At 42.2% G+C, this 72089-nt stretch overlaps 1 protein-coding gene and 1 non-coding gene across 2 annotated transcripts in view; one reads left to right on the plus strand and one right to left on the minus strand.

Moving 5' to 3' along the window:
• Cdkl5 (cyclin dependent kinase like 5) overlaps positions 1-4486 on the plus strand; it is a 217009-nt gene extending 212523 nt beyond the window's left edge. Inside the window, exon 21 of the mRNA XM_050164371.1 lies at positions 4125-4486. Coding sequence (XP_050020328.1) covers positions 4125-4275 — 151 coding nt within the window. The 3' untranslated portion in view covers positions 4276-4486. The remainder of the gene's footprint in view (positions 1-4124) is intronic.
• Positions 4487-22737: 18251 nt separating this feature from the next.
• Positions 22738-22810, minus strand: Trnav-uac (transfer RNA valine (anticodon UAC)). The gene has a single exon. It is a non-coding gene; the product is annotated as a tRNA-Val (tRNA).
• Positions 22811-72089: the final 49279 nt, after the last annotated feature.

Genomic DNA, 72089 nt, shown 5'->3' on the forward strand with positions numbered 1-72089 from the left:
GAAGGCACTTTACCAAATTAACTACATTTCTAGCCTCACTCTGTCCGATTCTAACTGAATATCTCTAAGTCAATTCTGCTTCCAACATCTAATGACCAAATTCCTTTGCTTTCTGACCCTTTCTCTTCAGGGTCATGGGCCAGAAGGGAAGGAAACTTGGTCCCACTTTCCAGTCCCTGTTCGTGGCCGTTTGCTCTTTCCATTCCCTTTCATGGACTCTGATGCTTTGTTTTCTGCATCACCCACGTGACAGGAGTAAGCTAAAGACCCGCAGTAGCAGCGGCTGTCTTAACTCCCTCTGAGCCTATTTCCTCACCTTGTGAATGGGCGCCATAGGAATAGTGCCTCGAGCCACGTGGAACAAGATAAAGTGAAATCATGTTTGGCACCTGTAGACTCTGAGTACAGCGCCTAGCTGAAAAGGAGCAGGCTGTAACACTGGTTGGTGGTGTTGGGTAAACTCATGAAGCTCAATGGATTCTTTCTCGGTTTTGCATGTTTTTCTTTGGACTTACCATGGCAGAAATCCAGCCCCCCTGTGCTTGTCTGTCGTCCCCTCCACCTACCCAACTGTCAGCATCTTTCAGCATGAGGGACTTGAATGATGAGGCGACAGCCACAGCTTAAGGCAAAAGGAACCTTGTGGAGGCCTGAGTTCACTGGAGACACGATTCCACCGAGGAAGGGGACCAAGAATGAGTTAGCCCTCTGGACACCCTCAGGAAACCATCTGGGGACTCTAAGGAAGTGTGGCCTAGAGAGAGGTTCCACCATAAGCAGCCATATACTTCCTGGAGAGCCCAGACCTCACCCCCAGGCAATTCTTGCAAGCTTCAAAGGGCTGATCCCTGTCTAACCCACAAAGAACATTTACCTTCCCAAGTTTCTGCCAGTGATTTTCTTGTAAGCAGCTACTGCACTATCGAGTGTGTGTGTGTGTGTGTATGCACATGCGCATGTGTTGTATGCATGTGTGCCACAAGTGCACATGCTCATGTGGAGAGCAGAAGAGGATGTTGGGTGAATTCCTTTATCACCCTCTGCCTTAAGACAGGGTCTCTCCCAGCAATACCACTCTTGGGAATATACCCAAGAGATGCCCTATCATACAACAAAAGTATATGCTCAACTATGTTCATAGCAGCATTGTTTGTAATAGCCAGAACCTGGAAACAACCGAGATGCCCTTCAATGGAAGAATGGATGAAGAAAGTATGGAATATATACATATTAGAGTACTACTCAGCAGTAAAAAACAATGACTTCTTGAATTTTGCATACAAATGGACAGAAATAGAAAACACTATCCTGAGTGAGGTAAGCCAGACCCAAAAAGAGGAACATGGGATGTACTCACTCATATTTGGTTTCTAGCCATAAATAAAGGACATTGAGCCTATAATTCGTGATCCTAGAGAAGCTAAATAAGAAAGTGAACCCAAAGAAAAACCTATAGGTATCCTCCTGAATATTAACCTTCATCAGGCGATGAAAGGAGACAGAGACAGAGACCCACATTGGAGCACCCGACTGAAATCTCAAGGTCCAAATCAGGAGCAGAAGGAGAGAGAGCACAAGCAAGGAACTCAGGACCGCGAGGGGGGCACCCACACACTGAGACAATGGCGATGTTCTATCGGGAACTCACCAAGGCCAGACGGACTGGGTCTGAAAAAACATGGGATAAAACCGGACTCGCTGAACATAGCAGACAATGAGGACTACTGAGAACTCAAGCACAATGGCAATGGGTGTTTGATCCTACTGCACGTACTGGCTTTGGGGGAGCCTAGGCAGTTTGAATGCTCACCTTACTAGACCTGGATGGAGGAGGGTGGTCCTTGGACTTCCCACAGGGCAGGGAACCCTGATTGCTCTTTGGGCTGACAAGGGAGGGGGACTTGATTGGGGGAGAGGGAGGGAAATGGGAGGCAGTGGCAGAGAGGAGGCAGAAATCTTTTAAATAAATAAAGTAAAAAAAAATAAAAAAATAAAAACCATCTTTAAATCAGAAAAAAAAAAAAAAGACAGACAGGGTCTCTTCCCACATTGGAGCACTGGACTGATCTCCCAAAGTCCAGTTGAATAGTGGGGAAATGAGAATATGAACAAAGAAGTCAAGACCATGATGGGGACACCCACTGAAACAGCTTACATGAGCTAATGGAAGCTCTCCAACACTCACCAGACTGGGAAGGAACCAGCATAGGACCAAACTAGTCCCTCTGAATGTGGGTGACAGTTGTATGGCTGGGGCAGACTGCGGGGGTCACTGGCAGTGGCATCAGGTTTTATCCCTACAGCTTGTACTGGCTTTTTTGGAATCCATTCTCTTTGGATGGATACCTTGCCCATACCTTGCCTAGTAGGGAGGGCCCTGGACCTTCCCCAAAGAAATGTACCTACCCTCTCTGAGGAGTGGATGGAGGGTTGGAGTGGAGGAGAAAGTGCAGGGAATGGGAGGAGAGGAGGGAGTGGGAACAGGGATTGGTATGTATAATGAAAAAAAAAGATTGTTTTTTTTTTTTAAAAAAAAAAAAAAGACAAGAGTCTCTTACTGAACTGAAGCTCAGTGTTTGTTCTTGACTGGCTAGCTACCAAGCTCCCATAATCCACCTGTCTCCATTCACCAATGCTGAGGTCACATACCCTGAAATGCCTAGTTTTTGTGTTCTTGGTTTTGGTTGTTTGGTTGTGTTTGGTTTTGATCAGGTTTCACCTAGTAGTGCTGGCTAGCCTGGAACTCACTATGTATACAATGCTGGCCTCAAGTTCATAAACCTGCCTGCTTCTACCTCCTAGGTGCTGGAATTAAAAGTGTGTGCCTCCACATCTTGTGATGCCTAGTTTTTGTTGTCGGTGGTGGTGGGGTTTTATGTTTGTTTTGTTTTGTTTTGTTTTCAAGACAGGGTTTCTCTGCCTAGCTTTGGCATCTGTTCTGGAACTCACTCTGTAGACCAGGCTGGCCTCGAACTCACAGAGATCCACCTGCTTCTGCCTCCCGAGTGCTGAGATTAAAGGCGTGCAACACAGTTTTTAATGAGGGTGTTGGGAATTGAACCTCGGGTCCTCAAGCTTGCACAGAAAGAATTCTTCCTACTGGTCCATCTCAAGTCACCTGGCAGCCCTTATGACATGTTTCCCGTAGTCATTTTACTCTTAAAGGAAAACCTTGCACCTTTTATGGCGCAAGTGACCCTTGATGTGTAAGGATACATGTGGAATGGGTTGCTAAGGTACCTAACAGGGTAGCTTGCTTTATTCCGTCTGTATTTTGTGGCTCTGTATGAGGCCCAGTCTTGTTTATAAAGAATATTCAGGGCTAAAGTCAGAGTATGGATGTTGCTCAGTGGTAGTTCTTTTCAACACGTACAAAGTCTTGGTGTATAGTTCACCAAGTACTTTGTGGCGTGAGGCTCTAGGATTAATCCCAAACACCACAACAAAGAACAAAGTTAACCTAAAGAAACCCAAAGAAAACTAATCCAGGTGGAACCTGCTTACAACTGTAGTTCTCAGGACAATCAAAGAGTTGAAGGTCCTCCTTGACGACAGCAGATCCTGTCTTTTAAAAGGGAGGACAGGGAAGCTCAGGAACATTTCTGATAAGAAATTCCTGAGACGATGAATGTTACTCCGTGTTTGTGTGTGTTAGAATTGAAAATACAAAATGATAATACAACATAGAATAATAAAACAGAAAAATATTTATAAAAGATTATATGCATTTGCATAGCATATAAATCTGGAGCAAAAGTAAATTACTGAGGAACCACTGGGTTATCTTTGTTTTTATTTTTGTTTTCTGTAGTGCTGAGGATTGAACCTAAGATTTCACGCATGTTAAGCAAGTGCTCTACCACTCAACTATATCCCCAGCCTGAACCCCTGGATTGTTTAGGCTTTCTCATGCCACGCCCTGTTATACCCCATCCTTGAGAGGCCAGGCCGATCTTAGCTCAGCTGGGGAAAAGGCAGAATTGGTACTTGCAACAGTTTTAGCTGCAGCTAAAGGTCCCTGGTCTTCTAGTCTGTGGGTGGAGCCTCTAGGCTTTAACCTAAGTAGCCCTGTGCACTCTCTGGGCAGCTCTGAGTGACAGCACCCATACTTCTGTGCTTTCTAGGATCTTCCCTCCTGAGGTAGGCCCTGATGGAAGCACTCAGCATCAAGATCCAGACAGACGAAGTGGTATTCTTGGCATTCCACGAGAGACTGAAAGAAACCGTGACCAACGAGTGACTCCTGGAAGCTTGAGGCTAGTCCTGCTGCCTTGAATCTTTTCCTTCACAGAACAGCCAGTTAACACACTGACGTGGCTTTTGTTCTTTCTTCCTGAAGGTATCCATGGTGTTAGAAAAAAAATGCTACAAAGAGAACACTTATGCCAAGATAGAGTATCAGGTTAGAACCTCAAGTTCATGGCAACTCCATAAGGGACCAAATAGCCAAAGCAGGACCTTCTCAGCTCCTCAGGTGGTTGACTTAATAAAGGCAATCCCCATAAACAATCCCTATTCAATTTCTTTTCTGTTTTTCTTCTGTATTTTCAATATATTTACTTATTTGGGGAGGGGTTGAAGGGAGTGTACCAGCACACACACATGGAAATCTGGGTATATCTGGAGGTCAGAGGACAACTTGAAGCAGTCTCCCTCTCCCGCCATTGTGTGAGTCCGGTCAGCAGGCACCCATGCCACGGGCCCTCTTCATTTATTTTCGACATAGTTTCTTATGTAATCCAGGCTGGCTTCAAACTCCCTCTGTAGCACTGAGTACGGTCTTGAAATAATGGTCCTGCTGCTTCTACCTCGAGGGTGCTGGGATTTGTGAGCCCCAAAGGTCAAAGCCAGGGTTCTGTATGTGCTAGACAGGCCTCCTGCCAATAGAGCTGCATCCCCAGCCCCCTGTCTACTTCCTAAGAAGCTTCTTTGGAATGAAATCCCAGTAGATCTCATGTTCCTACAGGAAACGTTTTGGCTAACAAAGGTTGGGCTCACAATGGCGAGGCCAGACACAATAAGAAAGGACGAGTGCCTACGGCAGCATGGATGGTGATCGAGCCGACCAGATAGGAGAAGGAAGGGACAAGGCTCCGAGGAAAACAACAGACCTAATCTTGGCAGGCTCCACCTGGCTTCCAACAACGCCCCTTCCTCCTCAACAAGCAACAAGGCAGCTACTCCCTTTATCCGTGGTTCCACCTTCATACATATTCCTGCCTCTAAGTGTAGCAGGTTGAATTGTGGAGAAAGACTGCTTCTAATAAAGCTTCCATCTTTGGCAACTTAGAAGTCTAGGCACTAGAGACAGCCCTTTGTCACCTCAGGAGACTGTGGAGGGTGGACTCACTTCCTGCTTTGCTTCCTCCCCCTCTAAAACCCTTGTGCTTGCTAGAAGAAACAGTGACCACCTGCATCCTTTACCTGTGCACCGGTATGGTTCTTCCCCTTCAGGCATCAGAATGGAGAGTGCCCTGCAGGATTAGTCCAGGGGTCTCAAACTGTGCCTCTCAAACCCTTTGGGGGATCAGACAATCCTTTCACATATCAGATATTTACATTATGATTCATAGCAGTAACTAAATCATAGTTATGAAGTAGCAACAAAATTGTCTTATGGTTCGGGGACACCACAACTTGAGGAGCTGTATTAAAGGGTCACAGCATTATTAGGAAGGTTAAGAAGCACTGGATTAGAGGGTCTTCCATTGAGAGGAGGCATATCTCCCCATCCACAGCAGAAAAAAAAAATCATTTCCACTAAATGGTAACTCTCACCATGGCGGAGCCAAAGCCTTTGTTCCTGACTTCCTATCAGTGCCCAGCACACAGTAGGTGTGCAGCTAAAGTCATTGAACAGATTTATACATCCATTACTAGAGAAGATCCTTTAAGATTGGGCAGATCACACCAGCATTTAACAGCTTCATGAGTCCCCACCAAACATAGTGAGACAACATTCCTAAGGAAAAACCCCACTTCACTGAACAGCCTTCCTGTCCCCCAGCTCCCCATCCTGACCTCACAGTTCTCTGAAGAGACTAAGTTTCTGATGAGGAAAGGAGACTGAAGGGCACTGTCATAACCGGGAGAGGGATGGCCAGACCAGTTTCATGCACAATTGGCCCTGGGCCATGGAAAAAATTAAGCTTTACAAATATTTGCAGAGACAGTGCAAGCCTCTGCAAGTCTGCTCTGATTTCTCAGTGCGAACTCCAAGGACGTAACAAAACAAAAGAACCAATGTCTAATAAAGGCTGCTGTTGGCCAAGTTCAATACAATGACGCCTTGTCCTATCCGTTCCTCCTAACAGCCCCACAGAGCAGAGTCACCAAACTGTAACCTCTAAACCAAGTTCGACTCATCACCCATTTGTTCTGTTAGTGACAGTGTCTCACTGTATAGCCCAGGCTGGTCTCAAACTCATGATCCTCCTGCCTCTGCCTCCCAAGTGTTGGGAATCACAGGCTTGTATCACCATACCTGGGCTCACCAGTGCCTGCTTTATTATAAAATGTTACTGAGACACAGCCATGCTTATGCGTTCATACAATGTCTGTGGCTACTTCCAAACCCACAATGGCAGTAGTTAGTGTTGGCCAGGACCATACCATTTTGTAGAACTCCTCCATTTTGGCTGAACTCTGACAATCCAAGAAACAATAATGATTTGGTTTCTAGAACTGAAGCAACTTGTTTTTCCAGATTCTTGCCCTCCCTACCCTCAAAGTTGATTTGGAGACAGCCTGACTCCAAGTATATACTATGGACTACTCATCAATCACAGGACATAGAACCCACTCCTTCCTCTGATATCCATAAGAAGGGGACTCTCCTCCCCCCCTCAGTTATTTTCAGATTGCGTTGACAGTTGGGTCTCATCTGACCATCTCAGTCAAGCAGAGAGGGAAGGAGCAGTGGCCAGTGTGAGATGTGATTCCCACAAGTAGGCATGGGAGAAAACACAAGCAGAGGAACTGGGCGTTGGAAGGAGGAATGGTAGGGTGTTGAGCCACTCACCTGGAATACAGTCTAAAGAGGCAGCTCCAGCCGACCACAGAGCATTGGCTCCTCCCTGGCAATCACATTTGCATGCTTTGTGGTACCAGGGGTCCTCGCCCTCATCCTGCAAGCAGCCAGAGTGATACAAGTCATAGAAGTCACAGTCAAAGACAACTGGCCAGTGTACCACAAGAAGCTTGCTTGCAAAGGTCAAACTCACTCCTTACAGCGTGTGCCTCTGAACGCACACGGTGGCCACTTTTCTTTGATTTCATGTTACTTTTTTCGCTTGGGTTGTTCTCGCTGCTGCTGCTGTTTTTTAGACAAGGTCTCTCTCACGTATCCCAGGCTGACTTTAAACTCACTACATAGCAGAGGATGACCTTTAACACCCCCCCCCCATCCTCCTGTAAGTGCTGGGTTTATAGATGGATGCTACCTTGCCCAGTTTATATGGTGCTTAGGATCAAATCAAGAGCTTCTTCATGCAGGCTAAGCAAACATTCTTCCAATGAAGGTACCCCAGCTCTATATTCCATTTTTACACAATGTGCATGTGCACATGTTCGGGTGCATGTGTGCTTGGATACTCGTGTGGTGGCTAGAGAACAGCTGGGTGCCTTTCTCGGGAATTCCAGCTGCTTCCTTTGAGGCAGGGTCTCTTATCTGCCTGGGGCTCACCAATTAGGCTAGACTGGTTGGCCAGCATGCCCAGGGATTCTCCTATCTCCACTTCCCCAGCACTGGGATTACAAGCTCCTGCCAACATGCCCAGAATGTTTTCTAAAGTTCTATTGAATGGAGACAAGTCCTTGTGCATGAGAGGCAAATGATTTACCAAATGAGCCATCTTCCTATTCCCTTTTTTGTTTTATTTCAAGCTAGGGCCGAATTCAGCACAGGTTGACTGACCTCCAACATTCCGTGTAGCCAAGGATGGCCTTGAACCTCCTGCCCCTCCTGCTTCTACATCTCAAATGCTGAATTTAAAGACGTATTTCACCATGGCCTTCTCATCTTTGATTCTAAATAAGTAAATGTCTGTCACTGTAGGCTAATAATGTTCACCTTCTTGGGGATGGAGTTCCAGTACCAGGTTGGACTCATCATACTCCCTGGAGGGTCCTATCTAGGCATCCCATTTTAAAACTACCTGTGGTATAGTACGTGACTGTAATCCCAGTACTTGGGAGATAGAGATAGGAGGATCAAGAGTTCAAGCTGATGGGCTAGAGAGTTGGCTCAGTGGTTAAGAGCACTGATAGTTTTTCCCCAAGGTCCTGAGTTCAATTCCCAGCAACTACATGGTGGCTCACAACCATCTGTAATGAAATCTGGTGCCTTCTTTTGGCCTGCAGGCATACATACAGATAGAACACTGTATACAAAATAAATAAATCTTTTTAAAAAAAGTTCAAGGTGGGCTGGAGAGATGGCTCAGTGGTTAAGAGCATTGCCTGCTCTTCCAAAGGTCCTGAGTTCAATTCCCAGCAACCACATGGTGGCTCACAACCATCTGTAATGAGGTCTGGCGCCCTCTTCTGGCCTGCATACATATACACAGACAGAATATTGTATACATAATAAATAAATAAAAAAAACTTGAGAAAAAAAAAGTTCAAGGTGATCATCAGCTATATATCAAGTTCCAGGCCAGCCTGAGCTACATGAGAATCTGAGTCAAAAAAAAAAAAAAAAAGCAACAATAACAACAGGAAAACAGATGCCAGTCTAACTGGGTATGGTATCTGTGCTACGTAGAAAAATTCTAAGAACAAAGAAGCCCCACCAGTCTTACTAGGGGTGTGAGTAAGTGTTAAATCACTTGCCTAGCGTGAGCAAAGGTTCCTAAAATAGGTCTGGGTGGGTATTTTTTTGATTTTTGGTTTTGTTTTTGTTATTCTTATTTTCTTGAGACAGGTTCTCACATATTCCAGGCTGGCCTTGAACTCTATGCAGTCGAAGGAGCCCTTGACACCTGGCTTCTACCCTAGAGTTCTGGCATTATAGACCTGCACCACCGCATCCAGTTTAATGGACCACGGATGCAAATGGATGCTAGATAAACACTCTGACAACTGAGCTATGTTCCTAGCTGCTCCCCACCCTCACCCTTCCCTTTCTTTCTTGTTTCTTTTATCTCTCCTTTCCTTTCCTTTCCTTTCCTTTCCTTTCCTTTCCTTTCCTTTCCTTTCCTTTCCTTTCCTTTCCTTTCCTTTCCTTTCCTTTCCTTTCCTTTCCTTTCCTTTCCTTTCCTTTCCTTTCCTTTCCTTTCCTTTCCTTTCCTTTCCTTTCCTTTCCTTTCCTTTCCTTTCCTTTCCTTTCCTTTCCTTTGTTGTTTGTTTGAGTCAAGGTCTCACTTTGTAGCCCAGGCTGGCCTGAAAGTCACTGTGCAGCCAGGCTAACCTTTAGTGTCTCCGATTACTGAGTGCTGGAATGACAGGCCTAATTTTAGTCTAAAACGTTTTTAGAAATGCATTTGAAAAGGCCCTGGGATGATGCCTCAGTGGGTAAGAGGATTCTTTGTGCAAATATGAGGACCTGAGTTGAAATCTGCAGCACCTAGGTAGGACGCTGCGTGTGGCTGCATGTGCCCGCACTTCCAGTTTAGGGAAATAGAGACCGGTGATTCAGGGAGCTCTTGGCCAGCCCACCTAGCCTAAAAAAGAAAGCTTCCAGTTTAGCGAGAGCACTTGTCTCAAAGCAATAGAGGATGACATCCAAAGTCTTCCCCTCACCTTCAAATGCATGTGCTCAGGTTTGCGCACCCTTACACTCATGTGCACACGCCCCCCACACCCCACACACAAATAAAATAATATACATTTGAAAAAACGCTCTCAGGCTTCAGGTGTGTGTAGCTCAAAGCAAATCACTTACTTAGCTTGCACGAGGTCCTAGGTTTCATGTCTACGCGCTCCCCCAGTGCTAGACTCATACAATTAGTTTAACTTCAAAAGCAATACTGATGGAAAAAAAAGAAATTCCAGTATTCTTACTGTAACATACCTCTGTCGATGATAGTCCCAATGTGGCTGAGCAAAAGAACAGGAGAGGAAAAATGAAATTAAGAAAAGAGAGAAATTCCACAGAATCATCAATCGCATGGAAAAGCAAGCTGAAAATAATGCCCTGAAAGGTCAGAAGCTCATTCTGGAAGAAGTCCCGGTGAGGGTGCATCCACCAGGAGAAGCTCCCACCGATGCTGGGAAATGAGGTGAGAAGAGGATGACAGTTAGTATTTTTGTTCCTTGTAGAATTATGGAAAATACGTCAATATGCCAAAGCAGGGCACAAAACACCTTTCTTTTTAAAACTACACTTATTTGTTTGTTTGTTTACTTGTTTATGCGTGGGGGTGGGTGAAGTGGGGGGAGTAAGGCGACCATTGCACCAGTGTGAAGATCAGACAACTTGCGGATTCCCAGGATTGAGTTGAGCTCATCAGCCTTGGCTTTACCTGCAGTCAGCTAACAGCCCCAACGTGCTTTATTTCCCACTGTCATTGTCAACACCATTAGCATTCTAACTTAAATCTTCTCAGTCTCTCCTTTTTTTTCCAGAAAAGCCTTTTTAAAAATTATCTATTTATCTATCTATTTATTTATTTATTTTTTTTTTTTTCGAAACAGAGTTTCTCTGTGTAACAGCCCTGGCTGACCTAGAACTCACTTTGTAGACCAGGCTGGCCTCGAACTCACAGAGATCTGCCTGCCTCTGCCTCCTGGGTGCTGGGATTAAAGGAGTGTACCCCACTACCTGGTTTATTTTTTTAAGATGATAATATAATTACATTTCCTCCTTCCCTTTTCTCTCTTCAAACCCTTCCATATACCCCTCTGCACTCTCCTTCAAATTCATGGCCTTTTTTTCACTAATGGTTTTTGCATGCATAGATGTGTATATGTGTGTGTGTGTGTGTATACTCATTCACAAATATAAACTGTTTGGCCCATATAATGCTATTTGCATGTATGTTTTCAGGGCCAACTGTTTGACACTGGACTGTTCTTCCCTGGAGAAGATGTCCCACTCATTCCCAGCTTTCCTCGGCTGCCTCCAGTCAGTTTTGTGTGCTTGGTTTGTTTTGTGGGACCCAGAGCCTGGAACATGCTAAGCCTCCAATCTACCACTGAATTACATTCTCAGCCCCTTCAGTCTCCCTCTGCCTCTTTCTCCCTCTCTTCCTTCATTCTGTTTTTTTTTTGAAAGACAGTCTTATGTATCACGTGTCATGGCTTGCCTCCAATTTGCACTTTTGCCAAGAATAATATTGAAATCTTGATCTTGCCTCCACCTTCCCTTTGCTAGGATTAAAGGCATGCACTTCTGTAGCACTATAAATAAAACCCCAGAGACAGAAATTGGGGTTCAACCTGAAGGTCAGAAAAGCAAAACAAGGGGCTGGAGAGATGGCTCAGTGGTTAAGAGCATTGCCTGCTCTTCCAAAGGTCCTGAGTTCAATTCCCAGCAACCACATGGTGACTCACAACCATCTGTAATGAGGTCTGGTGCCCTCTTCTGGCCTGCAGATATACACACAGACAGAACATTGTATACATAATAAATACATACATACATACATAAATAAACACATAAATATTTTTAAAAATAGAAAAGCAAAACAACCAGCCACTGGCTCTTACCTCTACCTCAGTCCGAAATGGCGATCCTGCCTTCTAGGAACCTCAGAATGAGACTGTGTGTGAGAGCTGTCTCCTCCCATCTTATATTCCTCTCTAGTGCTGAGATTAAAGGCATGCACCACTATCGCCTGGATTCTATGGCAAACCGGTGTGGCTACTTGGATGAAAGGTGTGTGCCACCACTGTCTGGTCTGTAAGGCTGACCAGTATGGCTATTTTACTCTCTGACCTTCAGGCAAGCTTTATTTATTAAAATACAGATGAAATATCACTACACACTACCAAACCTGGTTTATATGGTACTAGGAATTTAATTCATTCAAACTAGGCAAGCATTCTCCCAACTGAACTACACCCCCAGCCCTTCAGTCACTTTCCCGTGCGCATTTTAAAAAAAACATTTGGTGCCAGTAATCAACATGATCTCGGGAGCCATATGGGAACGGAAGAAATTTTGGTTCTTCTTCAGTGGTATAGACCTATCATTTAACAAACTGGTCTGCATTTGTTCCTTTCTCGCTGGTGACAAGGCACCTGCGGGAAGCACCCTAGGCAAAGCTCTCTCTGGGCTGGGAGTTCGAGGGTGCCATCTGGCACGGCAAGCAAGGCACAGTGGTAGTAAGAGCAGCATAGCTGTGGTAGCAGGATCCCGAGGCAACTGGTGACACCACACACCACCAACCCTTCCACAGCCACATTTCTTGAGCACTAGTTACAGTAGCCACGTTATGGAACCAGCCGAAATGGCCTTCAACAGAGAAGTGGATAAAGAAAAGGTGGCCTGTGTGCACAATAAATAATGAAGTTATATCATTAAAAAGTACATTTGGGAGTTTACTCTCTAAACCAGTGGTTCTCAACCTCTCTAAGGTCAACAACCCTTTAATACAGTTCCTCAGGTTGTGGTGACCACAACCCCAGACATACAATTATTTTGATTGCTACTTCATAACTGTAATTTAGCTACTGTTAGGAATCAGAAGATAAACATCTGTGTTTTCTGATGGTCTTATGCAACCGCTATGAAAGAGTCATTCAACTCCCAAAGGGGTGGGGGTGACCTCCTGGTTGAGAACCTCTTCTCCAAACCAGGTTACACCCCTATTTCCCTTTTCTTTTACTGATTAAGTCTCCTCCTCTTCTCCCGCTGCCTTGCTTCCCTTTCCACCCCTTCCTTTCCTCCTCCGCCCAGTGTCTGCCTGAACATGCTACTCAGGAATTGATTCCCAGTTCCCTCCCCACGCCCCCCTCATGTTAAACCTGGCACGGCGCCACAGGATTGTAATCTCAGCACTCCAAGAGGAAGAGGCAGGAGGATTGGGAGTCTAAAGCCATCTTCAGCTGCACTGGAAGTCTGAGGCAAGCCTGGGGTGCATGAGACCATGTCTAGTTAAAAAAGAAAGTTTAAGACCAGCCTGGACTACCTAGCAAATCCCTGTCTCATAAACAAACAACTGGGGCTGGAATTAAGAACACTGGACACTTTTCCGGAGGACCCAGGTTCAATTCCTAACACATGGGGGTTCATAGCCATCTGGCTTCTGAGGGTACCAGGCATACAAGTGGCACCCAGACATACATACAGACAAAACACCCATACACATTAAAAAAAATAATTAAAACAACAACTGAAAGGTTATTTTGGGTTGACTATTGGTTGAAAGTTCTTCTTGAGGTTTGTCTATAGTACACATAGTCTATAGTCTATTGTCTATTGAACCACAGTAAAATATAAATTTGGGAATCTGGGAATGTTGAAAGTGCAAAATTTAGCAGGAGCAGGTTTAAGTCCTCCAGCTCAGCTGTGGTAGCATTAGCCCTGGCCACCTTCTCTGAGACAGGGGCTCACTGTGTAGCCTTGACTGTCCTGGAACTCACGAGGTAGACCAAGCTGCCCTTGAACTCGGAGATCTGCCTGTCTCTGTGTCTAAAGTGCTGGGATTAAAAGCATGCACCACTATACCTAGCTAGCCCCCAAACGTTTTCTTTTTACCCTCTTCCTTTACTCCCTTCCCCTATTTTCTGCCTGTTCCCCTCATCCTCCTGATCCATTTTCTACCCTCAAATAACTAACTCCCCTTCTGCTTTCATGTCACACGTATGCTGTTATCCCCGCCCCAAGATCTCTCCTTTTTTCTTCTTCTCATCCTTTTATCATGAAAGACGACATGCAGTATTTGTCTTTCTGAATCTGACATACTTTGCTTAACATGATTTCCAGTTCCATCCATTTTCTTGTAAATGTCGTGGTTTCACTTTGAGACAAAGTCTCACTATATCCATGGCTGTCCCGGAACTAGCTCTGTGACCCGGCTGGCCTCGAACTCACCGAGATCCACTTGCCTCTGCCTCCCGAGTGCTGGGATTAAAGGTGAGCACCACCACGCCCTGCTTGTATATGGTGTCTCTATTAGAGGTTGACTTAGAGTCCTTTGGTAAGAGTGGTAGGCTAGGATCACATTGTAGTTCTAGTTTAAGATTTTTTGGGGGAAACTTCTACACTAATTTCCATAATGGCTACACCAGTTTACACACCCACTAACAGTGAATAAGTATTCTTCTCCCTACCGCAACTTAATAAGTGAATTTGCATGCTTGCGTGTGTTCCTGTTGTACTATGTATGTGACCGTGGAGAGCCTCTGATGTTTCCTTTTTTTTTTTTTTTTTTAGATACGTTCCCTCAGTGGCCTGGAAATGAACAAATAGGCTAGGTTAGCTGTTCAGTAAGCCTTAGGGAGCCTCCTGCCTCCCCTTCCACACTGTGCCCAGATTTCTTATTTGATTTCTAGGGATTGAACGGAGGTCTTCATACTTGCATATCAGGAACTTTGCCAGCTGAGCTCTGTCATCAGCTCAAATTTGCATGCTTTTATTAATCTGTCATTTGTCATAAGCAGTCTCAGCCTTGAACCTTAGAATGAATAAGTAAAACATATTCCTTTTCTCCTCGTTAGTGCCAAAGCCCCACTTCTTTTCAACAACACAGATCCCTTTATTTCTGTTCTGACTAGAAAACAATACATACCTACTGTAAAATTTTCAAAAGAAACCTGAGTGTAGACAATGGGGCCTAGAAGCCCCTCCTTTAACCTCTTTGCTTTTTAACAATAGACTCTGATGCCCATGAGAAGCTTACAACTTGAGAGAAGACACTTTTCATTTCTTTTTCATCATGATCGTAAAGGCCACCGGCTCATGAATACACATTTCCTTGTTCTGTGGCCACATTGGTGCGCTCACTGTGAGCCTGGCACTGGAGTGTAGGAAGCTTGATACAGCGGATCAAGGTCCTAGAAGAGCCAGCAGTGTGCTGTCTGCCAGTGAAATTGCTGACCCTGACTCTTACAAAAGACATAGGCTTCCTTTACTTCCGTTACCTCCTCAGCATCAAAGTACACACCATGGGTACTGCCCAGTGGTATGTCTTCTTCCAGGTCTTCAAGTCCTTTAGTCACCTGATACAGGCAGAACTGACCCTCAGTGGTAGCAGTGTAGGTGTAGGAATGCCATTGTTTGTTTCTCTATGATGCTCTTTTTTGATGCAGGATCTCAGTAGCCCAGGCTAGTATCATCACACTTATTTTGTAACCAAGGCTGGCCTTGCCGTCTTAATTATTCAACATCGACCTGCTGAGAGAGCTGAGATTAAAGACAATGAGGCTCCATGCTGGGTTTGGGAAGGCCATTTTTGTAGACAGTCACCTGGTACTTACTGGCTGTATTCTAATTGTTTAGATTCCCCCTTCCTCTCCCCTCCCTGCTCAATTCCTATGTTGAAATCGGTTCACCAATGCAATAGCATCAGGAGATGGAGGCTTTTGGGGGGAGGTGATTAAATCACTCTGGGGCTGTGGTTAAACTGTCTGACCTCATCAACGGGATGGGTGTGTTAATATGAGGTCCCAGAAAGCTAGCTACCCCTAGGCTTTGACTTCCAGCGCCACACAAACAAGTCATGGTGGCATTCACTCCTGTAATCCTGGCGCTTGAGAGATGGAAGCAGGATGAAGAAGCTCAGGGCCATTCCCGCTTCACAGTGAGTTCAAAACCAGCCTGCAATCAGACCTCTGAGCTATATATATATATATCCTTAGACCTGGAGAATGAGCAATTAGTGTCTGTCTGACTTTGGGATTGTTAATCACAAGGCATTTGTTCTTTACCTCCCACCCTCAAATGAAGCTGGGATAGCTAAGAGACAGCTTACAGAAACATCAGTTTGCCGAGACTTTTGTGGTGAGATACAAGAGGAGGGATAGAAGCCCAAATCTGTCACTGAAAAACAGGTACTAAACTTCAAGTGAGCCAGCCAACAGTTCACAAGAGGTTCTGCAAATCACCTCCAGGGACTTCCACATCCTTCCCTGTTCCTGAAGGGTTCGGGATGGGACCTGACTACTAGGCAGCCGTGGTGTCAGAGCATATTCCTATGCTTCATTAAATTTGGAGCTGATTTCTTGCAGGTTCCCCCACCCACTGGCTCCCCTCCCTAGCAAGCATTTGTCTGCAGGCAGCCTGGGATTTTAAGGTGCCAGATTCCTATGAAAATGAGCAGAGAAAGAAGGAACAGCAGGCATTTTGCAGAAAACGCTGTCACCAAGGGAGCAAGGAACGAAAGTAGCTGTTGCAGTTCCCCCCCCCCCCATGATTTGATCACCCAAACAACTGGGGAATACAAGCATAAGCCTTTCTCTTTTTGTCTACAACGTACACCAGAATCTGACATTGTTTGGGAAGAGAGAAAGGGGGCGGGGAGGCAACCTTTACAAGAAACCTCATCAATGATTTCGATCATGTAGCTGCATCTTTTTCTGCCTACTCAGGTTGTTCTCGTGCCCCCAGCACACATTTAAAGGTGATGCCTGCCACTTGTTCATCCGAGATTTGTGCAATATGAGCTTGTGTGCCCTTTTTATCCAAAGGAGAAACCCTTGTTACCACAGGGCGAACAAAAAGGATAATAAGAACTAAATCAAGGCATGCTTATTTCTCTGCACACCTCTGGACCTTGCAAGCCCACGAGGAAAGGTGTACATTAGAGACATCGAGGTCATTTTGGTCTTTTTGATTATCATCAAATACAGTATTCACTCCTATAGAAACACACAAAGCAGCCGAGAAAGGCGTAAAACTATGAATGATTAAAAAAAAGCAACCAGTCCCTTAATCTACTTTAGAAACACGAATCAAGACACCAGAGAAAACCAGCAGGCTGCAATAATGTCCCTCTCGGGAAGAAGAAAGAAGGAAATTGCTTCTGGTGTGAAAGTGTTGCTATTTTAGGCGACAGGCATATTCATGGGTAAATCTGTTATCCTTTCATGCTTCAACACAGATGAACCCCACAGACACACGGCAAGCAAAAGACAAAAGACCACATGTCGTGTAACACCATTTCAGTGGAAAGTCTAGAAGAAGCAAATCTACAGACACAAAGGGAATTTGTGGATGCCAGGGCCTGGGGTTGGGGGGATGGGGAGAATGGGGAGTGAGTATTTAATATCTGTAGTGATGAAAAGGTTCTAATATTAGATCTTACGTGCCACAAACCTGTAAGTTATGTTAAAACCATTGAATTGTAAACCCTTTAAGTCGATGGATTAAACGGCACATAAACCACGTCTCAAAAAAAAAGTTGCTTCTGGCTGGAGAGATGACTCAGAGGTTCAGAGGCTGCTTTTGCAGGAACTAAAGCTCTCTTCTCAGCACCTGGGTCTGGTGGCTCATAACTGCCTGTAACTCCAGCTCTGGGTGAGCCGATGCCTCCGGCCTCTACAGGCATCTGTGCGCATATGCACATACTGCTCCCCATACACACAGCCAAAATAATTCTGTAAAAAGGTTGCTCTTTACAAAAACCTGCAAATGCCTGATGGCTGTTACACCTGTAAGATGGGGGCAAAACAGCTCCCTCTGCCTTTATACGATAAATACAACCGAAGAATGGACTCACACACTTTATTCAGATGGATGTTTTAATTATCAGGAATAGCGTAGGATCCACGATGCACAGTGGAAGATAAATGGGAGCCCAACGTAGTTCTATGACGTCGGTGGTTGTCTAAGTGTGATCACATGTGTGTTTCCAGTGCAGAAACAAAGCCCATCCCCTGCTCTGTTGCTGCTGTCACCAAAGAATGGAAATGACAAAGAATAAATGAGCCAAATAACCCCTGTGCTTGGGTTCCCACTGCCCAACAAAATGTGTCTTCCCCATGTGCGTGGGCTTATGTCTCCATCTGGACTATAAACTGATTAAATGCAGCCGTGGTGTCCTGTATTTGCCCTGTTTCCCACAATAACCACATTGACTCTGGGCAGCATACACAAAAGATCACCAGGTCACACTGTCCATTTTCGACTGACTTGTGTCCTTCTAAAGAAGGGTGATGGGTGGAGGGCCTGGGTTAGGTGGGTAAGAAAATGTATACTTCTTCTTGATCCTTCGACTTGGACAGATGGTTTCTATGGTCTTTGTAGATATATCTGGAGCTCCTCAGCCACGCACAAGGATTAGTGATCGTAGGACAGGAAAAAGTCCTATCCTCTTCTGCTGTCAACGGTTTGTCTTTTGTTGCTGATCATGGGAGGGTGGGTCTAATCTAAAGATGCATTGAGGAGCTAAAGAAATGGCTTAGGTGGTTAAGAGCATTTGCTGTGCAGCCATGAAGCCTGCAGTTTGGATTCTTATACCTAAGTAAAAAAGCTGGGCTTGCAACACCAGTGCTGTTGGGATAGTTGGAGCTAGGACGATCAGATCACTGGAACACACACACACACACACACACACACACACGTAAACATTTAAAGGACTTCTACCCATGGGGCAGTGTTTTACTTGCATGCATATGCACCGTGCCTGGTGCCCAAGGAGGTTAGAAAAAACTGTCTGAGCCCCCGAAACTGGAGGTAGAGCACACTGAGAACCAAACCTAGGTACTCTTTCAACAAGTGTTCTCAACTGCTAAGCCACCTCTCCAGCTCCCATGCCTGTTTTTTTTTTTTTTTTCAACAAGGGTTCAGGGGATCAAACCCTTGGTGTGTGAGCTGTAAACACTTTACAGACTAAGCTCTCTCTCCAAGCCCAGACAAAGGGCTCTCGAAAGAACAGAGCAGTGACCAAATGAATCTCAACGGCGACCATATGAAAGCGAAACGAAGTGTGATCTCCGTGAATTTTCTGTCTGAGAGCCAGGGGTGTCTGCATCAAAGACTTCGCTTACAGCTTCTTGTGTGTGACGAAAGGACGAGGAACAAAAGAGAAGCAACAAAAGCTATCAGAAAGCCGGGGAAAATCTGTGGGAGGAGTGGGTCCTATATCTCAAGGATAGAGCCATTGTTCAGCATGCACCGGGCCTTGGGTTCCATCTCCAGGCCTGAGCAAAGAAATGAGTGAATAACCAAATAAATAACTAAACAAATAAAAGGCAGAAATTTCTGACTCTTAATTGCAAAGGGCAAGGATGGAATTCTGGCAACCGGTTGCATGAACTCTCCTTAAAAACCTATCTTAGAAATTGGGTGTGGTGGCTCATGCCTGTAATTCTAGCACTCAGGAGGTGGAGGCAGGCTGATTACTATGAAGTCACACTCAGCCTGGACTACATAGTGAGCTGAAGACTAGCCTGGGCTTCAGTATGGTATCTTGCCTCAAAATAATGACAACACAAAGAATTTCAAAAGAAAACTAAGAGAAAAAAACCCATATCTTAGGATTTGCAGTATGACCTTGAGATTTTATTTTTATGAGTCTTTCTAAACACTAGAAATACAACTATATAATGAAAGTCACAAGACAGATAGATCATGAAAATGGGTATTATATATTATATATAATGGTTATATAATTATAGCCAAACCCGTATAATTATACATGTTGTGTTATATTGTGTATTATAGTTATAATTATATCTTATAGTTATAATATATTTACATATATTATATATATTTATATTTGGAGAAAACAGAAGAGAATAAGTCAGGAATTCTGACCCTTATGTGTATTCATGTTGTCTGATTGACAGATCATTCCCTCTAACACTCATAAACACACAATGCTCACAAGAGTAATTCAACCTCCTTTCTCCCTCCCTCCCTCCTTTCTTCCTTCCTTGCTTACTTTTTTTTTTCCTCTCTCCCTGACAAGACCTTCCTATATAGCCTAGACTTCCTTCCTGTTTTGAGACAGCGTCTTAGGTTACCCAGGTTGACCTCAAAGTTAAATAGCTGAGGTCGGCATTGAACTCATGACCTTCCTGCTTTAGTTTGCCCAGTATTAGGATTGCAGGTATGTGTAGCTACCCCAGATAAAGAATAAAATGGGGCTTTTATTTGTTTGCTTTATAGTACTTCTGGGGATTGAACCCAGGGCCTCAGGAAGACTGGGCAGGGCTGTACCGCTGAACTACATATATCTCCAGCCCTTCAGCCAAATTTTAGTGTTTGAAATTGTGAACTTTAGAAGGAATTCTGACTTGATGAGAGTCGAGAGCATCATTAACGAGTATGATTTCTAAGACTGAGAGAGAACTTAAAATTTATTTGATGGGCATTTTAGAGATTTGGCTTTAATCTATCCTTATTTAAGTATATTATGCCCGTTAGGGCCACATTTAGAAATTGAAAAGTGCCAGAGTATATGAGTGTTTAGGCTTTCTTGGCTCTCTTTGGATTATTTTATTAGACTCCAGTGGTACTTTGCCTTATGCTAATCCATATTTAAACTAGGGTGACCCTTTGTCCTGATTTGCCTAGGACAGTCCTCGTTTACACTTGTGTCCCAGCTATTAATAGCTTCATCCTTAGCCCTCAGTAATAGTCGGGTTTAGAATATGAAATTCAACAATCGCTCGAACTTCGCCTCTTAAACTTTCCAAGAACACATGATCTCGCATTAATTGCTGCAATTTACACTAGTTTTATAGAAATGTGGAGGCCTTTCTTTCCGTTGGATTATAAACACCACTTGAACTTTAGAAAGCTCCTCACGGAACCAGCATGTTAGTAGTAAGATAGCGACAAAATTGCCACACAAAAATGACTTTTAAAATTAATAAGCTGTTAACTAATTCACACAGTGCTATCCAATAATTTCTATTATGCAGGTTGTATTTAGATTTTTCATCTATTTTCTTAATTAAATAACATTATTAAATATTAAATAAATGTCAATAGCAGAGTGACACATACCTTCATAGCCAAAGAGAAGTAATAAGAAGAAGCCTTTGATCTTGTGTGGCATTTTCCCCTTGTCCTTGGCCACAGCTCTGCCTACCTGAAGTGGGGAGCTGGCCTAGGAGCAGGCGATTAACTTGAGCCACTGGCCTCGCTAAGCATCTTATTCCAGTTCGGTTTTAGGTCTTCCACTCAGCCCACCTCTAGTTAACCCACACAGTTCCCTGCCTTCGCAGGAAGCCTCAGAAGATATTGTTGAACCATAGGTTGGTTTAGCAAAGAAGGGACCGGGGTTTGTCCCTTTTAAAGTAAAGCGAGCAAGGGAAGGAAATGGAAACAAGAATCGGACCTCGGTCCCTAATTCTTTCCCCAGTATCGTTTTCTAGGGAGTGACCTGGCCTCTGTTTGTGTCCTAGTGTTCTCTCCCAGAAGAAACTGGCACTAGGCTGCCATCTGCTCACTCAGGAAAACACTATCTTTGGTGGTGGCAGCTCAGGTATACATAAGGATGTGCGGTGTTGAGTTACTTATGATAATGATAGCATGGGGACAATGTCCAAGGTTCGGAAGCTGGCTAAGTGCAAAGATTCCCAAGTTGAGCTGGGAGGAAACTCCATAGCATCCAATTGTAACTGAGTGACTTGAAGGCAAATTCGCTGCCTGTAAAATGATGGCAATAATAGCTACTTCCCAGAATTCTGCTGAGGTTGAGATGGGATGAGGTCACAAAGCACATAGTAAGGGAAGATGGAGCTTGGCTTAGGATGGCAAGCCTCGCTTTGACTATGGGGGCAGGAGGCTCACAGTTGATTCTGAGCATAACTAAACAAAATGAAGTACTTAGGTCAATGTCTGGTGTACTTAGCCACCATTGTTACATGGCCATTAAAAATCGAGTTGATGGGAGGAACAAGGTGAATGGATGTAGTACAGTTTCAGTTTTGCAAGAGAAAATTCTGGAAATGTGTGCACAGCAATCAGTTCCTCACTGCATTTTACTGGATGAGGTTTAAAAAGAGTAAATTTACTGTTAACCAGAAAATCATTTCATATTTTTGAGTTAGAAAAAGATGTAAATTCATATACTGCATAATGGAAACTGGGGGTGGGAGAAGGCAAGAAAAAAAAAAAACCCAACCCTAAAGTGTCTCTTCTTCATTTAGTTCTCGCCTACCATCATCTGACCCTTGACCCCCAGGACCCCAGAAACCTTTCTCTCATACTTTTGCCAAAGATAAAAACATCCCTTCACCCCTAGAAAGTTCTTCTTTCGGCAACAGAACCCTAATAATAGGAGCAAAAGCGAATTGAAGAAACATTTAGGCACCCATCAACACATGGGTGGGGAGCGAGACTGGTCAGGATGCATTATATATACATGTATGAAACTGGCAAAGACCACACTTAATTAATAAATTTGAAAGCAGGACACTTACTCTAAACTGGATGTGAATTCTTATTTAAAGAGAGGAAAATTCGTTCCACTAACCCTCCAGCTACATGGGAAGGGAGCATGCTTTTCTTCTTGCTCCGTATTTTAGAGTTGAACAAGCTATCAAAAAGTTGAGTCCTAAATCTTTAATCATCATCAACTTTTAAAAACTTAGTTGCAGTCCAAGCGTTCTACGCTGATGTATTTCCGTGGGAAGTTTTGGAGGTCAACTTGTTCTGGCTCGGGAGGAAGGGTTACTGCACCCCAGAGCCCCTCGGAGGTGGAGTAAACAACAGCTAAGGCTCCAACCCGCCCTGCTTCTACTTTGGGTTATTTCTGCGACCTTGGTTGAGAGGAAGGAGGTGTCTGTCGTTTCGCTTCGAAAAGTGTCAGGAGAAATACAGGTAGAAGAAAGAAAAAATATTGTTTCAGGCTTTTGGTGTTATGCTGACAATAGCGTTGAGAGAAAAAGGCAGAGCTGTGGTTCCACTGGGGCTCGAACCCAGGACCTTCTGCGTGTAAAGCAGACGTGATAACCGCTACACTATGGAACCCTCATACCCCTGCTGCCGATTAGAAGCCTTTTCAGAGGGTGCAGCCAGCCACAGAGGCACCACAGGAAACCCTTCCCTCCGCCGTGGCTCCGCCCCTTCTCGGAGGCGCGGAGTTCAAAGCCGGATTTTGACCCTTTGGCTCAGGAGGAGAAGCTAGCAGATAGCCCACCTCGTGGCCCCAGAGTTGCAGCCACCTGAAACCCGGCTCCCCCTAACTTCCTGACCCCAAACATTTCCTCAGCAGTGGTGAGGCTGTCTGAAGGATGGGGTTACCGCTGCCTCTGGTACCTCCCCTCAGCTGTCTTCCTTTCCCACTTAAAGCGGCCGGATTGACTAGCGCTGCCCGAAGGAAGTCTTGGGAAACGGCGCCGCTCGCGGCAGCATCTAGATCCTTTAGCAAGGAGGATTAGAACGGGACTGCCCGAGATGAAGAATCAGGCGCTGCAGAGTGTGCTTGGGGTCATGTTTATGAGGGCATCTGACTTGCCAGGATTGAAAAGGAACCAAAGCTGCAGCCCTCTTACCTCTCCCCGCATGTTCCCCTTTCTGAAGTCACCAAGGGGATAAGATTCTCAGGGCTTTTCCTTCAGTCCCATTTGTCTAGGGCTAGAAGTAGTGGTTGTGGTATGCAGGCCAACTCTTCGTGGTTGTCACAGAACAGCACCAGCCACATAACTTGAGAGGTTTGGTGCAAAATGAAAAGGATCGTCTAGTGTTTGTGGGGTTAGGAATGAGTTAAATGGTGGCCACAGTGCCTTATATCCAGCGCGCCGACCCTGCTTCAAGGAATGTAAGATTTTGGGACTCTCCATCACCAAGGCTCTCAGGTTGCTTGCTTGCTTTGCATTGTGTCCTTTTGCCTTCTCTAGGGCTTCTGAATAGGGCTTTTGTCATCATTCTAGAATTGCTGAGCACCCTCAAGCTTTAAAACCTACTAAAAACCATTTGGGAGTGTCTTTAGCCATCATGGTGGACACGACCTGGGCATGGCAGTTGTTGTTTCTCCTGGCATGTTCCTCTGCTGCTGGCAGGATAATGGAAATATCATACTGATTATAAATAAGACCCTCCCACCAACCCCTATTTTGCTACTAACACTGAGGGAAGCAACGGGGTAAGGTGGGGATGAGGGTGGGATGAACACAAACGTGGAGGTAGGTGGAATCTTAGTGCCGTTGTTGCTCATCACCAGCTGTGCACCCAAGCTGGTCATTTCAGCGTGTTAATCCTCTTCTCCTTTAGGAAGTACAAGGGCTGGACTAGACACCTCTATTCTCACGCTGTATCTAAATATTAGCTTCCTTTTCCAGACAGAAAAAAAAATGAAGACAGTTGTGATCTTTTTTTTCTCCACGGACCCAGTTAAAGGCAAGCTTACATTTGGTGAAATGATCTGAGTTGGTTGTGTTTTAAAGGCCGGAGGTCATGTAGTCCAGATTGTCCTCAAACTGGCTCCGTAGCTAAGGATTGACTTCAGATCTGCCTGCCTCTACCGCCTGCGGTCCATGATTACAGGCCCACGCCACCATGGCCAGTTTTAAGAGGTGGAGAGTGAGCCCAGGGCTTTATGGATACTAGGCAAGCACACTACCAACTGAGCTATGCCCTCTGCTCCAGCCTGCCTTTTCTTTGATACATTTTTGTGAGGCCTTCTGAGTATTCGATGCCTAGTTGTGTGCTATGAAAGAGTCCTGAGTGGCCAACCACCAGGTATAGGATGAAGTCACAAAAACTGTGCTTCCTGCTCGCCAGTGGCTAGAACCCACTTATTTCCAAACTCGCTATGAATCCAAAACAACTGCTCAAGAATTGGCCCTAAAATTATACCTACCAGTTGTGTTTCAGGCTGTGTCTCTAGGGAACGATTTGCTGTGCCCCAGATTTCCGACTCTGCCCTTGGCTACAAGGGTCATTTGCCAGGTACAAGTTTCAGCCACATCCCCGCACTTGCTCTTGGCAGACAAATGAGCCTGGAGCTCCACTAATGCCCGTAACAGATTCCTGCTGCTTGGAAGAAAATGTTTTCTCTTCCTTTTCTCCATTCTAGCCAGAAGGGGATACTCCCTGTCCCTCTCAAAGCACACTCATCGCGACTATTATTAGTCAAGTACAGGGCGGCTTACAAAGGATTCTTGGGTAATAGCCCTGCGAGACAGCCATTGCTAGCTCCGTTTTTTTACGTTGAAGGAACTGAAGCTGAGGAGTTGAAGTGCCTTGTCCATGACCTTGCAGCTGATGAGGGGTAGGGCTTGGTTGGTACTCACACTGCTGATGCTAAAGTCCATAAAGGCTACATGTTCTCCTAAGGGTGCTTTGACCTCTTGTATATTTTCTCCGTGTGAAAGTAGGGAAGTGGATATATGTATCTTAATCTTTTGCAATTTTCAAACAAGATTCTCAAAAATAGGAACCATGAACACGCTAGAAACAATTGCTGATGACTTTGGTGAGGTCTCCAGGGGTGATTGTTTTGCCTGGAGTTTCTGTTTTCTGGGTTAAATATATGAGGCCTGACACCTTCCCCACCCCACCATGTGTACTTACAAGTATCTGAACAGCTATAGGAACACTACGTAAATAAATTAATAATGAAGGCAAGAAGTCACCTCAGAGGTTTGGAGTCCCCTGATTTCTCAGACGGTTTGTGTTGCTTCCCTAGTGTTTGGCTTTATTGATGGAAAACAATTTCATTTAAGAAACTCTAGCCCCAGTTAGGATGCCTAGTTTATCAGATTGCCTTTGCAGACTGTCCCACTCCGTCCTTAGTGAAAACTGGGAATTTTGTTGGGAAAGCAAATCACTGCTAGAGCATGGCAGAGCTTACCTTGCCTCTTCTAGTTCACCATGTTCAAAACACTTTGAAACTACCTGCTGTTATATAGTCTTGTTGCTTTTGAGTCTTATTTTTCCACAGTCCCTTATATCCGTCTTCTCATTCAACTCAGATTCTCTAACCATTTTTATCACTTCTTGCCTGCTTCATTACTTCCAGATATACATGAATGTACATGTATGAGTGTCTATATATATATATATATATATATATATATATATACACATATGTGTGTGTGTGTGTTCACTTTATTAGTGTTTTGAGACTGGGTCTCTCTATGTAGACTTGGCTGGCCTGAAATTTGCTGTGTAGACCAGGCTGGCCTTGAACTCAGAGACCACCTGACTCTGCCTCCTGAGTGCTGGGATTAAAGTCCTGCACCACCAGACCTGACTGTTTTTAGTTTCTGAGACAGGGCCTCACTGTGAAGCTATGGCTGGGCTGGAACTTGGCACGAAGACCAGCTGGCCTTGAACTTATATTGATACACCTGCCTCTGCCTCCCAGATGTTGAGATTCCAGGTGCATACCACCCCACTGGGCTGCTTCCTTAAACTTTTGACAAAAGTAGAATCTCTTCAGTTCAACTTGATCCACTGCCTCTGGCCCAAGGAAAACAGAAACCCAGGCCCAGTGGTTTTCTACTGACCTCGTTCCTACATAGCTCAAGTAAGCCCTGTAGCACAGCATGGCGGCTACTCCTGGTATTCATTCTCTATCGCCCTATGGTGGCATGAATGAGGAAGGCCCCCATAGGCTCGTCTGTGTGAATGCTTGGGCTCCAGTTAGTGGAGCTGTTTGAGAAGGATTAGGAGGTGTGGCCTTGATGGAGGAGGTGTGTGGGCTTTGAGGTTTCAAAAGTCCACACCAGGCCTAGTGTCTCTTTCTACTTGCTACCTGTGGATCAGGATGCAAAGCTCTCAGCTACGGCTCTAGTGCCATGCCTGTCTGGTCCCCACCATGATGATCATGGACTAACCCCCTGCCCCACCTCCTTCCCAAATCTGAAGAGAAAAAAAAAAAACTGAAAGCAATCTAAAGAGAATTCCAAGGAACCCCTGCCCCTGCCTTTGGTCTCATCCACTTCTTTCTTTAGTGCTGGGCACTGGACTATGTAATAAGCATTAATGTGCTTTATGTCCTCCCCAGGCTCTATTCACTAAATGCCTACAGCACCCATCCTCAGCTGTTGATTGTGACGATTCAAAGCACCCTGGGGGAGGGAATGTCTTATAAGGCCTCTGACAATGCTCGGGATCCTCCTGTTTGTCATGGGAGAAGAATGCTGTTGACACCCAGTGGATAAAGGGCAAGGGTGCTGTTTAATATCCTCCAAAACACAGAAGATCTCCTCACTGGAGACAGTTACCTGGCCTTGATGACATCACTGGCACGCTTGAAAAACCCCACTGGAGATCAACATTATGGAGAGAGAGAGAAAGAAGGGGAGGGACAGAGGTCAGAGAATGAATTAACTCCTTTAATCCTCGCAACAGCCCTAGAAAAAAAACAACCATTTAAGTCTGGTTTACAGGGGGCAACTCAACTCAGCCACACAGCGAGTAAATAAATGAGCAGGGTTTAAAAACCAGGCCATGTTTAAACTCCCTAAGATGTGTTTAACTTCCACATTACACAGCTTAATTTTGATCTTGCAATGTTTCACTAAAACAGTTTGATTTCCCATGTCCCTCACAGCTGGGAGAGATGAGGTGACATAATTCTGGCCAATGGCAGGTCTGTGGGCGTCCAAAACCTTTTCTTTAGAAGGAAGTAGACTGTTGGCATGTGCCTCTTTTGCATTAGCTCTGCACACTGAGCTTGCTGCATTTGAGAACTGCTGTGAGCTAAAACATTATCCTCCTAAAAGTGGCCATTCTCATTCTGTCCTGAATGCGCATGTCATGCTGCCAGTGGATGGGCCGTTGTGATCATGTGTGGACAAGTATTAAGAAGCAAACTATGTGGTTTGGTTCAAAGAAGGAAAGTAGCTGCATCTCCTACTATCAGATTCCTTGTTATACGATGAAAAATAAAAGCCCCTCATTTGCAATTTCGCGGTTAAATGGGAGTTTCAGTTATACGAGGGAAAATCCAAGCCCTACTGATTGACGATCCCCATGTTTCCCACTGGCAGCTCTTTCCTACATCACGTTGACAATGTCTTTAATCTGCTCTCCAGCTGCTGATGGACTGTTTTGCGTCCCTGCTTATGTGGGGAAGATGTCTTGCATCAGTGTTGGATGGTGCGGGAGGTCTTTTTTTAAGCCTAAGACATGGCCCATTTCAAGAAGTTTAAAGAACATTTTTTAATTCAAAGGACTAATTTGTTCTAAGATGTTAATGGAAGATAATGATTTGTATGGGTTTCCTAATTTAGGATGATAAATTGATTTTGTTAATGAATGATTAGGGTCATGTGTCCTTTCTCTTAAAGAAAAAAATGCCAAGAGAAAAAGGCAGATGGGATAGGAGACAGCGGGATTGATAGGCAAGAGCCTGTCTTAATAGTCAAGTACTCTGCATCATATTCCTCTCGAGACTAGCTATCTATAATCTTCAAAATTATCTACAGTCACATTCAGTGTGATGAGATTATATATAAACAGCCATTCTAGAAAAAGATCAGGCCCAAATACTTTACCGCCCCCACTTCTCACTTGTCTTGATCTACCTCTAATGCCTAGGGTCGCTCCCTGGGGCCATGTAAGTAGACACAAGAAAAACTGGCTACTCCCCACTTCCATAGTGTATAATTTAAAGGGAAACATCTGGAAATGTGCCAGTCCCTCTACTTCCTCAGCATTCACTGCCTCGTTCAAGTGGCCACATGAGTTCAACTGTGCACACACTTGAAACTGTGGCTAAGCTCTTCTCCACAGCCTGATGGAAAGATTTCAAGAGTGGTGCAGGTGTTTCCCAACCCAAATCATATGTGTATTTCTATTAGCGACTTAAAATATTTGGAATTTTAAAAATACAATTAGAGCATAGTCTGAAGGCTATGTACAATAATAATAAAACCAAGATCAATGGATAGATTTCAAAAAAAAAAAAAAACCTGTTAAAGGCTGTCTTCAGGCTAGCAGTTTTTTCTGTTAAAGTCTGCTAAAATGCAATGGGTTCTATTTTGTGCAAAATGAGCCAGCTGCCATGACAACTGTCTGTGAATATTATTTTACTCTTCATCATTAGTTTCCAGTAGCTGCCTCTGGGTCCAATGTTCATTCTAAAACCCAGATGCACATCCATTCTTAATAGAGTTCTCCTGAACATGTTTACAAAAAAACAAAACCACACTTGCAATTGACTGGCTCTGTCTTTTCAAAGAGAAATTTGAATGAATATATACAATTGCAAGTTGATTATGGATTTGTATTGCTGATTTTTACCTTTCTCCTGGAAAAGGCGATTTGGACATAAATTTATATTGAGCTCAACTGTAGATTTCATTAAATAGATGCACTCAATCAGAGTTAAGGAAGAAGTTTCCCTTTAGAGAAGCAGTTCATGTGTTTAAAAACTGTATTTTGGGGATGAGGAGATGGTTCAGCTGGTAAAGTATTTGCTGCCGTACAAGCATAAGGAGCTGAGTTCGAATCCCTAGCACCCATGTAAACAGCCTGGTGAAGTGGTAGCTCCCGGACTCTCAGTGCTGGGAGACAGAGAAACTCTCAAAAGATAAGGTAGAGGGGCTGGCGAGAGCTTAACAGCTACAGACAGTTGCTTATAGGCCTGACAACTTGAGTTTGACCCCTGGAGCCCATATAAAGGTAGAAGGAGAAGAATTCCACACAGCTGTCCTCTGCTCCACACATGCGCCATGGCACACGGAAGTCTACACACTCACCACACACACTCACACTCACTACACTCACACCACACTCACCACATACACACCACACACACCATACACACTCACTACACACACACACCACACTCACCTCACACACACCACACACACCATACACACTCACCACACACACCACACACTCCACACACACTCACCACACACACCACACACAGACCACACACATCATACACATTCACTACACACACCACACTCACCACACACTCACCACACACATACCACACATACCACATACACTCAACACACACACACCACACATGCACACACACTCACCACACTCATCACACACATACCACACACACTCACCACACATATACCACACACACTCACCACACACACATGCACACACACTCATAACACACACCACACACTCACCACACACACCACACTCACCACACACACACACACACACACTAAAGATGTTTTAGAAAATAAGATGGAAAAATGTTTAAGACACCTGATGTTTGACTTTGACCCTCATTTACACATGTGCACATGCATGATCTTATACATATAAGTACAGCAATTTCTGTAGTTCCAAAAGACTGGATATCCCATACCCAACTGACTTTGCAAAACAAACTTCAAACAAATCTGTTTTGAAATTCCCAAAGTAAGATCTGATACAGAGATTGAGGATCTGACTCCATTTCTTTGACCTTCTTTTGGTCTTCCCCATGTACCAAGTTCACCCTCTCAGTAGACTGTGCTTATAGTGACAGCATTGCTCAGAGCACCATACTAGCCTGAGTACACTGAGTCTTGGTCCCAACTCTCTTTCCAGGAGCCCTGAGATTCATTCATGTTCCCTTTCCAGTTACGTGTTTTGCCCCAATCCTCTAGCAGGAGAAGAGCATGTACTAACTGCTTTAGGTCTGAGATATATGCCCAGCCCTGAACAATCTCCATTGCTTGGGAAGTGGACATTATTAATTGGCATAAGTCATCAGAACCCACAGTTAGTGTGGAGTGGTATTAATCTCATGCAAAAACACACATCTGAGAAACTGGAGAAGGTTGGCTTCAAAAAGGAAAGAGGTTCTATTGCAAGGTGGTCAAGGGAATATTTGCTGATCTTATAACAATAATTGTAGTTATGGACTAATATAAACTAGATGCTACTTATACCATTTTGCAAATATATTGGTTAGAAAAAGTATATGGCTTCAAATAGTGAAATGGCAGAAGATGAACACTGAAGGGTTGTATTTTTAATCTTATGTTATATGAAGCCAAGAAATAGGCAGTTTCACTTTGTCCTCCATATCTCAGGCGTATGTAGCACTTTATAATGTATAATAGATTTCTACTGAAAATTTTTCTTTACGCATAAAATAAAAATGTTTTTAAATAAAAATAATATTTAAAGGTATTAAAATAAATAATATTTATTATAAGACCTGAGTTTGATCCAAGGGAACCACACTGAAGGACAAAACAGACACTGGCAAGTTGTCTTCTGACCTCCACACTCATGCTGTGGCACATGACCCCCTCCCTCCACTCCTCCACCCGCTAAGTAAGTGTAACAATGTTTAGAGGGAGCCAGGCATTGTGGCTCCCTCAAGGTTTTCAGGCTTGTAGGGAGGTACCTTAAATCACTGAGCTATCTCTTGGGGTTTTCACCTCCCTTTTAAATCTCTGTTGTTTACAACTGAACACAATTCCTGCTGATATGCCATATTCCTGCTACTGTGGTGACATGAAAAGGACACTATGCAATCAAGCTGGTAAAAGATTCAAGATTTTTTCTTAATTGCTTTTTTTGCTAGGAAGATGGTGAAGTTAATATAAGGCCTAGAACAAAATGCTCTTATTTTTTTAATTAAAATGAAGTACTCAGTACATGAACAAGTGGGAAGATTAAGAAAGAGAATTAGGATGAAGTTTTTGCAATTTCAAAACAGGATTGGTTCTGTCACTTATAACCTTTAACAATTTACATAATCTCCTTTGGGGCTCTGCTTCTTCATTTGAAAAATGAGCACTGGCTGTCCATGCAGAAGGCCTGGGTTCTATTTCCAGCATCCACATGGCAGTTCACAACTATCTGTCACTCCAGCTCTAGGGGATGTTATGCTATCATCTGGCCTCTGCAGGCACTGCATGCACAAGGAAAACTATAACTATCTATATATTCTTCAACTGCATCAAAGACTCCAGAAGGATGCTATATTACCTAAGTTAACAATAAGTTCATTGTAAGCAACTTCCAAAACTCTAGAATTGGCAGAGACATCTTACTGCCTGGACAGTCACCCAAAGTTCTTCTGTACCATTGGGGTATCCATCTTCAGCCTACAGGCCCGTAGTACCCTGGTGTGGGAGGTTCTTCTGTCTATGTGTTGCTTTTATTGGTTGAATAAAGAAACTGCCTTCACCTTTTGATAGGGCAGTACTTAAGTAGGTGGGAGAAGGGCAGAGAGAGATAGCCTCCATGGAGCTGCCAGGTCAGACATGCTGAATTTTTCCAGGTAATCCACGACCTCATGGTGACATACAGATTATTAGAAATGGGTTGAATCAAGATGTGAGAGTTAGCCAATAAGAGGCTAGAACTAATGGTCCAGGCAGCGTTTAAATGAATACAGTTTCCATGTGATTATTTCAGGTGTTAGCTAGCCAGACAGTCAGGATGAAAAGCAGGCCCTCTCCCCTTGTAACAGATGGTGGTCCAATGTGGCCAACTAACTCCATGTAAAACCTAAGAGGACTTGAAAAGGCTTTCTAGACACAAATACAGAGTTTAACACAGCTTTTTACTGTTTGCTGGTGGTGTGCCACAGAGAGATTTTCCTGACTCAGCAATAGCACCAAACCAAAAAAAAAAAGCCACGCCATTTTAAAACAAAGCTTCCTGGGCCCTGCCTCCAGTGCAAACTCCGGCTATGGAGCATTGGTGGGCCTGGGTGTTTGTGTACCCACTCGGGATCAGGAGGAAAGTATCTGAGATCATGCCTGTGGCTCAGCTCTTCCTGCCTGGGCAGATGGCAGGATCAGGCTTGGGTAGGCAGGAGAGCATGGCAGATTCCTGCCACCATACAGAGAGATGTTTCCAGGCTGCACAGTGCTCTGTGTGACAGATTTGGCTGTAACTCAGATATAAAGAGCTTATGTGCCACACGTTCAGTCTCAGAGTTAAAGTACTGAGTGCAGCTCCTGCCTGGTGGCCCCAGGGCTAACAGAAACGGTACGTCTACCATTTTGAAATTGGAGCCAACATCCAGAGCAGCTGCAACCAAGCTGCTTAATATTTTAAAAGCTCTTCAAGACAGTAGAAAATTAAAGACAATACAATAGGACAGGTTCAGACATAAAAGACCTCTAAATGGGTCATAGCATTAGATAAACATACGTAGGCTTGGGAGAGAGAAGAAAAAGAGTATAGAAAGTCATAAAATAAAATTAATGTTTTAAAAAAGGGTAAAGTCTTTAAAGAGACAGAGTACAGATAATCATAGATTAAAAAAATAAGCCACATAAAAATGGAAAATTCACAGAGAGTCTTGATTTTGTGTATTATTGTATTTTCTTTGAATTTTTTGTCTGTGAATGAGCTAAGTACAGAGACTTTTCATTATATGGGCTGCTAAGTTAATCCAGCACATGTATTATAAAGGTATCTTGACTTCAGAATTTGGGTCTAAGGATATGATGCTTTGGAAAAGAGGGTCTTCTTCTGTTTTCACAGAGGATGAGACCCTGTGGATTGCTTCTAGACCAATATGGTATGATAGACCATGCCCTCTTGAAAGGTTTCTGTAAACACCCTGAAAAACTTTCTTTGCTCAACTGCCAACTGAGATGAACCTAGCATACAGGATACACCATGAAAGACCTGATTAACAGCACCCCCATAGCATAAAGCAGTATAGAGAGAAAAAACTATACCCATATTCCCAAATATTGTTTATAAATGTTCTTTTACATTTAAAGGGGTATATGATATAGATATGAATAATTTGCATTAGCATGGATTTTGCTTTATTGATATAAATTTAAGGTCAATCTTGTTATATGTATATTTCTGCTCTTGATTAAGGTATTGTGACTGTGCAGTTCATTTAAAAATGTAATGTTTAATTAGGAAATAAGTTGTTAATGGAAATTATCGATAACAGTTAAGCTTGTAGTCATGTTAGTTAGATTTTCTAGATATACAGAGATATATTACAGTTAGATAGGCATCCTTCATATCTTTCAGAGACTACAGAATATGGCATTTAAAATGTTTTAATAACTTAGGGCTTTTCATGACAATGAGACACATCTGCTCTAGGCAGCACTAGCTACTTCAAGAGGAAGATGGGCATCGAAGAGGATCCTTATGAAGTTTGATAGCCATTTGGGCAAGAAACTGCTCTTGCCTGGACTGTTGCATAAACTGGACACAGAGAACCCGCAGAGAGAGGACTGCTGAACTTGCCTAAAGGTGAGATGGTCCTTCGGGGTTCCTGATTCATGAAAAAGTCTGCGAGACATTCTGCAGGACACAAAAGAAAGTGACTGAACTGTCTTTGGAATTTGCTGCTTCATGGAAAAAATCTGCTGGATACTATGGGCCTGTGGGATGAGGATGGTTGCCCCAATGGTACAGAGGAACTTTGGGTGACTGTATAGGCAGCGAGATGTCTCTGTTATTTCTAGAGTTTTGGAAGTTGCTTACTTCTTGTTTACTTAAGTAATATTATCTCCTTCTGAAGTCTTTGATGGAGTTGTAGAAGTTATAGATATAATTTTCCTTAGTTATGATAAGAGAGAAAATAGATATAAATATTGTAATTGTAATTCTTGCTTGATAACTGTTTTGTTATATGTAATTTTACTATGTTAAAGTTAAAGCCTTCCTTTTTGTTTAAACAGAAAAGGGGGAAATGGTGTAGGAGGTTCTTCTGTTTATGTGTTGCTTTCATTAGTTGAATAAAGAAATTGCCTTGGCCTTTTGCTAGGACAGTACTTAGGTAGGCGGAGTAGACAGAACTGAATGCTGGGAAGAAGGGCAGAGAGAGAGAGCCGCCATGGAGCTGCCAGGTCAGACATGCTGAATTTTTCCCGGTAAGCCACGAGCTCATGGTGACATACAGATTATTAGAAATGGGTTGAATCAAGATGTGAGAGTTAGCCAATAAGAGGCTAGAACTAATGGGCCATGCAGTGTTTAAATAAATACAGTTTCTGTGTGATTATTTCGGGTGTAAGCTAGCCAGCTGGGATGAAAAGCAGGCCTCTCTCCTTGTAACAGTATCCAGAAGGCTTTTCATGAAGCAGGAAATTTCAAAGCCTATATTAACAGTTTGTCAGTAACTTTCTTCTGTGTCCTACAGAATGCCTAGCAGACTCTTTCATGAAGCAGGAACCCGAAGGATCATCTCACCTTTAAGCAAGTTCAGCAGTCATTTCTCTGTGGGTCCTGCATATCCAATTCATCAAGCAGTCCAAACAAGAACAGTTTCTTGCCCAAATGGCTAGCAAACTACATAAGAAGCCTCTTTAATGCCCATCTTCCTCTTGAAGATATTGGTGCTGCCAGGAGCAGATGTGTCTCATTGTCATTAAAAGTCCTAACTTCTTAAAACACTTTAAATGCCACATTTTGTAGTCTTTGAAAGATTTGAAGACTCCCTATCCATCTGAAATACATCTATTAATCCATATTTCTTAATTATGCATTACATTTTTAAATGAGCTGCACAAACACAATACCTTAACCAAGAGCAGAAGTACATGTACACAGTATAACAAAATTGACTTTAAATTTGTATCAATAAACCAAAATCCATACCCATGTAAATCTCTAGAGTATATCCCCCTTTAAATGTAAAAAAAGATTTATAGACAATATTTGGGAATATGGGTATAGTTCTGTCCAAACTTCTTTCTGCTGTTTATTGGGCGAAATAATTTTTTGAGGGTGTTCACAGCAATCTTTCAGGGGCTCTTGGTCCATAAAACCATATTAGTCTGGAAGCAATCTACAGGATCTTATCCTCTGTGGAAACAAAAGAAGAATCTCTTTTCCAAAGCAACATATCCATAGACTCAAACTTTGAAGTCAAGAATCCTTTATAATATCTATTCTGGTTTAGCTTAGCAGCCCATACATTGAAATGTATCTCTATACTTAGCTCTTTCACAGTCAAAAAATTCAAAGAAAACACAATAATATAGATAATCAACACTCTGTATATATTCCATTTTTACATGACTTATTTTTTTTACTCCTTTAATCTATGACTGTTGTACTGTCTCTTTAAAGACTTTACCTTTTGTAATACCATTTACTTCTTTTAATAACTGTCTATATTCTTTTTCCTCTCTCCCAAGCCCACATACATTTATCCAGGACTGTAACCCATTTAGAGGTCTTTTATGTCTGAATTTGTCCTATTATGTATCTGTAATAATTTACTGTCCAGGTGCCCTTCTTAAAATGCTAAGTGCTTCTTAAAATCTTAAGCTGTGACATTTACAATACTGTCTGCTTGCCCAGTCCAGCCCAGCATAGTGGAGCCTCCAAGAGCCATGCACACTGCCCCATCTCTAGGCACACAGCCGGTCAATGTTGCCACCAAGCAAGCCATGGCATGTTGTTCACAAACTCAATGTTTGGTCTTCTGACACAACCAGAGGTTACGCTGGCAGCAGGGCCCAGAAAGCTGGCATTTTAAAACCGCTGCTTTTTTTTTTCTGTTACAGCTGAGTCAGGAAAACCTCTCTTAAAGGAGCTGCAGCACGCCACCAGCAAACAGCAAGAAGCTGTGTTAAACTCTGTGTTTTTGTGTCTAGAATTCCTTTTCCAGCTATCTCAAGTTATAAGTGGATTTTAGTTGGCCACGTGGGTGCCAGTTTGTAGTAAGGAGGCCGCTTGTTCATTCTGGCTGCCCAGAACCAAAATAACCACACAGAAACTATATTATTTAAATCACTGCTTGGCCCATTAGTTCTAGCTTCTTATTGGCTAACTCCTACACATTAATTGAACCAATTTCTAGTGTATCTCTGCATGGCTGTGGCTTACCAGCTACAGTTCTGGCATCTATCTCGGGTAGGGCAACATAGCATCTCTCTGACTCTGCCCTTCTTTCTCCCAGCATTTAGTCCAGTCCTCTTTGCCTAGCTCTGCTCCAACCCACCCTACTCTGCTATAGGCTCAAAGCAGTTCTTTATTCATTAATGGTAACCACAACATACAGAGGGAAATCCTACATCATGAAAAGAGCCTGAGTGAACTCAGAGAATATTCAGTGTTCAACACTTTGAAAACAACAGAGACCCTGTCTCAAAGATCTATCAGGGAGGGGAGAGTACAAGCAAGCACTGGTAGTGGAAGAGGTGGTGGAGGTTGTGGTGGTGGTGGTGGTAGAGTGCTAACCTAACACATATGAGGCCCTGGGTTCAATCCTCCATACTGAAAAACAACCAGTCAACCAACCAACTAACCAACTCAGCTTTAGAAAACATCCTATGTTGAAAGACCTTAAATGAGAGACTTCATTTACCTACTCCAGGTAAGAGGCCTTGACTTGTGTCTTGTGGGATATTTGTACACTTTGTGAATACATACTGCTGTGATTGGTTTACTAAAGAGCTAAACAGCCAATAGCTAGGCAGGACTTCTTCTGGGCAGAGAGAGAGTAAGTAAGAGATTAATCTAAGCATGCAGGAGATGCCAGGAGACAGAGAGAAAACAGGAGGTGTAAGATGGAAGAGAGGTAATGCCATGTAATAGAACACAGATTAATATAAATGGACTAATCTAAGGTATAAGAGCTAGTTAGGGACAAGCCCAAGCTATAGGCCAAGCTTTCATAATTGATAAGAAGTCTCTGTGTCATTATTTGGGAACTAGCAGGTAGGAAAAAAAAAGTCTTTTTATACTTATGTACATCCCTTTCATAATACCTTCATCCTTCAGAGGAACCTTCCCTTACCTCTTTTTGTTTTCCTTCTTTTTTAAAAAAAAATTTGAGACAGGGTTTCATTATGTAACCTTGGTTATCCTGGAACTCATTCTGTAGACCAGGCTGGCCTCAAACTCACAGAGATCCTGCTGCTTCTGCATCCCAAGTGTTGGGATTAAAGGTGTGTGCCATCATGCACAGCTTTTCCTTACCTCTTAATTTACTCTCACAATATGCATCCCTGATTTGTTGGTTAGGTTTTTTTTTGCAACTTCAAATTTTAGTTATTTAATATGTATTTCCCCCACAAGACTTTAAACTTCAAGATGAAAGAGACCTTGTTAATTTTATCAACTGTTCTACCCTAGGGGTTGCAACAGTAACAATAGATGCTCAACAAATACTCGTTGACGAATATATGAATGACACCAAGACAAGAATATTTGCTCTAAAATAAAATGCTTTAAAAGCTTTCTCAAAGGCCTTTTCATAAACTCTTAGTCATTGAAGAAGTAGAAAGAATTTTCAAAACAAAGCTATGGCTTTTCCATAGGGCATGTTTTTGCTAATAGTTTTGACATTTTCCTTAGAAACAAACTGTTCTTTATGTTCATATAAACATGTGTGCATGCACACACACATACACACAACTGGTTGTTAGGGAGGTAATGATGACCACAGAAAGCTTACGGAGCCTTATCATAAGCCACAAATAGTTCTCTCATCTGGGTTACATTGCCCACATGTCATTGGCAGATATTGTCATATCTCTATCCTTCATTGTGGAGTTGCCAAGGCAACCTATTGAAGAGTCATTCTAGAATTTCTCTCTGAAAGATTCCAGACAAGGCCAGGGAAACCTAAGTAAGGCCTGTAAACGTGAAGATGGATTGTGTCCTGGGCCTGCAGGTCAGGCTGAAAGTTTCAGCCACCAGGAAAATGAAGATCTAGGAGTCTCGCTTCCTTGAGCCTGTGTGGAACATAAAACCTAGAGGGAACGGTAAGAGACCTTCGTGGACAGATGCAGTGAGTGAGCACTGGCTAGGCAAGGGACTATTTGAGCTTCGAATCTGCTTCCTCTCTGGTTAATTCGGCCCAACTCTTGTGAACTTCATGTTTTAGGTATATGCTTTAATATNATACAAGGTAGAAATTGTGTCATCTTGATGGGATGGAAAAAGTACCAACTAGCTACTAAGTTAGAAGACTTTGATTTCAGGGAGGCTGTGTAACTTCTCTAGGCCTGTTTCTTTTTATAATGTTTTAAATTACATTTCTGTATGTGTGCATGTGTACACATGCATGGGCAAGTGTGTGTGGACACTTGTGCACAAGTCTGAGTGCATGTGGTATAACACAAAAGGTCAGAGGACAACTTGTGGGAGTTGGTTGTCTCCTATCACTGTGTCGAGCTTGGGAATCAAACTCAAGCCAGCAGGCGTGGTAGTATATGCCTTTCCTTATGGAGCCGTCTCATCAGCTCTAGGCCTGCTTCTTCATGCTTCTAAATTGGAGATGTCTGAACAAGTCTAAAAGACCAGAGGTACCCTCACATATCACAGGTTCAAGAATGTTGCCAAGATGGTCTCTCAATGCTACCTTGATGTCTACGCCTAAGTCACTTAACAGGTATTGTGTTCCCATGAAAGGGACATGCATTCACACATAAGCTCCGCTTTCCTTTTGTCTTGGAATAGGCAGATTTGAGCTCCCACAGAAGGAAAATGAGAAGAAATAGGGAATTGCTACCATTCTGCCATTGACTCATATTCTAGATGTCAAACTGAGATACATGCAAAATGTAAGCACTTACGGGATAAAGGAACAGATTGTAGCGATACTTAAAATATCATAGCTCTTTAAATAAGAAGCAGTTCTGATAAACCTACTTGGAGTTCAGGCAAAACACCCATGGACTCTGAAAATCGAAATTGTACATTGCCAAGTAATGACGTCTGTGCTGAATTGTAGATAAAGGTAGGTGTCACTCACACGGTACTGAGAGTCTCCCTTAGCTGACAGATACCACTTGCATCAATCTTTAACTTTGCAGATTTTTTTTGTTAGCATCCCTGTCTGCTCCTTTCTTCTCCTCCTCCTTCTCCCTCCCTCCCTCCCTCCCTTTCTCCCTCCCTCCCTCCCTCCCCTCCTCTCATCTTGGTTCCCTCGTGTTCTGTTTTTACACTATTATAGCCTTCTTATCTATTCATGCTCTTCACAGCCATATTTATTTTTCCCTATGTATTTCAGCTGTTATACATAACCCATGAGCTCCTTAATTAGACCTTGGTAATTCCCTGGCCTTGAAATCTAGGCTTCTGCTGCCTATGGGACATTGGAACAGTGAAGTCTCACCAGCACCCAAATCAAGTTATTGTGTCTTAGAACTGTAATTTATAGGAAGGCAGGGACCATGTTTGTCCACCCACCATTATACCGCCATTACCCGACACATGGTAGACACCTAGGGAGTACTGTGGGACAAATAATGAACCTTGGCATCTCCATGCTGTTTCTGTATTTCTCACTTCTCATCCTCATGTGTGGACTTGTGGGAGTTGTGACATGAAACTCTTACATTTGACCCTATCCTCCTCTTCATGCCCACAGCTTCAGCCTTTATCACTTATCTCCTGGATTATGGCAGGAGCCTCCTCAATGGTCTTCCCGCTGCCAGCTTTCTCCTGGTTCATCACCAGCTGACCCCCAGAGTGACTGTCCTGAAGCTCGAATTTAATCAGATTACCCTCAGGATCCCTTGGATTTAAGCAGAATGCAATCTGGCAGCTTCGAAATGAATCCAAACAGTCTATTCATGGCTTTGAGAAAATGAAAATTACTGTATTTTGTTGATTCTAAGATGCATTTTTTTTCACATTTTAGCATCTCTGATTTGGGAATGCCTTTAAATTGACAGTGTCATGGTTTTGATTGCTGATGGGTTTCTTTCTTACCAGTACATAAAATAGTGATTGTATCCTGTAATCTATGGCATCCTGATTGTGCTGAGATGTATTCGTGTGGACATTTAAAAATAGAAGATTGTGCATATAGAAGTATGCTTAGCTCTTCTTGAAAAAAAAAAATGCATTAGGCAACACTGGCCCAGAATCTCTGGTAGCCTGAGATGGAGTTCCTGGCAAGTAGTGGCTGCCTTATTTAGATAAAGATTCTCGGCAGCATCTGTAGTTTCTACCCAGCTTGTTGTCTACTCCAGCCCCATTAAGAATCTTGAAATTACCTTTCCTGACCAGTAACCTAATTACATTTTTCTTTTGGCTGTGATTTATAAGAATGCTCACAGTTATCCCTAACGTTAATGCTTCCGTCTCTGTTCTACACACTTTTTATTCCTTCATCTCAGGAAGCATTACTTACATATTAAGATGCTTTCATGACCCTTGGGATGCCTTTCCTACCTTTTATTTTTCATGGAATATTTCCCAGCTCTCCTAGGCATAGCTATTTTATTTCTGGATTCCAATAGTATGTGGGCATATTGCTATGCTTACACCTCATTTTAAAAAATTGTGTGCCTGCCCCATGCCCTTCATCCTACTGTGAATATGTAGGAGAAGGCACCATAAATTGATTCACCACTGTCTCACTCTTTCATAGCTGGAAGAGATCCGGTAGTTATCTGTTAGATGAGAAAAAGATGGGCTGCACCTTTCGTGTTTTGTCTCTTGTTCTTGTTTTGCTTTGGATGTTTTTTAAAGATTTTATTTATTTTTTTGTGTGTATAGGAGGATTTTGCCTGCATGTACGTATGTGCAGCACATACATATTCCTGGCATCCTTAGAGGTCAGAAGAAGACATAGGTTTTCCTAGAACTGGAGTTACAGACCGTTGTGGGGCATTATGTAGGTGTTGGGAATTGAACTGAGGTCCTCTGTTAGAACAGCCAGGGCTCTAAATCACTGAGCTATCTCTCCAACCTGTTTTTTTTTTTTTAAATTCATTATATAGTTGAGGTTAGCCTTAAACTCCTGATCTTCTTGTCCACACTTTTTAATTGCTTGAATTACAGTTGTACGTTACTCTGCCTGGGTACTTTGGTTGTTTTCAGTATTTGCTACCTGAACCTGTATATAGGTTTTTGTGTGAGCCATTTGATTTCTTTAGAGGAACTGGTCTGTAGTCCAACTGTTGTCATATGGTAGGTAAATGTTCAACTTTATAAGTAACCATCTGTGCTAATTGGTTTATTGTCAAATTAACATAAGCTTGTGTCATCAGGGAAGAGGGAACTCAACTGATAAAACCCCTGTCAGTTTAGCTTGCAGATTGCAAATCTGTGGGGCATTGTCTTGATTAATGACTGATGTAGGAGGGCCAAGCCCACTGAGACCAGTACCTATCCTGGGAAGGTGGTCCTGGGTTACGTAAGAAAGCAAGCTGAGCAAGCCATGGGAAGCTGCGTTCCTTTATTGTCTATGTTTCAGTTCCTACCTCCAAGTTTCCATCCTGCTTTAGTTTCTACCTTGGCTTCCTACTGTGCTCCAGAAGTGTATGCCATATAAAGCCTTTTCTCTTCAAGCTGCTTTTGGTTACAGTGTTCAGCACAGCAATAGAAACACTAGCCAGGATACTACCCAACTCTTTTTCAGGGTGATCATACCACATTGTGCTCCTACCAGCAAGGTACTAACGTTTCCATTATTCACCATTCTAGCTAGTTCTGGACATTGTTAATATATTTTAAACAATTAACTATACTAGTAGGTAAACAGTGTATCTTCTTTAGGGTCCAAGTTTGAAGTTCTGATACCTTGAATCCAGTATGAAAGAATTGAAAGAGAAAACAAAGCAAACTCAGAGGCACTTCAAACTGATTTGTTGACTTAATCTACCTTTCGCTGCTTAATTTCCAGAGGAAGCCTTTATAGTTTTCTATGTAACAGACTAACATTTCAATGACTGGCAGTTGGCTTTTAATTAATTTAACACAAAACTAGACACAGCTGGGGAGAGGGAGACTTAACTGAGAAAATGCCTCCATTAGATTGTCCTGTAGGCATGTCAGTGAGAACATTGTCTTGATTGGTTGGTGGTTGATGTGGGAGGGCCCAGCACACCGTTATGCGTGGTGTCATCCCTGGACTGGCCTTGGGTAGTTTGAAAAAGCAGGCTGAGCAAGCCATGGGGAGCAAGACAGTGAGAGCCGTACTCCTCCATGGCCTCTGCTTTAGTTCTTGCCTCCAGGTTCTTGCTTGAGTTTCTGCCTTACCTTCCCCTGATGGTGGACTGTGTAACCTGTAAGAGGAAATAAACATTTTCCTCCACAGTTTGCTTTTGGTCATGGTATCACAGCAGTAGACACTTAACTAAGACAGCCACTGAAAAACGACACACATTGGGGATTGCACTGTTTCTGTGGGTTTGGACTCAGGCACAGCTTATCCGGCCCTCTACTTCAGGATCAGAGTGAGCTATTGCAATCAAGGAGTTGGCTGAGCAGCAGCCATAGGAAGGCTTGATTGAGGAAGGACCCACTTTCAAGATTAAGTTTCTCAGGACCTGTTTGATTTTACATCCTCTTCCCACCCTAAGGTGGTATCTGTCATTGACTGTAAAGTGTGCTTCTTAGAGGTAATACAAAGCTAGATCTTGTTTTTAATTAGGCCTTCAAGACAAGGCCCCCCAAATGACAAAGCTAAGAAACAGAAACTTGAAGCACTTCTTGCAAAGTCCTTAATGGCTGGGTAAGCACTCCTGACTGGAACAGGCACACTTGAATGCTTCTGACCGCAGCTGACCCATCTTCTTTGCCTAACAAGAGTCTCCATACTAACCCACCTTGATAGTGTAGCATCTGAGATGCCCCCCCCCCACTGTTTGTTCCATTATAACCAAACAAGCTTTCCTAGCCAGACACCATACTGTACTATCTGAGGAGGCCCAGAAGTTTTGTCTATTAAAGCTGCTATTTCTTTGCCAAGGAGTTTGGTTATGCTTGGTGGTTTCTTGCTGTGCCTACTGATGGTTTTCTGATCCAATCTGTTAGTCTATGTCCTTTTATTGGGTCATTGAGATAGTTAATATTCAGAGTTATTATTATGAATGATGAATGTTAATTCTTATCCTTTTGTTGATTTTGTGGTGTTTCCTTTGACTTTTTTTAAAAATTAACTTTCCTGGTACTGTTTATTTCTTGCCTGTGACACCATTGAGCGTGTTTCTCCTCCTGTACACACTAAAGTATTCATTCAAATATCCTCTCTAGTGCTGAATTAGTGGTCATAATTTCCCATAATCTGTTTTTATTTTGATTTTTATTTCTCCTTCAATTTTAATAGACAATTTTGTTGGTTATAATATTCTGGGTTGACAGTTGTGATCTTTCAGAACTTGAAATACATCTTTCTAGGCCTTTTTGTCTTTGATGGCTCTGCTTTTATACAAATGACTTGATCATTCTTGCAACTTTCAATACCCATTCTTTACCCTGTATTTCTAACAATTTACCTATGTCATGATGTGGTGGTTTGAATGGGAATGACACCCTTAAGCCCATAGGTTTGCAAACTTTGTCAGTTGGTAGAACTGTTTGGGAAGGGCTAAGAGGTGTGGCCTTGATGGAGGGAGTGTGTCACTGGGAGTGGGATTTAAGGTTTCAAAAGCCTAGGGCATTCCTTAGTAGCCTCTACCTCTCGTCCTTTTCCCTGTCTCTCTGCTTTGAACTTGCTGACAAGGATGTAAGCTCTGAGCTATTGCTCCAGCACCATGCCTGTCTGCTTCCTACCATGCTCCCCACCATGATGGTCATGGACTCATCCTCTGAAACTATAAGCCTCAGTGAATTCTTCTGTAAGTCTTTTCACAGCACTAGAAATGGAACAAAGACACAAGAGGAATTTCTTTTCTGATCCTGTCCCTTTAGAGTTCTCTAGGCCTCTCATCCCTAGCTTTACATTTCTTATTCTAGGTGGAAGTTTTTCTTCTATGATTTTACTGAAAATATATTCAGTGTCTTTTTGCGTGGTGTTATTCTTCTCCTTTTATTTCCATGATCTGATGGCAATAGATTTTCATGGTGTCCCAAAGCTCTCCCATGTTCCGCTCACAGATTTTTATAAATGTGTCATTGACTTTTACTGGCTGATACAATTCCTTTACCTTGTCTTCCAACCTTGATACTCTTTTCCTCAAGGTCCATTCTATTGATAAAATTTTCTACTAAGGTTTTATTTGAATTATCGATTTTTTTTTCATTTTTAGTATCATTCTGGTTTGCCTTTTCTTCAGTAATTCTCTTTACTGAATTCTATTTTAATATCTTATCTTGACTTCTTTATTTCATTTATCTCTTTGCCTTTGTCTTCTTTGAATTGTTTTAAAAAAGTTACAATCATCTTTTGAATTCTTTCTCTGGGAGGTTTTTGAAGTCATTCTCATTTTGGCCCATATTATGGGAAATTCTTAGAAGTCATTCTCATTTGGGTCCATATTATGGCATTAGTAATTTTTGGAGGAGACATGTTTTCTTCGATTTTCGTGTTTCTGGTTTGGGACTGAGATTGTGCATTTGGAGTTGGTTGAATGAGTGCTGGGCTAGGACTGATGGTCTTGGGACCATTGTCTTTCAGTGTTAGGAACTAGGGAATCTTCAGAGGTGTGTATAATTGGTTTGGGGTTGAGAACTTCTTTTAAGTCAGCACCATGAACTGGGCAGATAGGGAAAGTTTGGGTCCAGTGATTTGGGTCTGGGGGGTCACTTACCTGTTGGCATTGAACTCTTGGTTGCCTAAGTAGTGTGGGCTGAGTTGTTGGTACCAGGGCCCTTACCTACTTGGGGTTGTAGCTCAGTGGACCAGGAATGCAAAGTGAATAGTTGGGTCTCAGGAGGGCCCTTACCTGTCACTGGCAAGAGCTCTTTTAATTACTTTCTGTGACTAGTCAAATCTAACCTCTCGCTTCTCTTTTGCGGTCTGATTATTTTTTCAATGCTTAGAATTCATCCTTGGAGATATGCTTAAACCCTTCTATTTATTTAAATACAATTACTTGGTATTCTTTTAGTCTCTTCAAAAAGAGATCAGACCTTCTGTATCAAAGTTCTTTGCATTTTTTGGATATATTAACTCTGTTGCCATAAATGTTTTTTTGAGGATGGATCTGTGATATAGACATTTATGGTTTTTTACAGCCAGACCACTAAAGTCACGCTTTGTATACATGCTAAAATGCACATAAAATAGAAAAGTTAGTGATAAAGAAAACAGACAAATATATAAATTTCAGTATTTTGTTTTCTACTAGCAGATCTCTATTCATTTCTAGGGGTTGGAAGCCTGAACTAATTTCTCATCCCTTTGGTGCTATGAAACTTGAAGGCATCAGGGACCATGAGTGGATAGACTCCTTAAACACTCCAGTCAAACAGATAGGTGAATTTTGCTATTTCTCAACCTATTCAACCCTGCCACTGTGCCTAGATTCTATCATATTCCTCAGGGCATGTCATGATTCATAATGGCAGCTACATGTTAGAAATGAGAAAAATAAAAAAGGGAAGGAATTCAAAATCTCATCATGGAAGCTGCAGTGCAACCCAACAAGTCATGCAGTCGCATCTCTACTTGAGAGTGTTCATTGCAGAGTCATTGGTAGGTTCAAGGCCACTGGTCTTCACTGTACGTTCAGTTCAGGGCCCCCACTGTGACTCTTCCTGGATACCCTGTTGTTGTCCTCTGTTGTAGAAATACCGTAGCTTTGGGTCTGTGGGTCAGGTTCCTTTACACGTTCCAGCAGATCATAGTCTGGGCCTGGGCTGCTACAGAGCTGGTCCACCAGAGGGGACAGCTCTCCTGTGCTCACAACTTCAGGGCTGGTTCACCCACACCTGCGCTAACAGGGCTGGTTAGCCCTGTGTTGCCCTGGTGAGATGCAGGGCCTGCTCTCCTAAGTGTTGCAGCTGGTGGGAGTCAGGGATAGCTGTTCTTTCTTAGGACCACAAGACCAGCTCTCCCACCTGCCCAGGCACTGATGGGCAGAAGGGGCAACTTCTCCCTGCCCATGTTTGCCACCAGACAGATACGTAATGGCAACAACTCTCCCATGCTCACATTTTGGGGCTTGTCTCCTCTCTTATCCTCACCTCCTCTAAGTTCTGCTCAGTCTTCTGGTCATGTGTCCCTTCTTTTAGAAAACCTTCTCACACTCCCCTCTATGGACTGTTTGTGCCCCTGTAGTGCCCTGTATTTGTCCTATTATGGATTCATCCTACCATATCACTCATTTATTTATTGATGTCACATTGTTTTTGTGCCCAGCACCATTAGAGGTACCTGCAGTTTATAGAGCAACAAGGGAGGGAGATTTTTGTTTATAATTTTATGCCATTTCTCGTCTACTTAGGTATTTGCTCCACCAAACACACAAAATACAGTGATTTGAGTTACCATCTGTGTCCTTTCCTTCAGTGTGATTGAGTGAACTGGCTCCAGTCTGTCTGTCTTTTGAGAGAGGGTCTCGTGTAGTCCAGTCTTGCCTGGGGACTCACTATGTATACAAGGATGCTCTTAAACTCCTGACTTTCAAATACATAGTGTGTACCACCATGTCCATCTCTCCATTCCATTTGTCTGTGCCTTTGGCAATGAAATCTCTGTCAAGATTAAAGCCTTGAAACCTTTGCTGTTATTCCAAGAAGCTTTTTATTTTCTTCTCAGGAATTTTTATGGGCACAGGTTTTTCATTTAAGACTTTAATCCATTTTGAGTTGACTTTATTTGTACATATTGTAAGATAGAGATCCAGTTTCATTCTTGTGCATGTGTATATTCAATCTCCCCTGCTTGAGTTCCTGCTCTGACTTCCTTCTGGGATGAACTGTAATGTAAAGCTGTGAGTGGAAACACATTCTTTCCACTTCAAGTTGCTTTAAGTCATGCTGTTTTATCACAGCAATAGAAATCCTAACTAAGACAGACATACTTCTCTGGTCATGCCCATTTAGGGCTTTAAATATCTTGCTCTTGATAGCCACAGACTTGGGAAATTTCATAGAATGATTTCATCGAATAGATATTGATTCCTTTAGCTTTTGTCTCAGTTCCTTTGTCTACATCATGGATTCTTAGGTTTGGCTTCTTCCTCATGTCCCAGAGTTCTTGACCATTGTAGTCACGTTTGTTTATTTTTCTTTGTCAATGTGTTCATGTAATATTTCCCTGCCATTGTCTTCTATCGCTAATATTCTTTTTGGTACTTTATCTAGCTTACTAGTGATGCTTCCCATCATGGTTTTGCAGGATGAATTGAGTTTTAGTTTTCAATATTACCTACCTCCAATCTCATTCTTTCCTTGCTGAAATTTTCATCTATGTTTCTTTCTCTTTTAGATGCTTCTCCTTTCTTTTTCTTGTATCTTAGTTACTTTCTAATGATGTGATAAAACACCACAACCAACATTTAATTGGGCTTACAGTTTCAGAGGTTTAGAGCCCATGATAGCAGAGCAAAGGCATGGCATCAGGAACAGCTGCCATGAAAGCTCACATCTTGATCCACAAACGGGAAGCAGAAAGAGAGCACTGGGAACGGTGCCAGTCTTTTTAAACCTCAAAGTCCACCTGAGCATCATACCTCCTCCAGCAAAGCCACACCTCTTATTTCCTCCCTAACTGTTCCACCTTCTAGATACCAATATTTCAAACTTATGAGTCTATAGAGGCCATTTTCATTTAAACCACCACACTCGCTGGCTTTCTTATCCATGTCTTGAATTGACTTTTTTACTTAATTCATCTATTTTCCTCTTTGAAATAAGTGAGCTATTGTTTTAAACAGAGTCTCATCATATAACGTTGGCTGTCCTGGAATTCATTATGTAGCCCTGGGTAGCCTCAACTTGCAGAGATCTGTCTGTCTCTGCTGCCAAAGCTCTGGGGTTAAAAAGTGTATGCTACCACACTCAGCATCATTGGCTGATTGTATAAAATAGACTTTTGAATGTTTTGTTTAGTTTATCAACCATTTCAGTATCTTTGGATTCAATAATGTTTTTTTGGAGGGATCAGACTGCATACTTTCTCTTATTGTGTTTCTGTGCTGTGAGATGTGCATGTGTTGGTTTGAATATTTCATCCTGCTTTCTTTGGAAATAGTAGTTGTGAGAAACCTAGAAATTTCTTTTCTTTTCTTCCCAGTGTTGAGATAAACCTAGCTACCCATGCATGCCAGGTAAGTCCTCTACCCTTGAACTATATCCTCAGCCACCTTGAGACAGAGGATCTCAATAAGTTGCCCAGGTTAGCCTTCAGCTCACTCTCTAAACCAGGCAGACTTTGACCATGTGATTCTCTTACCTCAGCCTACAAAATTGCTGGGAATACAGGCCTGTGCCATCAGGCCTCGTTAGCAACCCACTCTCTTCAAAACGTTTTCAATCAAAATATAATTACATAATTTCCTCCTTTCCATTTCCTCACTCTAATCATTCTAACTCCCTCTCCCCAGTTTCTCTCAAATTCACTGCCTCTTTTTCTTTATTTTGTTACGTGTGTGTGTGTGTGTGTGTGTACAAACCCATATGCATATGTATACACAAATATATGTATATGTGCGTAAAGGACCACTTGGGGTGAAGGCAAACTGCTTTTATATGAGGTTCTGTCCCCTCCTCTCTCTTGGGAGCTATGCTGGGAGCCATTTTCCTTTTTGGTTTCTCTATACTCTTCGATTGCTCTAACTATCCTATTTGTGATTTCGCTTATCTATTCTTTGTCACCCTGACCGCACTCATCCACTTGTCACATAGAGGCAGCTTCCAATCTGCTGTCCTACCTTAGAAGTTACCCTATGTTTTTTAAAAATTATATTAAGGCTATAGCCAATCGAATTCATGGTGCAGAGGCTGGCTGTTAAAATAACCATCTTAGTTCTTTTCCTTCTTTTCTTTCTTTCTGTGATTAAACAAATAATTATTGAGTACCTTTTGTGTATCCAAGGCTATGGATGCCAAGAGGACTAGCATGAACCCTTTCTCGTTAGGGTTTAATTTTGTAAAAGGACAAATTAGAGCACACTTTGGGAAACTCTGTGATTGGCCATGCCCATGGCTTTGCTAGACAGGAGACAGAATGACTAATTCCCCTTTGGTGATTCAGAAAAGGCTTCACACAGAGGAGGTGACATTTGAACAACTACAGCTAGGCACAGCCATCATTTAATCACTGTGGATTGAACAGGCACTTGGCTGGAAAGCTAGCCGTAGCTCCATGGTCCACAATTTTGCGGGGGAGCCTGGGTAATTAGGCTATCATTTACAATGTGTGGGGCAGCCTCATCAGATTCTAGCTTTGGCATTTCTGCCATGAAAACCTGTATGGTTGTAGTACCTCCTAATGAGACTCTCCGGTAATATTAGATATGCTAATAAAATACAGAAACTTCAAACTGCCTTCCCGGTTTTCTTTTGAAGTGACTCCATTTGATTCAACAGAAAACTAGCCACTATTTTGTTAGTTCTCCTGTGGCTCTCAACTGTAGAAAGGCATTGGACTAAAGAACAGTTTGGGTAGGGTTATAAAATGGTTCTATCCAGAGTCCTGTCAATCTTGGCTGCCAAAGCCTAAAGCCAGTTAAGTGTGAAAACATATATGGATGTAACCACCTCGTGAGAGCTTGAGAGAAAAATTGCTGGTGGTGTAGCCAATAGCCAGCATGAACCTCTAGGAGTAGAGCCTCTGGGAACGATGGCCGAGGATTGTTCCAGAAGGTAGATGAGCTGCTGCTACTGGCATCTGTTAATGCTATCATTGCTTTGAATGTCCACCTCTTCCTTCTAAAAACCCCACAGACCACAGATCAGGTTTCTGTTTCCTTTTTGACAATAAGGAGTTACTTGAACAGCTGAAGCAATATAAATGTCGCATGGAATAGTTTTTGACAGTGTTTTCAAATGCATTTCCTTTAAACCCATGTCTTTCTAGTCTTAAGGAATATTTTCCTATTTCTTTCTCCTAATTATCCACAAATTACATCAAGGCTTTCTAAAATTCACCTTCTTTTGACCCAAAGAACGATTTTTCTCCCCTCATTTACTGAATTTTTCTTTTCTATTTTATACTGATGTGGCTTGCCTTTGCAAACAGCAGTCTGGTCCTGCCTGGGTGGAGTATGGTCCCCTTGGAAGTAGTCACGTGACTGCTGAGCTTGCAGCCCATTACTTGGGCACACCCCTCTATAGCCAAGCCAGAAACAGCAGGGTTGTGGCAGACAGCCACGCCTTAGAGGCTTGATCAGCTTCTCCAGGATGTGTAAATCCGGGCTTGCCTTCCACACTGGAACGCACAGTAGTTGGGCCCAGTTCTAGTTATTGTGCTCTCTCTCTCTCTCTCTCTCTCTCTCTCTCTCTCTCTCTCTCTCTCTCTGTGTGTGTGTGTGTGTGTGTGTTTATTTAAGCAAAAACTTACCCCACAAAGATGTGAAGTGTGGCTTTGTGTGTATGTGTGTGAGGGATGCTCTAGAGAGTGATGAAACTGTACCTCTTTCTTTTCAGACCTCTGAATTCTTTCACAAGCAAGGTTTTTCATCTTCGCTCCTCCCAAAACACCTGGAGTGAGGAAAATCTCTGCAGTGGCCCAGCGGAAGATACAGGTAATAGGTTTCTTTTGCACTTAGGCATTGTGGGTCAGCAAAAATCATATACTATAAATGTATATCATACAGAGAGAGGGAATAAGTACTCCTTAGAGTATATTTTATGGCTTTGTAATTTCTCAGAATGTTTTTTTTTCAGCGTTGCTGTTTGTAAAGCAAGTGGCATCATTTAACAAGAGTGTACTTTGTACTCTAAAGACTTGTAGCCTAGCCCAAATGAATTTGATTTTTGGAAAAACTCTGTGGTTTCCTTGGGTAAAGGCTAAGAAATGAGGCCAGAGATAAACGAGGAAAGGACCTTCAAGGCAGGTCCTTCATGGAGTATTTTTCTCATTCATCTATCCAATTTCATATTTGGAATTTTCCCTTTCCTTTGGCCCCATGTAATCTCAGAAGACTGCCACATTCCTATCTGTGTATAAGAATTGGCGACATTTCCCTGCAGTGGTCAAGAATTCCATTTATTGATTTAGTTCTTCTAGAGAATGACAGACCAGACCCTGAAATGAGGGCCTAGCTAGCCTTTAGTGGGCAAGCCTTTTCATTTTTGTTTGTTTTCCAGACACAGTCTCACTTTAGAACACAGATTGACCTGGACCTTACAATGTGGCCTGGGCTGGCTTGGAATGCAAGGTGTTTCTCTGAAATACAGGGATTATCATGTGAACCACCATGCCCATTTTAGGTCTACTCTCCCCACCCCACCCCACTCCCTGACTGCCTCTTTGCCGTGGCTTCTGTATACCAGGCTGGCTTTAAACTTACTGAGGCTGTTTTCAAACTCCTTATCCGCCTGCCTCCACCTCCCAAGTGCCAGGATCATAGGTATGGGCTACCATGCCCTGTTATCATCAGTCTTTAATGATTGCTAACAGGTTTTAGTGCTACCACTAATAACCTCAAAGAATATATTTAGTTTGTGAGTCCTATTTTCTTCATAAAATGGAATGATGATTCTACCTCGAAGATGTGCTCTGAAAATTCAGTAGAATACTCTAAATATACAGCACCTACTACGTGAGTAAATAGTAGTGATTTAGCTTATTATCATTATGGTTAGCACAGATTTTAGCACCCTGCTGGGGACTAGGAGATCCCATTTCTTTGTGAATCGTCGGTTATCACAGATTCTTTAGATACCCATGGGGGTTTAGCCTCTGAGAAGCCCCCAAAAACTCCTTCTGAAGGAAGTGAGCTGAGCACACACAGCCCCTCCTAGCTTTACACCCTCTAAGAAGGGTTGCTCTTTGTTTAAGCCAGCTTTGTTTTCAGCGAGCTCTTCACTAAGTACTGAGTACAAGCCCCGTCAGGTACGTGCCTTTACCCGGTTTTCTTCTGCACCATCTGAGGTATAAGGGAATTAAAAACAAGCCGAATTCAAATTCTAGTTCGTCAGACTTTAAAACCAAGGCTCTCTGGGCCAGCGTTAAGTGGTTAGGAACAACAGTTTTTTTTTTTTTTTTTTTTTTTTTTTGTGAGATGCTTTCCTTCAAGAGTCCCTTGCTAGGCTCTTTGGACAACAGTGATCAGCTTAGAGAGTCACAATGCCTATTATTGTGAGAGGTCCTACAGTAAGGAAACCTGTTAACCTTACCCTCTCCTGAACTTCTCAGATGGTGGGACCTGTACCTCTACCATCATAAAGCACAGAGACAGTCGAACTTTTGGTAACCCGATGCCAGTGCAAACTGCTGCCTGGCTATGATAATTTCAGATGCACAAGCAGCTACTTTCAGGTCCTTTCCAGGAGCTGAGACAGTTTCCTGATTGTTTTCTATTCTTTCATCTGATGGGTTCAAGGAAGACTCAGCACATCAGTCTCACATGTCTCTCCTGGTTCATCTAAGACCCTAAACATAGGCAAATGGTATGGTATTCTTGGTAGAAGAGAGCTGCGGAGAGGACGTACTTAGTGCAGTCTGCCAGCCAAATTTCTCTACCCGACTCGATCTCCCTTAAGTATATCTAGACCACAGACAGCAGGCTGCAGAACCTTTGTTTCAGCCAGTGGTAATAAAAATGCAGAAAGAGAGCCTGCTGAGGTACCCGTCCCTCTTTCTTCCCAGTGAATGTCTACACATTTCATGGAGAATAAATTACGCCTTCCTGCCAAATTCCCATTATGATGGCGAGGAAGGGCTTGATGACAGGGTCAGGTTCCCGATTTTACTTCCGTAGAGCCAGAGCTTGAGTAGCAATTTCCCACCAAAACCAACCCCTTTAGGAAAGAAAAGTTGTACTTCTGACGTGGTGGTGGAGCGGGGAGGGAGCTGCAGAGCTGACATCCAAAGCATTGTCAGAAGGGGACTCATGGTCAGGGTGGCTGAGCCCAGGTGTGGGAGTTGGACAGAGAGATACTTTGTAATAAAAACCGAATGCCAAGAAGGAATAAAGGCAAGTTGGGGAGGCTGGGCTAGCACTTAGGAAGCTCCGGAGACAAAGCTGACTCCAGGGTCAGCCTTTGTTCTTTCCACGCATTTTCAGCCTTGCAATTACAGTGGAAAGGGTCAAAACAATGCACGACCCCAAACAGTCCCACCCTCCAGGCCTCCCCGAAGTACACTGTACAAACCTAGTAGAAGCCCTTCCTTTTGCAGACTGTCCATGACTGTCCCGTGACTCATTATTTCGTGTTCGCCCTTTTAAAGCACCCTTGGTATGGTCTTAGAGAAATTTTCACGGTACAAGTTGTCAGCCCAAGTGGAGCTTTAGAAACGCCTGAGAAACCCAGCCCCCCCACCCCCCGCTGCGCCGAACCTGAGAGTTCCTCAGGGAATCGCTTCTTCAGGCTGTGTTAGGGCACTAAGAGCTCTGCTAGCGCCCACAAGGGGTGGGGATCAAAACAGCTCAGGCTGCACTGAGGAGTGGCAAGTCTCTAAATCATCTTTATCAGTTGTTCAGTCAGAGGTGTCCTCGGAGGCACGTGGACACCGGGCACAAACTGTTTCTCCCTCTGCTTCAAAGTCTAGGTTGGGTAGCCTGAGTCAGCTTTTCCAGTCCTGATTTGGCTCATGTTATGGTGAGAGCTAAACAGAACTGTTTGTCTCTTTGTCCTCCTCCCTTCCTTTATTCCTCGTCCATTAATGGAGAGAGAATAATAGGCTTAAAATAATTTAATAATTTATAACATGCAATTATAATAGTCAATTACTGTTTCTAACAACCAAATGATTCTAGAACAATTATTTCTTTCCATCATGATTTTAAAATATGCTTTCACAAAGGCTAGATAAGGACTACCCACTTCTACTTTAACAAAAGGCTTTTATACCATCAAAATAGCACATATTTGTGTATACAATGATGCAATAGTAATGATTTTTCGTAATTAAATTTTAAGGAACTCTGGCTTAGAAATATTCAGCATTTATCAAACACAGTCTATGTGAATGCATTGTACAGGTACCTACAATTCAAGGGGCATTCAGGGAGAAAGCTTTGAGCATAGAGCCCACAGTGTGCAGAAATGGACTCAAGTTGGCAAGCTTTTTAAGTTTCTCATGACTCTTTTGTTCTGTTTTGAATTTTCGAGACAAGCTCTTCCTGTGTCTCTTAGGATGGCCTCAAGCTCTTATTTTTACAAATTAATGAACTTCCTTCTCTCAGAAGTTCTTTACATTTTTTTTCTATTGCATATATTTATTTTGTGTAAATGTGTGGGACCGGTTACAACACGCATTGGAGGTCAGAAGACAGGACTGTGAGGTTAGTTCTTTTCCACTGTGTGCGTTCCAGGGATTGAATCCAGGTCCTTAGGCTTGGTGGCAAGTGCCTTTCCCCACCGTGCCATCTTGCCAGCCCTTTGGGACGGTTTCATACATGTATGTAGTCCATCCTGATTCTTCTCATCGTCACTCTCTCTTCCTGCCTTCCCATCCCTGTCACACTCTGTTCTCCCTGTTGGTCCCTTCACCACGTTCATGTCCTTTTATTTTGTTTTGTGGCCCACCGAGTTTAAGCAGGGTTGTTGGTGTGTCCTTGGGTATGGAACTAGCTAATGAAGTCTGACCGGTTGACTGGGTGACTACATCACTGAAGACAATGGTTGACCTCATCCAGAACCCTTCAGTAGCCATGAGTTCAGCAGTGAGAGATAGGGCCCCGTGTGCCTATCCTCCATCTGATACTGGGTACTGACAGGGTCAGTTCTTTCCTGCGCTTCAAACTCTTGAGTCTGAATGCTGATATTATAGGCATGTGGTAATGAATCTTGTGTCATTTTGTTCTGTGATGAATTAACTTTGAGAGGGGTTAGATCCAAATAGCTTTGGAGATGCACTGCTTTTTTTTTTTTGGCAAAGAAAAACATCAGTATTAAGCTATATCACTTCCTGTTATCCAGTCTGTTTGTTGCCTGCTCAAGGCCCAACTCTTAAAAGTATTTTACAAGTTATTTATGTGTATCAGTGTTTTGCCTATATGTATGACTATGTACCGTGTGCATGTCTGGTACCCATGGAGGCTAGAAGAGACCATTGGCTCCTGGCACTGGAGTTAAAGATGATTGTGAGTCAACATGTGGGTGCTGGGAATTAGAGCCTGAATACTCTGCAGGAGTAACCAGTGATCTTAACCACTGAGCCACCTCTCCAGCCTCTCAAGGTCCTACTCTTACAATTCATAAAAATGGATAAAGGAACTAGCATAAGGAAGGAGCAAAACCCAAAAGGAATATGGATGCTATGGGAAGATAGTGTTTTTGGCTTGGGAAATGTAGGTTGCCTCCATCAAAGTTCCCAGAAGGGTACACTTTATTGTTTCTTTTAATAGTTCTGGGGATTGAACTTGAGGTTCTTGGGCATGCTAGGGAAGAGTTCTACCACTCAGCTACACCCCCCAGCCCATGGCTCTGTTTCAGGGCAGATTCCAAGACCCCAGGTTTAAAAAAAATGTCTGATTTTATTGGTAAGGCCTGGGGATCTGCATTTTAATCCCTTTCCCCAATGGAAAGCACTAAATTGGAAATAGCTGCTCGGTCTAGAATAATAACTTCAAAGGGTGGGGAAAGAACTCGCTTTCTCATAGGTAACCACAAATGACCTTTAAGGAATTCCTGAGAGTGGAAATGGCGCCCTAATTAAAAAACTTAGAAAAGAATAGGTGCCCCAAGCTACAGGCTTGTAATTGCGACTGGAAACATTCACTTTCAAATAGACAGATTGAAAACATTTCTGGGAAAACGATTGCTAGGTAGAATCGCGGGTTTGTTAACATTCGCTCTCTAGTAAAGACTGTCAAACTTGGTTGCATATTAGAATTATTTGGAAAACTTTAACAGCATCTTTATTCTAATATCTATATTCTAATATATAATATATATTGTATATATAATGAGTGTGTATATGTACACACGTTCTATATTATTGTTTAGGTAGGTGTGTGTATATGTTAATCTATGTGTAGGTACACTGTATATGTTGTGGAGACCAAAGGACAATTTTATGTATTATTTCTCAGAAGCTGTCCACATTGTTTTTTTGAGACAGGGTCTCTCATAGGCCTAGAAATTTTTGGTTAGGCTAGGCTGGCTGATCACCGAGAGAGAGGAATCTGTTCATATTTTGCCTTCTCATTGCTTGTTTTACAAGTGTGCACTACCATACCTGGTTCATTTTGTTTTGAACCAGGGTCCTGGAGATGAAACCCAGGTTCTTATACTTGCACAGCAAGAACAGTACTGACTGAGCCATCTCCCTAGCTGCCTCCTCTGATGTTTAATCACCATCCAGTAACAAATCTCAGTGGGTTGCTCCTGGGCATCAGTCTTTTTTAAACTCCTAGAGATTCTGATTTAATGGTTCAGGCTGAGCATTGGGAGTTTTAAAAAGCTCCTTAGATAATTCGAATTGCTAACAAAATTTGACTATAGGTCTATATGACACTAAGCAAGTTGCTTAACCTCCTTATACTTTGTATACATATTAATTGTAAAGATCTTTTTTTACATCTTTAAATGTCTGTGATTCCTTTGTTGAAATCTCAACAAACTGACTGTTTTCCTCCCTCCTTCCCCAGACTACCTCCTCCTTCATCGCCTCTACTTCCTCTTCCCCACCTCCTGAACAAATATTGTTAGGCTTATAGATTATGAATGTAGTGGATCTATAGTAATCCCGAAGAACCATGTGGACTGTCATAAGGCTCGTTCTGCCTTTGAACTTGAGCTTGTAAACATTTTTATCCATGTGTTGTGTGACAAAACTTTTCCTGGAGATGCAACCCACAAATCTATCCACCCCAGATAGGAAGCCCATGACAGACCAAAGTATGGATACCACCAAAGTCCAACTTGGTAAACCACTGACTTTAATTGGGGTTACTTACGGGTATGGGTGAGAGGTTACAAGAGCAGAAATGCCTTGAAGACAGCTGCGTCACAAAGTCCACCCCAGCGTGGGTGACAGCTTACAAAAGCTGGGAACCTGGAGCACACTGCACAACCTGCAGGCAGCTCAACAGGTTGGAGAGTCCTTTCCAGGTGATTCCCTTGGTCTAAACCTCTTCCAGGCAGCTTGGCTAGCTTCTGCTTCTTTCAGGCAGCTGGTCTGGTCTGGTCTCAGAGTCTTTACTGTTTGGCTCCTCTGACAATGAGAAGCTTGTCTGAGAGGACTCTAGGTCGTCTTCCTTGCTTACTCTAGCCACAAGGAGCCTAGTGAGAATCTGGTCAGTTCCAGGGACTTCCTAAAGCTATTTTGAGTTGTTTACCTCCCTGCTTAAAGACCTTCCCTGCAGGATAGGATATTTCAATCTTGGTAGAAGCTGTTATATAACACCATGATTTAGAAAACAAATCTGCAAAGGGGGAATTTAAGGATTTCAGATTGTGAATTTGGGGGAGGTCTTGGGCCTTGGTTGTTGTTGTTGTTGTCTTGTAAGGAGAATTTGTCCTTAGTGTTTCTAAGGAATAGCCAAAAATTTCACTTTAACTTGGTTTTTTGGCATAGTTAAATGTTTTCATTTCATAGTCAGCCTCCAATTTGTGGTTAAAAGCACTGATACATTTAATTGCTTTTAACTTAAAGCCAAAGAAATTGAATTACATTAGCTCAGTTGGTAGAGTGTTTGCCTCACATGCACGAAGCCTCCAGCACTGCATAAACTGAACGGTACATTATCTGTTATCCTAGGGCTTGCAAAGTGGAGGAGAAAGATTAGGAGTCTAGGTCATCCTTGATTGCATAAGGAATTTGAGGCAAGCCTGGGTCACATAAAACTCAATCTCAAAATGAAGCAAGACAAGCCCCCAAATGCAAAAACAAAACCACCACTAACAAAACAACCCACAAAAGAAATTCCCATCCAACTTGAAATGACCCTACATTTAGAAGGATTAATTCACACAATATATAATGAAATCAGTTCTGATTAGAAAATCTGGTTGTTAAGGTTATTATTGATTACGAATAATTCCATAGTTAAATTTTATTTATTTGATTTTGGTGCTTGGACTTGAAATTAAAGCATCAGGCATGCCAAGAACATGAGCTAATTTCTAGCTTGGTCATCTTAATGTTTTCTTTCTTTAGCTGAGTTGAAAAAAAATTTTAAAGTTTTTAGTGAAAGAAAAAAACACAGTTGTTCTCTGTGGTCTTGTCAATAATTGTAAATAGGCCATCTGAAAGTATCACAAAATAACAGAAATGAACCCCAGCAGCAAACAATGAGATAAGGAGATGCTATGTTGCACAGAGGAAGCCTGTGGAAAGCCTTCATTAGGCGATTCCAAAAGCACTGATTGGGTGGCCTTATCTGAAGACTGTAGTAAGTAGGAGGGGAGATGAGGGGAGATGGCAAAGCTCTGGGGGCTGCCTCGGCCACATCTGGAAGCTTGTTTAAGGGCGCACTCAAATTATGACTTGTAAGTTTCAGGGGAGGCCTTGAGCCTTCTGTTTTGCCAGGAAGGCTTTTCTTGACTGATTCTAAGGAATATTGCCAAAAACTCACTTTGATTTGATTTTTGGCATAGTTAAATGTGTTGTTTCTGTCTCATAGTCAGCCTCCAATTTCAGCTTAAAAGCCTAGATAGATTTAATTACTTTCAGTTTTAAAGCCAAAACAACTGAATTATGTTAGCTCCTCCATATTCCATCCCCTGTATTTTAATTAGAAAATTATACACTCTTGCATTTCAATGTTTCTTTTCAGCTTTAGTGCCTGAATTCATACAAAGCTTGAAGTGACCTGAACATGAGAAACTATCATTTTGGTATAGCAGCAAAAACTATCTATAGCTGTTTTATAGCTCTTCCTGTGGTTTGAAAAATAAACAAGAATCAGATGATATGTAATCACTGTTCACATCCCATGATGAACGCAATTCAGAAGCAGAAAATGAATCGTGCTGGGAAGGGCCTTAGCTACCACGTTGTTGATGGGTGCTTTCTCTCCCTTCTTTGTCTTTCTCATTAGTGTCTATGGACTAAAGGGAATCAGTTGAGTGACTTCTTGAAGCATAAAGGGAGGAACTTCACAGTCTCTCTTGGAACCAGAAGTTGAATTTGTAAGCATAATATGATCTAGAAGACATGGGCTGTAGGAGTTCTTCAGTGAAAGGCAACAAATCGGAGAAAGGTGAGTGCTGGGAACAAGCTGGTTTTTATGAATGAAAAAGAAGGATTAAGCTGGACCTACAATCCTTTCTGTTTCTTGTTTATTCCCATGGTTCTGAAGATGCCCTGTAAAATTCTGTACAAAAAGATCAACATGTGAACTGAAGGTGAAATATTGGGGGGATATGGGAAAACACTTGTAAAAAGATGTAGTTTTTAGTTTATGATATACTACAAGGTATTATTTAAGACATGTGTTTGATTTAATTTCAGTTTAAATGTTTCAGTAGAAAGTATCAATTTATATCTCAGTGACAGGGAAACAGAAAGACAATTGAATTTGTATAGCTACATCTTCTATCACTCATGCAATAGGTATCCCATACCTATGTGACATTTAGTGGTGGCATTAAATTTAATGAAATTTTATAGTTCAATGATTACATTTTTAAAAATATCTATTCATTGCAGAACTTCATGAGAATTGCCTTATAATTTAAAAATAGTCTAGTGAGAATGCCAGGTAATCTGTATCCAAAAGAAGTCCGTTGCTTCTGCATCTATGACATACCCACTTCTACCTTTAAAGAGAGACTTAGATGTTCCCTTTGTTTCCTTTGCGTGGAGGTGCTTTTCCATGGCTACTGGAATCTAGCTGAAACTCACCTGCATGTTTAAACTAAAATAACAAGCTGGGGTAGCTATATGAATGCGTTGCTATTAAGTTCCATTCTTTCGTTATCTAAGTTACAAATTCTTTCATTGGTTTTTATCCTGTATCTTGGTTCAAAGTTTACCCTAGATTGATGGCAGAGAGTTGTGGGTGCAGAGTATTCTATCCTAATTAGTCTAGGGTATTGTCCTTTGGGAATCAGCTGTTGTTCTCATCAACTGAATTGTGGGAGGTTTGCAAGCTAATTTCTGAAAGTAGGAAGGAACATGACAGGTGCGCTATTTGTATCTAAGTATGCCAAACACTCATCCCATAGTAGTAGTTTATTAACACAAACAGAGGAGACTATTTGCCTTATTTGTTTTTACAAAATGATTGAACAAATAAAGGATTTTATTATGATACCTTTCTTTTTTTCTAGCTAACTCATACATTTTATTTTTTTAATTTTATTTATTTATTTTTATATTATTTAATTAAAAATTTCCACCTCCTCCCATTTCCCTCCCGCTCCCCCATCCCCTTCCCCTCCCTCTCCAGTCTGAAGAGCAGTCAGGGTTCCCTGCCCTGTGGGAAGTCCAAGGTCCTCCCCGCTCCATCCAGGTCTAGGAAGGTGGACATCCAAACAGCCTAGGCTCCCACAAAGTCAGTACGTGCAGTGTAATCAAAACTCAGTGCCATTGTCCTTGGCTTCTCAGTCAGCCCTCCTTGTCAGCCACGTTCAGGGAGTCCGGTTTGCAGAGAATTATGATACCTCCTATGCACATCATTTACTTTATTATGCTTACATGTCTTTTGCTCGCAGTGACCTTCATATCATCTTCTCCTACCAACTCCTTTACATTTTGTCTGATTTCTTGGTTTTATGAAACAATAAGCTTAGGCTGGAGAGAGGGCTCAGTAGTTAAGAATAATTGCTACTCTAACAGAAGACTAGGGTTTGGTTCCAGAACCCACACAGTGGCTCACAACCATCTGTAACTCCAGTTCCAGGAAAAATGATGATCTCTTCTGGCTTCCACAGGCACCACATACCCATGGGACACATATATACATGCAGGCAAATATATGCACAAACTACAAAATTAATAAATATTTTTGAAAGATCATATGTTTAAGGACTGAAGAGATGGTTTAGTGGTTAAGAGCACTTGTTGCTCTTACAGAGTGCCCAGATCGGTTTCCCAGCGCCCACACGATGTCTTCAATAGCTGTAACTCCAGTTCCAGGAGACCTAAGTAAGTTCTAGCTCTTTGGATTGCTTTTCAACATTTCAAATGTTATTTATAAATGGAAATATTAGCTTAGGTTTTGTATTGATTTTTAAGTAACATATTGAGATACAATTCACATAACATGAAATTATCCATCATAAAGTAAACAACTCAGTGGCACTCAGCGCATTTACAATATTGTCTAGCCACCACCCTGGTCTAGTTCCAAAATGTTTCTATGACTTCAAAGTCAGACCCCAATAGTTTTTGTCTATTTCCATCACCTCTCAATCTATAACAACTGTCAATTTGTGATCTATCTCTATGAACGTATACAGTCCAGACATTTTATTTCAATGGAACCATAATACTATGTGGCCTTTTGTATTTGGTTTCAGTCTTGTTGTAACATCTATCAGTATTTCCTTCCTTTTTTAGATAATATTTTACTGTAAGAATAGGCCATATTATGTGTATCCCATTTATTAATTAGTAGATGCTAGGTTATAAGTTGTTTATGCTTTGCACACTTTTTGCTATTATGAACAATGTTTCTATGAACATTCATATATAAGTTTTGTATAAACATAGACTTTCACTTTCCTTAGGCATATACCAATGAGTAGACTTGCTGGGTCAAAAGGTTTAACATTTTGAGAAACCTCCAAACTATTTCCTCAAATGACTAAACCATTTTTTTTCCCTACCAACAATGTGTTAGTGTTACAAAATTTCCACATTCTCGGCAACACTTTTTATTGTCTTTTTAAATTATATTAGTGGGTATCATTGTAGTATTTATTCATACTTGCATAATGACTAATGATTTGGGGCTTCTTTTCATGTGTTGATTGACCACTTGTACCAGTCTCTTTAGATAAGTAAATATCTATTAAGATCATTCACACCCCCACTTTTTTTGAGCCAGGATGTCACTAGGGAGTCCATGGGGCCTGTAACTTGCTGTTGCAACACAGATGCTCTTTTTGTTACTGCCTCCTGAGTGCTGGAATTACGAGCATGTGCTACCATGTCCAAACACCCATTTTTATTATCTATCTATCTATCTATCTATCTATCTATCTATCTATCTATCATTTTTTTCGTGACAGGGTTTCTCTGTAGCTTTGGAGCCTGTCCTAGAGCTAGCTCTTGTATACCAGGCTGGCCTCGAACTCACGGAGATCTGCCTGCCTTTGCCTCCCAAGTGCTGGGATTAAAGGCGTGCGCCACCACTGCCCGGCAGAACACCCATTTTTAAAAAGTCATTATTTTATGCTATTTTGTTGTAAGAGCTATTTTTGTATGCTATAAAAAGTTCTTATCAAATATATAATTTGGAAAGTAGCTATACTTACCAGTGTTTGCCCACCTATCACTCAAATATGTAATTGTAAGTATTTTTCTCACTCAATGACTTGTCTTCAAATTTTGTTGTTAGTATTGTTTTTGAGGTGGTGTCCGTAGTTCAGGCTGGCCTTGAACTCACTATGTAGCTGAGGCTAACTTTGAACTCCTGATCTGTCTGCCTCCACCTCCCAAGTGTGCACCACCAGGTCTGGTTTAAGCATGGTCCAGGCTGACCTTGAACTACTAATCTTTCTGCCTTCTATTTTTTTTAGCACTTGACTACTAGCATGTGGCCTTTTTTATTTCTTCTTCTGCTGCCGCTTCTTATTCTGCTTCTTCTTCCTCCTCCTCCTCCTCCTTTTCTTCCTCTTCTTTTGAATTGGAAAATGACAGTACTTTGTGTCATTTTGGTTTTGAACCAACAAACTTAATTAAGATTTCTACTGAAGCACAGGTGAGGGGTATTTGCAGAACCATGGACACTTTATCAGTGGCTATACTGCTGAAGAGTATCTCCTTCCTTCTGCATCTGTTAACTGCCTATAGATTCCAGGGAGGGGCTGGAACGCACGAACCCTTACTCTTTAAATTTCTTTACTATAAAGTTAAAATATAACATCAAAAGTCCCTAAGAAATAGTGGAGAAGGTGCCTGAACTGGCCTTCCCCTGTAAGCAGATTGATGATTACCTTAACTGTCATCATAGAACCTTCATCCAGTAACTGATGGAAGCAGATGCAGAGATCCACAGCCAAGCACTGAGTCAAGCTTTTGGAGTTCAGTCACAGAGAGGGAGGAGTGATAATATGAGCAAAGGGATCATGACCATGATAGGGACACCCACAGAAACAACTGACCCAAGCTAGTGGGAGCTCACTGACTCTGGACTGACAGTGAGGGGACCGGAATAGCACAAACTACACCCTCTGAATGTGGGTGAGAGTTGTGTGGCTTGGGCAGTCTGTGGGACCAGGATTTATCTTTAGTGCTTGAACTAGGGTTTTTGGACCCATTCTTTCGCTCAGCCTAGGTATGGGGAGGAAGGCCTCTGTCCTGCCTCAACGTGAATTATCAGACTTTGTTGACTCAACTTGGGAAGCCTTACCCTCTCTGAGGAGTGGATGGGGGGCTGGGGTGGGGGGATGTTAGGGGAAAGCAGGAGGAGGGGAGGAAGTGGGAACTGGGCTAGGTATGTAAAAGGAGAAAAGATTGATTTTTAAAATATATAGTTTTAATTGGAATATATACATATATATGCACACACACATATAACATCAAAGAGCAGCACATATTTTTTGTAGCTGCCATTTAACCGTCGCCCTTGGGAGTTTAGTGATGTCATCCTGGAGACCCAGGTTTATATTCCCTGACTGGGAGGTAGGTAGGGAGATGTGTAGGTATGTGTGGTGTGTGTGTGTGTGTGTGTGTGTGTGTGTGTGTGTGTGTAAGAGAAAGAGAGAGAGAGAGAGAGAGAGAGAGAGAGAGAGAGAGAGAGAGAGAGAGAGAGAGAATCTGTTTTCTTTCTGAAGGAAATCTTTTGGATTTCAATATAAATTCAATACCAGAAAGTAAGTTCAAATAAAATGTTATGAATTAAAGAAAATAGGACAGAATAAAGGCTTCCTTGGTGGGAACTAATGTAGCTCTACTGCTTGGTGAACCCACCTCATGCTATAGGGCATTATGATGGGCTGGGGTTGTAGACACTCTCCATCTGAATCCTGAGCTCCATTCTGTTACCATGTAGGTGTTACCATGTAGAGGTCTTGATCAGGTTCATTTTCTCTGCCAATTAAAGAAGCAGAGGGCATGGAGAATCTCAAGCTCAAAAGGTGGGGGAAATTCTCAGACATAGCAGTCGGCATCATCTGCTAAAGAAAGGCCTTTATTGGGAGTCAGGCATGCATGCATACAGCAAGCATACAGAGAGGAAGACCCTCTGCAAAGCAGAGGAGATTTTTAACATCATTTATGGTGTTCTTCGTAGTGAAAAAGTTTTCCATTTTGACCAAGTATAGCTTATATTTAATCTTTGGTTTCTTTTGCTTTTGATGTCACCTGCAATAATTGTTGCTAAATATAAAGTGATTTTTGCTCATATTTAACCTCTAAAGTCTTTGTAGTTTTAATTCTTATATTTAGAGGTTTTGATCCATTTTGAGTTATTTTCACTTATACGCGGTATGGGTATAAATACGTTCCTTCTCTGTGCATGTCTGTTCGTTGAAGGAACTACTTTTTTATTGTCTTGACACTCTCAATAAATGAACTAACTTGAGGACTGGGGCTTGGAGCTCAGGGGGGAGACTGTTTGCCTAGCGTGTGGGAAAGGCCTGGGTTCTGTTCCTAGCACTACAAAAAACAAAATGGGGCTTCAGATGTACCTCAGTTGTTAACAGTACCTGTGTAGCATGCTCAAAGTCCTGTGTTTGATCTACAGCATGACATAAGCCAGGCACAGAGCACGCACCCATAATCCCAGCACTTGGGAGACAGAGACAGGACGATCAGAAATTCAAGGTCATTCTTGGCCAACTCTTAGACTTTGTGTCTCTTTTACAAGGTTGCTCTAGGCATTTTGGATCTTTTGCATTTTCATAAGGATTTTATAGTTAATTTGTCAACATATTTTAAAAATTCATATGAAATGTTTAGGGGGATTATACGGAATGTGTTTGGGGAATATTACCAGCATAACTGAACCAGGAGCTCTGTGAACATAGTATGTCTTCTCATTTATTTAGTTTTGGGTGCTGCTATGAATAAATTAATTTCTTAACTTTTAAAAAATATTCATGGCAAGTGTGTATAAAAATAACTTTTTTTTTTTACAAGACAGGGTTTCATTGTGTGGCCCTGGCTGTCCTGGAACTAGCTTTGTAGACCAGACTGGCCTTGAGCTCAGAGATTGCCTGCCTCTGCCTTACTAATGCTGAGATAAAAAGTGTATGCCACCACTACCTGGCTAATAACTGATCTTTGTATCCCCCAAAGTTTTTCTAACTTGAGTTATTAGCCTGAAGAGCTAATTATTTAGGGATTTTTTTATGTCATGTCATGTGCAAATAGGATTAGTTTTACTTTTTTCTTTCAAATACTTTTCATATTATATTATTTCTTAATTATACTGGCTAGATACTTTGTTTAAATACTAAACAGAAACAAGAGAGTAAATTTCCTTGTCAACTTGACTGGACTGAGAATCACTTAGTAGATTGAGCATACTCCTGTGAGGGCATTTCAAGATGGATTAACTGATGGGAGAAGACCCACTTTGAATGTGGGCAGCACCATCCCAAGGGCTGGAGCTTGGATAAAATGTATTATTTTATTTTAATTTTTCATATAATATATCTTGATTATTGTCGATTGCGTTTGGGTGGGTTACTCAGTCTAGGAGTTTGTAACCCACCCTGCAATCAGTTATTCCAGGGTCTTGGAGGGGCGCTACCTGGAAGGGAATGAGCTAGGACAGAAGAAGGAGGCCAAGCAGATTTGTCAAAGCCCCCGTTTATTAGGATCATGGTTGCTGCTTATATAGGCCCTGAATGAGGACTTTGTGGGCAGGGCACAGGATCTCATCGTGTGGTCTCGGTCACGTAGGCCAGGAGGTAGGCCAGGAAGTCACGAGTTGCCACACCTGGTTCCCTGGATAGCTGGAATGTGAGGTGCATTCTGCTAACAGATAAGTTAATTGGGTGTGAGGCAGGTTCTCTCAATAGAACATAATTATGGGTGTGGGGTTCTCTGCAGACTCCCCAGGGTGATGGTTCCTGTAATGATTTTTAGGGGGGAAATGGCTCGTGACAGATTATGTTTCCTCACTCCCAACTCATCCCAGATCCTCCTCACCTCCACATCCATATCCTAACTTTATGTGCTGGTTTGCATTCTCTCTCTCTCTCTCTCTCTCTCTCTCTCTCTCTCTCTCTCTCTCTCTCTCTCTCTCTCTCTCTCTCTCTCGTTATTCTAATAGGTTGGCCTGTCTCTGTATGTTACTTGGTCTTTGTCATTTGTAGCTTTTAATATCTTTCTTGGTTCTGTACATTTAGTGTTTTGATTATTATGTGCTGAGGAAAATTTGTTTTCTGATGCAGTCTATTTGGTGTTCTGTAAACTTTTTGTACCTTTATAGACATTTCCTTCTTTAGGTTAGGAAAAAGTTTTCTTCTATGATTTTGTTGAAAATATTTTTGGGCCTTTAACCTGGTTTTGTTCCTCTTCTACACCTATCATTTATAGATTTGATCTTTTCATAGTGTCCTGAATTTCCTGGAAGTTTTGTGCCTGCATTTTTTTAAAGATTCAATATTTTCTTTGACTGAGCTTTCTTCTTCTTTGTCTTCAAGTCTTGTAATCTATTGGTGAGGCTTCCCTCTGAGGTTTTTGTTTGACTTTCTAAATTCTTCATTTCCAGTTGTAGTTCTGTTTGAGTTTCTTTAGTGAGTCCACTTTTTTGTTAAATTCTGCTTTCATGGCTTGAATTGCTTTCATTATTTTGTTTAGCTTTTGTGTTTTCTTGAAGGCATTTGTTCATAACCTTCTTAAAGTCCTTGAATATAGTCACAATTGCTATTTTTGAGTCCTTGTCTTGTGCTTCAGCTAAATTGCTTTTCTCAAGGCCTATTGCATAGCGTGGCTGACTTCTGTAGGAAGCATATTAGCTTGGTTGTTAGTGTTTTTTTTTTTTTGCTGGGATCTAGACATCTGTAGTTATGTTTGAGGTGCTCTTTGGTGTAGATATCTGGTCTTGCTCTGTTGGGTGGGCGTTATATTCTTTATGGATCTTAATTAAGCTTTTTAGATTACTTCCACCATCAGGTGATTAGATATGAATTTACTGTGTGAAGAACTAGGGATAAATTGAAAGGTCTTAAAAGAAAAGAATAGCTTTTAGGGTTGTGGGGTCCCCGGTAGAGTGTTTCTCAGGGTCAGTGGGAAAGACAAAGGAATGGAGATGGGGAAGTCATAGAGACAGGAACTTGAGGCAGTGGATCCTATTCATCTGCAGACAAGAAACAGAGCAAGATGAATAAATGCATGGCGCTGCTCATCTCTCCTCCATCTGCACAGAGCAGGCCCCTTGCCCAAATTTAAGGTGACTCTTCCCATTTCAATTAAAGTAATCGAGATAATGCCCCAGAGGCCTATTTTCAGGTGACCCTAGATTCTGTCAAGATGACCACACCAATCATCACAGGTCTATTTATTTATAATTCTTTTTATGTTTTCATTATTTCTTGTTCAATCAATGTGTCAAGGTTTATTATGACTTCATATAATAACCCTCTGAAATGCTAATACGGCGCTGCTACCCTCTTCATTCATAGACTAACATTTTAGTAAAATAGTCTTGCATCCATGGTGTCTGTGTGCACATGTGCGTGTGCCTGTATTTAGAGGCCAGAGATTGATTTTCTGTGTCTTCTTTGTCGACTTTCAACATTATGTTTTGAAAGAGGACCACTCAGTTAACCTGTAGCTCATCAGTTCAGCAAGACTGACTAGTGAATTTCAGAGGTCCTTTGTCTCCACCTCCTGAACATGGTGATATCTCCATGCTTGGCTTTATGTGTAAGGGCTGGGGATCCAAATTCAAATCCTTCTCCTTGGGGAGCAAACACTTTACCTACCGAACCAGATCCTTGTCCCCATAAACTCTCTTTAGAAAATTTGGAAGATATAGAAGCAATTAAAACTAGCTAATGCTCATCATTCTACTCCCCATAGATTACAAACTCCAGACATTTTCTTAAGATATTTTAATCATCCTAAATTTTAGTTTTCTGAAGCCTTGCTTGCAGCACAAAATATTATTCAATATAAATATTTCTCAATTTTTATAAGTGTTTTGTAGACATTTTCTGCATTGATAAATACATGATTTCATAGATGATTATACTGTGTTGAAGGATTTTTCTAATATTGCAGCTTTATGCTAAATATAAATAACACTTTGAAGAATTTCTCCATGCATAGCTGTTTATTTCAGATTGCTTCCACCATCAGGTGATTAGATATGAAATTACTGTGTCAAGGGCTAGGGATGATTCGAAAATTTTTGATAGAAAATAATAGCTTTTAGTTCCAGAGTATTCTAGAAAGTGTGCTCCATATTGTGTGTGCATTTTATTTACTGCTTCGAGTAAACCTGAAAATACTTTAATTTTCTTTTCTTTTGGGATAGTCAGTGTCTCACTATGTAGCCCAGGCTGGCCTCAAATCTATGTTAATTCTGCTCCTCAGCCTGCCAGCACGTTGTGAGCCCAGCAAGAGGTACCATTGCCATGCCCTGCTCCTGAGGAAAGTTTCCTCATTCCTCTTTGTATAGCTGAAGCAGCTGAGGGCAAATATTTGACATTTGCACAGCTTTCGGCTAGGAGAGTTGAGATTTGAGCTCATGCATTTTTTTTAAATTATATGTTTTAATTGTTTAAAAACAGTCTTACATACCAATCCCAGTTCCCTCTCCCTCCCATTCTCCCCCCCCCCTTCTCCTTACCCTACCCTCCATCCAATCCTCAGAGAGGGTGAGGCCCCTCATGGGGAGTCAACAAAGTCTGTCAGAGCACTTGAAATAGGACCAAGGCCCTTCCCCCTGTATCTAGGTGGAGCAAGGTATCCCTCCATGGGGAATGGGTTCCAAAAAGCCAGTTCATGCACTAGGGATAAATCTTAGTTCCACTGCTAGTGTTCGCACAAACTGCCCAAGTCACATGACTGTCACCCACATTCAGAGGACCTAGTTCAGCCTTATGCAGGTTCCCCAGCTGTCAGTCTGAAGTCAATGAGCTCCCACTTGCTCAGGTCAGCTGTTTCTGTGCATTTCCCCATCATGATCTTGGCCCCTTTGCTCATACTATCGCTCCTCCCTCGCTGTGGCTGGGCTCCAGGAGTTTGGCCCAGAGCTTAGCTGTGGATCTCTGCATCAGCTTCCATCAGTTACTGGATGAAGGTTCTTTGATGACAATTGTTGAAGTCCATGTGGGTCCAACACAAATTCCTTAACTGGACTGGAACGGAGTCGCGAGGAATAATCAGACACAGCTTACACAGTCATCCTTCAAGGGCAAGATCTCTCCTTTATTATCCAAACACCTTATATATCACCACATCAATTGAGTGGGAAAACACATTAGGCTGTCTCCTAGGCAACCAGGTGAATGGGCTCAAGTCACGTCCACATCTACCTGTATGCTAGCTGTCACGTAGGCCATGAATTAGCATCTCTATAAGACATCTTCCAAATTACAAAGGAAGGAAGCACCAAAACTCCTAACTCTTAAGTCATCAGCTTCAGCCAACATCTCTTCTCAGGTGATCTACATTATAACAAAAGAAACTAGGAGCAGTACATCCTGGCTATTGTTAAACAGAGACAGTTTGTCTGCAGAGTTCGTGACCACCTCAGACCTGGCTTATGGCTCTTGTGCCATACAGAAATATGGGCCTACAGACAATTAAGGTAGTCATCAACCTGATTACATGGGAAAGGCAGTTCAGGTACCCTCTCCACTTAGATTCTTAGCTGGGGTCATCCTTATGGATTCCTGGAAATTTCCCTAGTGCCTGGTTTCTCGCTAACCCAATAATGGCTCCCTCTTTCAAGGTATCTTTTTCCTTGCTCTCCCTCTGTCCTTCACCCAACTGGACTATTCTGATCCTTCGTGTTCTTCTCCCTCCTCCCCTTCTCCCTTTCCTACTCCCCTACCACACTTGCCTTCCCTCCACTCTGCCAATTTACTAAGGAGCTCTTATCTAAGTCTCCTTCCAGGGGGGAATCCATGTGTGTCCCTCTTAGTGTTCTCCTTGTTTCCTGTCTTCTCTGGGTTGCTGACTGTAGACTGATTATCCTTGGTTTTATGTCTAATTATCCTCTTATGAGTGAGTACATACTTTGTTTGTCTTTCTGGGTCTGAGTTACCTCACTCAGGATGTTTTTTTTTCTAGTTCCATTCATTTGCATGCAAATTTCAGGATGTCTTTTTTTCCCCCACTGGGCAGTACTCCATTGTGTAAGTGTACCACATTTTCTTTAGCCATTCTTTGGTTGAGGGGCATACAGGTTGTTTCCAGGTTCTGGCTATGACAAATAATGTTGCTGTGAACATAGTTGAGCAAATGTCCTGTGGTATAAGTGTGCATCCTTTGGGTATATGCCCAAGAGTGTGGTATTGCTGGGCCTTGAGGTAGATTGATTCCCAATTTTCTGAGAACGCTCCATACTGATTTCCAAAGTGGCAGTACAAGTTTGCACTCCCACCAGCAAAAGAGGAGTGTTCCCCTTACTCCACATCCTCTCCAGCATAAGTTTTCATTTGTGTTTTAATCTTAGCTATGCTGATCTTACCATGTATATGATGGTATTTTAGAGTTGTTTTGATTTTCATTTTCCTGATGGCTAACGATGTTGGAGCTCATACATTTTTGCTACAAAGCAGCTTTGCTACCAGCCATTCCACCTTCCTATGCCTCCCATAGTTGCTCCTTTCAGAAATTGCCTTTTTATTTTATTTTGTTTTCTTGAGACAGAGTCTCATGTATTCTAGGCTTCTCTTGAATTCACTATGTAGCTGAAGATGACTTTGAACTGCTTTTGATCCTTCTGTCTCTTCCTCTGGAGAGTTGGGATTACACACATCTATCACTAAATCTGGTTTACTTGGTGCTGAGGATCAAACTCGGGGCTTTGTACCTTCTAGGCCTGTGCTCTACCAACCAAGCCACATCGCCAGCCTTAAAATTAGCTTTAATTAAATTGGCTTATCTAAAAAAATACCTTCTGTTTCTGTAATACTTACGTATAGGCCAGGCCCTTTCATGTATAATCAATCTTCATAACCTGCTATGAAGGTTTATTCTTGTCAGTATGAGGTTTTAAGAGGGAAACTGATTTGCTCCAGAATACATAGCTAATTAATTACCACCAGGACCATGGCCAAAACTTAATTCTTATTTCTTGGGGTCTGGCTGTGTGTTTGTTTTGTTTTGTTTTGTTGTGTTGTGTTTTAGCATGGGATCACTCAGCTCCATCACAGTACTCTGGCTCTGTGTATTGTGGCAATTTTGAGGAAGAATAGTCTTTGTAGAATTCCAGGACAGACTCCAAAGCTGCACAAAGAAACCCTGTCTTGGAAAAAAAAATCAAGGCCATCTTCTTGTGAGTTAGGGAAAATCTCTAAACAGAAATAAGAACTAGACTTGTACTATTGCTATGATTGTTACTTTGCTTCTTTTGTAACAGATAAGAGAATGCAAGTCATAGCTATCATTCATTGA

The sequence above is a fragment of the Alexandromys fortis genome, unplaced genomic scaffold, assembly GCF_014885135.2.
Source record: "Alexandromys fortis isolate MF-2015 unplaced genomic scaffold, M_Fortis_MF-2015_v1.1 scaffold_147, whole genome shotgun sequence".
In the NCBI taxonomy this organism is placed as follows: domain Eukaryota; kingdom Metazoa; phylum Chordata; class Mammalia; order Rodentia; family Cricetidae; genus Alexandromys; species Alexandromys fortis.